Source organism: Monodelphis domestica, chromosome 2 (genome assembly GCF_027887165.1).
Source record: "Monodelphis domestica isolate mMonDom1 chromosome 2, mMonDom1.pri, whole genome shotgun sequence".
NCBI lineage: Eukaryota > Metazoa > Chordata > Mammalia > Didelphimorphia > Didelphidae > Monodelphis > Monodelphis domestica.
Window position 1 is genome coordinate 86,127,948 of NC_077228.1, and position 72,089 is coordinate 86,200,036.

At 35.7% G+C, this 72,089-nt stretch overlaps 1 long non-coding RNA gene and 1 pseudogene across 1 annotated transcript; both read left to right on the top strand.

Annotated features, from left to right (window-relative positions):
* The first annotated feature begins 11,572 nt into the window (after positions 1 to 11,572).
* LOC103095794 (uncharacterized) lies at positions 11,573 to 42,662 on the top strand. The gene is made up of 5 exons (XR_008916128.1): positions 11,573 to 11,751; positions 12,291 to 12,357; positions 13,177 to 13,268; positions 22,348 to 22,385; positions 42,233 to 42,662. It is a non-coding gene; the product is annotated as an uncharacterized LOC103095794 (long non-coding RNA).
* On the top strand, positions 18,493 to 18,873 carry LOC100019534 (intraflagellar transport protein 20 homolog; annotated as a pseudogene).
* Positions 42,663 to 72,089: the final 29,427 nt, after the last annotated feature.

Consider the following 72,089-nt stretch of genomic DNA (forward strand, 5'->3'; position numbering starts at 1 on the left):
TGATTTATGTTTTCAAATTTCCCCCATGAGTTAGGATTCTTGGTGAAGATTTTCATACTCTCTACCATGTCCTCTATAGCTTTTTTTAAATAAACTAAGTTTGAATGTTTTCAAAGTTCCAAGTCTCTGGGGCGGAGTCAAGATGGAGGCTTAGCAAGCAGCAAAAGTTCAGACCTCGTGGAAGACCCTTCCTTACCGATACAGACTGAATGCTCCTAGGGCACCGAAATACAATCTGAACAACAGGACAGAAGCGGGGAACCCTCCTTCTGGACTCAAATCAAAAGGTACGCCCCCCCAAAAGACGGAATCCAAGAATACTCAGGGCTAAGGGGAAGGCAGAGGGTAGATCCCAGGACCCCTCCCCCACAACCCAGAGTGCTGAGCCCGCAGCAACAGCAGCGGGAACCTTTGAGTGGCCAAAGGTGCTGGCTTGGAGGGTCTACCTTGTGAGCAGCAGGGAGCCGGGCTCAGAGAATCCAGATTGTACAGCAGGGAGGAAGCCAGGGAGAGAGGGGGCCGCGGCTGGGTCCCTCCATTGGGCTCCAGCCTCACTATTGCCTCGGGGCATAACCAGATCAATCCAGCCAATTCAATCAGAACTCCTCAGAGTATAGGGAGGAGGGCAAAGGCACTTGTGGACAGTGGAGAAACAGCTGGAGGGCAAAGGCACTTGTGGACAGTGGAGAAATAGCTAGAGAGAACTGAAGAGAGCCTGGGCGGCCCAGCCTTCCAGGTGTTTTCAGAGCCTCAGCTTCATACCGCATACAGCCCAACCCACTTGAATTCAATCCAAGCAAAAGCCTCCAGAGGACAGGGAAGCTAACATTCCTCCCCTAGAGACTGTACCAATAGATCTGACAAAGCTCCAAGAGGGGAGACTGACAGCCCCAAAACCAAAACAAAATGAGAGGAGCAAGAGCACAGCCAAATACGGGGAGCAAAGACGGGGTAAACTCGAGCAAGTAACAGAAAAAGAAGAAGGAAATTACAATAGACAGCTTCTGCACAGGTAATGAGCAAAGAGCGAATGAAACAGAGGGGGAGGGAACAGCAAAGGAAAAATCAGAAATCCCAGCGAATTGGATACAGGCTTTGGAAGAACTCAAAATGCAATTCAAAACACAATTAAGAGAGGCTGAAGACAATTGGGAAAAGAACTTAAAAACTAAGATAAGTCATCTAGAAACAGAAAATAGTGTCTTGAAAGCCAAAATCAACCAGCTGGAAAATGAGGCAAAGGAGATGAAAGATGACCTCCAAAGAAAATCCGACCAAAAGGAAAAGGACGACCAAAAAACTAAGAAAGAAATCCAGTCTTTAAGAAACAGAATACAACAATTAGAATCGAGCGACTTCACAAGGCAGCAGGACTCTGTAAAACAAAACCAAAAGAATGAAACAACTGAGGAAAATATGAAGCATCTCATTCACAAAACAGAGGATTTAGAAAATCGTTCAAGGAGAGACAATCTAAGAATTATTGGCCTACCAGAAGACTATGACAAAAGAAAAAGCCTGGACATTATATTACAGGAAATTATTAAAGAAAACTGCCCTGAAATCCTTGAACAAGAGGGAAAAGTGGAGACTGATAGAATCCACAGATCACCTCCTGTACTTAATCCCCAACTGACAATACCCAGGAATGTTATAGCCAAATTCAAGGACTATCAGACCAAAGAAAAGATATTAGAAGCTGCCAAGAAGAAGTCATTCAGATACCAAGGAACCACAGTGAGGATAACTCAGAATCTGGCTGCATCCACACTGAAAAAAAGAAAGGCATGGAATATGATATTCCGGAAAGCAAGGGAACTAGGTCTACAACCAAGAATCAACTACCCAGGAAAACTGACTATATTCTTACAGGGGAAAGTATGGTCATTCAACAAAATAGAATTCCAAGAATTCGTAAAGAAAATACCAGACCTAAATAGAAAATTTGATGTCCAAGCAAGAGAATCATCAAAAGGTAATTAAAAAAAAGAGGGGAAAAAAGAAAAATAACAAAAAAAAATTTTAAGAGACTCAGTAAGTTAAAATGATATGTATCCCTATAAGAAAAGAGGTCATTGGTAACTCTTAAAAACTGTTGTTATTACCTGGGCAGCAAAAGGAAGTATACTTAGAGGGAACAGCAATAAACTGTATAGGATGAAAGGACAAGACATAAATAGGTATATAGATATATGCATGCAAAAAATACATATGCATAAGTATGCATATATATACATATATATATATATATAACTAGAGCTTAAAATAGGTGAATATTAAAAGAAATGGGAAAAGAAACAAATGGGGGTAAATTTATATGTCATAAAGAAGCTCATGGTGGGAGGGGGGAGAACATCAATACACTGGAAGGGTAAAGAGGTCAGAGACAGGAAATACTCAACTTTTACGTGATTTGAAAGTGACTTAAAGAGGGAAAAACAATCCAATCCATTGGGGGCAGAGAACAGATTTGCACCCTATAGGGGAGTAGAAGGGTAACAAATGTTCTGGTGGGGAGGGAAGCAGTACAAGAGAGGGAGGGAGTGGGGGGTTAATTTTAGAAAGACTATAAGGAAAATAAGGGGGGGATAAATAGGGAGGGGGGAGAAAGGGAAGTAAAATAAGGGTGGGAGTAAGGGGGTCTGTTCAAAAGCAAACATTGGTGTAGAAGGAAATAGGGAAAGAAGAAAAGGCAGGAAAAGGATCAGAAATTAAAATGCTGGGAAACACACAGTTAGTAATCATAACTCTGAATGTGAATGGAATGAACTCACCCATAAAACGCAAGCGAATAACAGAGTGGATTAGAGTCCAAAACCCTACCATATGCTGTCTACAAGAAACACATATGAGAAAGGTAGAAACACATAGGGTGAAAGTAAGAGGGTGCAGCCAAATCTATTGGGCATCAACTGACAAAAAGAAGGCAGGAGTCGCAATCATGATATCCGACAAAGCCAAAGTAAATATAAATCTAGTTAAAAGAGATAGGGAAGGTAATTACATCCTGATAAAAGGCAGTATAGACAATGAGGAAATATCTGTACTCAATATGTATGCACCAAATGGCAGGGCATCCAAATTTTTAAAGGAGAAACTAGAGGAGCTCAAGGATGAAATAGATAGAAAAACTATACTAGTGGGAGATCTGAACCTTCCCCTATCCAAACTAGATAAATCAAACCAAAAAATAAATAAGAAAGAGGTAAGAGAAGTGAATGAAATCTTAGAAAAATCAGAATTAGTAGACATGTGGAGAAAAATAAATAGGGACAAAAAGGAATATACCTTCTTTTCTGCAGCACATGGTACATTCACAAAAACTGACCATGTATTAGGGCATAAAAACATTGCAAACAAGTGCAAAAGAGCAGAAATAATAAATTCAACTTTCTCAGATCACAATGCAATGAAAATAATAATTAGTAAGGGAACATGGAGAGGTAAATAAAAAATTAATTAGAAATTAAATAATATGATTCTCCAAAACCAGTTAGTTAAAGAACAAATCATAGAAACAATTAACAACTTCATTGAAGAAAATGACAATGGTGAGACATCCTTTCAAAACCTATGGGATGCAGCCAAAGCAGTACTCAGGGGGAAATTTATATCCTTGAGTTCATATATAAACAAATTAAGAAGGGCAGAGGTCAATGAATTGGGCATGCAAATTAAAACACTAGAAAGAGAACAAATTAAAAATCCTCAGATGAAGACTAAATTAGAGATCCTAAAACTCAAAAGAGAAATTAATAAAATCAAAAGTCAAAGAACTATTGATTTAATAAATAAGACTAGAAGCTGGTACTTTGAAAAAACAAATAAAATAGACAAAGTATTAGTCAGTCTAATTAAAAAAAGGAAAGAAATAAACCAAATTGACAGTATCCAAGATGAAAAAGGAGACCTCACCTCTAATGAAGAGGAAATCAAGGCAATCATTAAAAACTACTATGCCCAATTATATGGCAACAAATATGGCAATCTAGGTGATATGGATGAATACTTACAAAAATATAAATTGCCTAGACTAAAAGAGGAAGAAATACATTGCCTTAACAACCCCATTTCAGAAAAAGAAATTGAACAAGCCATCAAAGAACTCCCTAAGAAAAAATCCCCAGGTCCAGATGGATTCACAAATGAATTCTATCAAACATTCAAAGAACAACTAATCCCAATATTAAACAAACTATTTGACAGAATAGGCCAAGAAGGAGTTCTACCAAATTCATTCTACAACACAAACATGGTACTGATCCCAAAGCGAGGCAGGTCAAGAACAGAGAAAGAAAACTATAGACCAATCTCCCTAATGAATATAGACACAAAAATCTTAAATAGGATACTAGCAAAAAGACTCCAGCAAGTCATCACAAGGGTTATCCACTATGACCAGGCAGGATTCATACCAGGAATGCAAGGATGGTTCAATATTAGGAAAACCATCCGCATAATTGACCATATGAACAAGCAAACTGACAAAAATCACATGATTATCTCAATAGATGCAGAAAAAGCCTCTGATAAAATACAACACCCATTCCTATTGAAAACACTAGAAAGTATAGGAATAGAAGGGCCTTTCCTAAAAATAATAAACAGTATATATCTAAAACCATCAGCAAACATCATCTGCAATGGGGATAAACTAGAAGCCTTTCCAGTAAGATCAGGAGTAAAACAAGGATGCCCATTATCACCTCTATTATTTAATATTGTACTAGAAACACTAGCAGTAGCAATTAGAGAAGAAAAAGAAATTGAAGGTATTAAAATTGGCAATGAGGAGACCAAGCTATCACTCTTTGCAGATGATATGATGGTTTACTTAAGGAATCCTAGAGAATCAACCAAAAAGTTACTCGAAATAATCAACGACTTTAGCAAAGTTGCAGGATACAAAATAAACCCGCATAAGTCATCAGCATTTCTATATATTTCCAACACATCTCAGCAGCAAGAAATAGAGAGAGAAATTCCATTTAAAATCACCCTAGACAATATAAAATACTTAGGAATCTATCTGCCGAAACTAATACAGGAACTATATGAATACAACTATAAAACACTTTCCACACAGCTAAAACTAGTTCTAAATAATTGGAAAAACATTGATTAGTCATGGGTAGGACGAGCTAACATAATAAAAATGACAATCCTACCCAAATTAATTTACTTATTTAGTGCCATACCTATTGAACTACCAAAAATCTTCTTTACTGAATTAGAAAAAAACCATCAATAAGTTTATTTGGAAGAACAAAAGATCAAGGATATCCAGGGAAATCATGAAAAAAAAAGCAAAGCATGGAGGACTTGCAGTCCCAGATCTCAAACTATACTGTAAAGCAGTGGTTATCAAAACAATTTGGTACTGGCTAAGAGACAGAAAAGAGGATCAGTGGAATAGACTTGGCGTAAATGACCTCAGCAAGGCAGTTTATGACAAACCCAAAGATCCCAGCTTTTGGGACAAAAATCCATTATTTGATAAAAACTGCTGGGAAAATTGGAAGACAGTGTGGGAGAGACTAGGTTTGGATCAACACCTCACACCCTACACCAAGATAAATTCAGAATGGGTGAATGACTTGAACATAAAGAAGGAAACTATAAATAAATTAGGTGAACACAGAATAGTATACCTGTTAGACTTTTGGGAAGGGAAAGGTTTTAAAACCAAGCAAGACTTAGAAAGAGTCACAAAATGTAAAATAAATAATTGTGACTACATCAAATTAAAAAGTTTTTGTACAAACAAAACCAATGTAACTAAAATCAGATGGGTAGCAACAAGTTGGGAAACAATCTTCATAAAAACCTCTGACAAAGGTTTAATTACTCAAATTTACAAAGAGCTAAATCAATTGTACAAAAAAACCAAGCCATTCTCCAACTGATAAATGGTCAAGGGACATGAACAGGCAGTTCTCAGCCAAAGAAATCAAAACTATTAATAAGCACATGAAAAAGTGTTCTAAATCTCTTATAATCAGAGAGATGCAAATAAAAACAACTCTGAGGTATCACCTCACACCTAGCAGATTGGGTAACATAACAGCTACGGAAAGTAGTGAATGCTGGAGGGGATATAGCAAAGTAGGGACACTAATTCATTGCTGGTGTAGTTGTGAATTAATCCAACCATTCTGGAGGGCAATTTTGAACTATGCCCAAAGGGTGATAAAAGACTGTCTGCCCTTTGATCCAGCCATAGCACTACTGGGCTTGTACCCCAAAGAGGTAATAAGGAAAAAGACTTGTACAAGAATATTCATAGCTGCACTCTTTGTGGTGGCCAAATATTGGAAAACGAGGGGATGCCCTTCAATTGGGGAATGGCTGAACAAACTGTGGCATATGTTGGTGATGGGATACTATTGTGTTCAAAGGAATAATAAAGTGGAAGAATTCCATGGAGACTGGAACAACCTCCAGGAAGTGATGCAGAGCGAAAGGAGCAGAACCAGGAAAACATTGTACACAGAGACTGATACATTGTGGTACAATCGAAGGTAATGGACTTCTCCATTAGTCTCAATGCAATGTCCCTGAACAATCTGTAGGGATCTAAAAAACACTATCCACAAGCAGAGGACAAACTGTGGGAGTAAAAACACCGACGAAAAGTAACTGTTTGACTACAGGGGTGGAGGTGATAGGACTGAGGAGAGATTCTAAATGAACATTCTAATGCAAATACCAACAACATGGAAATGGGTTTGAATCAAGAACACATGTGATACCCCCCCCCCAAAAAAAAGTTCCAAGTCTCCAAAATATTCTGGCCATGAGGTTAAATTAAGGTTATTTCTAGTCTGCTGAATGAATTATACTTTTTCTGCCAGAGTAAACATCTCCAAAAGAAGAATTTCAATGTGATGATTTTGTCGGATCAAAAAGTCTGACCTTGAGTTTGAATTCTTTTATGGCCTGGAAAGGGCTTAGGAAAAAAACAGGTGTCCATTTTTTCCCCCCAGATTTTCTATATCTGAGACAGAGAAAGGTTTATGAGTCTTTACATGAACGATGCATGAATCTGGCAGTATCGAGTCATGATCATAAATGGGTAGGATAGGTACTGGATTCTCTACCTCCTCTTTAGCTATTTGCAATTCTGCCTTTATTGCTTCTACAATTTGTGTTGCCACATTTAGTGTTTGTTCTCCCTTTTTGTTTTCCATTATCTCTATTTTTTTTCTAATTAGGTTATTTGTTTCTTTTAATGTTAGGATCTGTATCTCATTATCTTCCTTTTGCCCAAGTATTTTCTTGATTAGCTTCTTTAGACAGTAATAGAACTGTAGGAAGGATAATATGACTGCAAAGATTGTAGGCAAGAATGCAAAGAGTTGCTTCAGTTCTATTTTTAGCCATTGGTATGAGTCATAAATGGTGATGATTCCTAAGATGTATTGTGGAATCACTTCCACCCATATGCTATACAGCATTGATAATTTGTATTGCAAGAAGATGCTGCTGAATATTCCAAATAGCATTGTTATTATAGACTTTTCCATTGTTTTGTATCTCTGTCTGATTTTGTACTAGCTGTGTTACTTCCCCTTTAAAATTTTCTTCTCTGAGGCGTTTTAACCTCTTAGGATACTGTAGTGAGTGGAAAAACAAAATGGTTACCTCCCAGTTCTACCCTGAGAAATGTTTTGCTTTTTAAAATAAATTCCTATTATCCTTTAGCAGGTTCCACCCCAAAACTGACTCAGCTAACTATAATTTTGGGGGACTCTCACTCCTTAGATGGAGAAATAAGAGTTGAAGGCAGTGAGGAAAAGGTTGAAATGGCTTCCCTCACTACCCTCTCCTGGAGAACCTGAATTATTTGAGGGAGATACAATGGAGATTTCCCCTCAGTGAAGGATTGCCCCTTGAAGGCTGTGCCAGCCCACAAAAGCAGCGGGGAAGTCTTCTCCACAGGAAAATTGTGGAACCCCAATCCGACTATGAACTACTTTGGGGTGCTCACAAGCCTCCGCCTCATGTCTTATTGAAAACTGGCAGCAAGAAGAGTCTGCCAATGAGGTTATTCCCTTGACATTAACAAGTTTAAAGTCACTTCTGATTACTTATTTTGATTTATTGAGATTGGGGTAAAAGAAGTAGGTAGAGGAGGGGTTGTAGGTCACCCTAATTCTTTTTTCTAAATAATCTAATTACTGAAGTAAAAGGTGTTTCTTACAGGTAGGGTAGAGGTAGTAAGGGGGAGAAAGCACTGCTCACCAATTTGATGCCAGTATCTCAATAGTTCATGGAATGGAAGTCTTCTGAGAAATTTGGTTTGTTAACAGGAACCAGCAATATTAAGATTTCTGTCAGTGACAGAAATCTCCAAAGGTATCTTGAAATGGCCCAGAGAAACAGCTCCTCCTTCCACTCCCTTCTGTGTCTCCCTGCTCAAGAACCCCTCCTCAGGAGGATTTCCCAGAAGTACTCATCCAGTTTCCAAATGTCATTCCTGCCTCAAGCAACTGTAGAGCTCTCAACATTCCATTTCCTCCAATGTTTCTTTTTTCCTACTCCCCATCAATACAAGTGTAAAACTGAATTTCATAATTCTTCTTACTAAGCCAAAAATCTTCTGTCCTTCTAGGCTTCATTTGCACTTTACTTAGAAATAGCACTTTTTTAGAAATAGATGAGCTATCCTGTTGGTAAATGCTGTGGAGTTCTTTTTCATTTTTTAGTAGCTTCTAAATTTTCCCATCATCTTTGGCAAACTAATCTTGATGTTTGTGAGTATTCTGGCCCAAATGTAGTGCTACCCAACTTATCTCTGGAAGTTGCCCACTTTTTTTCTGCTCCACTTTTGCCAAACATGTGTTCAATAAGCTTGCACACCAAGTCAGGAAAAAAAAAACTGTTCCAAGTACTAAGAAACACTTTAAGCTGTTGTCATTAAGTCTCTTGGTAGTTGTCTTGCCTTGTGGCTGCCACTTTTGTTGAAAAGGATGTATATATAGCTTGGAGAGATAAGTCTGCGTTCAGTTTGACACTTGGCACCACATGTCACCTTAGTCACTTTCAAATCCTGGCTGTCCTTTCTCCTTAAAATGACATAGTCTATTAAATGGCACTATTTTATTTGAGAGATTGCATCCACATCGTTTTATTTTATTTAGGTAAATTGAAGACAATATTGGAGATGAGAAGCTTACAAAATGCACAAATCCTCAATTGCAAGTGACCATTCAACTTCCCAAGGACGACCTGCAATGTCTGATATTTTGTGCCTACCCTTGCATTTAAGTCAGAGAATTACAAGCTTATCCTCTTTTTACACACTGTTTAAGAGGTTGTCCATATCTTATTAAGTTTTTTCTTTGACTTCATCATGGTTCTTCATGTTGGGAAAATTTGCAATGATGATGGTAGCATTGCACTTTCCTGCAAAAGACAATTCAATTATCATGAGCCTGTGAATTACTTCTTTTTAGAAGGCACACAAGCTTGTTGACCAGATTAAATATGATTGGAAAAACTTCTCTAGCTCCATGCCACTCCTCATGATGGCAATCTCTCTATCCAGCTCTGACTTCAGTAAACCCACCCTCATTTGCCAGCATTGTTTCATTTAGAACTGGTATTTGAATGTAGTATTGCTGAATTCTCTGTCAATAAGAGCTGGTCATTTTTTTGGTCCACTGGATTTAATATTATGCAAGTGTGCACAGATTCCACAAATCCATGGTGAGCATAATCATCTTTGCAAAAGTTTGTACATTTTTCTGTTTTGACCATTGTAAAAACTAAATTAAATTAATACTATGTTACCTTAATTTCCATAGAGATCTAGTGGGGGCAGGGAAGATAGTGAGGAGATCAGGGGTCTGGGTGAGGAGGAGTGGAAGAGACAGGGTAGAATGGGTGGGGTTAGTCAGGGAAAGGAGGGTAGGGAGAGGAGGAGTAGAGTAGGGAAGAGGAGAAGGATGATTGGGAGGTGGGAGAGAGCGGGCAGAGGGAAGATGGGTGGAGACTGGGTAGAGGAGAGGGAGAAGCTGTGCAAAGTAAGAGAAGAAATGAGCAGGGCAAGGCAAAGACTCCGAGCCTCAAAAATAAAGGTAGGTAGGTTGAAGGACAGATGGTAAGGTAGGGTAGAGATGAGGATTGGGAGAAAAGAAGATAGGAGGGGTGGGAGATGAGGGGGGTCTGAAAATGGGAGGGGCTGAAGGTGTCAAGTCCTTTTGGATCAGTAGGAGGAGGAAGAGCCTCCACACAGGCATGATGGGAAGCTTAAAAGGGTGTCTTTCTTGCTAGATTTAACTAGTGGTTTAGGAAGAGGAACTGAAGGATTTAAGTCAGAATGATCTAGATCTAAAGAAGGAATAGCCTTCTATTTGGAAGGCAATGAGGGCAATGTGTCAGGGTTTTCAGATGCAACCAAGTTATTTTCAGTGGGTTTTATTGAATTTTCATCCATATTTGCCCACAATAACCAGTAGGCAGAGTGTTTAGAATTCTTATGGCAAATGACCAGTTTTAGTGCTTTTAAAACTTTAAAATCAAAAGAACCATACCCTTGGCCAGCTAAAGGATTTTACTGCCCAGGCTTTACAAAATCTCTTTGCTTCCTTCCTTGACATACTATATTCTTTTGGAAAATTAGGATCATCCCAAGAATTCAACAATTTGTGCAGAGCTGAACCTGGAGGAATTTTCCTGATTTCCTCTGATTTGTTGCAATATTTCCCATTCTGTCTAATCTTTTGACCCTGAATTTAGAAGGAAAATTTCTAGCCTTTCTGTCCTAATTTGTCTATTACTGTCAGGAGTCAGTAAGGAGCTGTTCTGACTGTTGCTGACTGGACAATTCAAATAATGACATTAAAAACATTAAAAAAATTTTTTGAGACACAAATTTATTTCACTTTTAATTGTAGAAAGTTACTATACTAGTGTAGGGTTAAATAATAAACTAATAGAAGGCACTAGTAATTGCAAGGCAATGGTACCAATAATAAATACATATTATTATTGAAAAAATATTATGATATCTAAAATAATGAAGCACTGAATTAGTATATCAGATTAATTAATATTGTATTAAATTAGTTTGGCTTAACTGGGTTTTGTTCAATTTTATTAAATTGGTTTTAATTTAATTTAATGTTACTAATTTTTAAGTATTAATTCTTTCATTCAAATTTTATTCAGTTTGATTCAGTTCAGTCTGATATATTCAATTGCATTTAATTCTATTATTTAAACAATTTTTAAAATTAAATTGGCTGCATTTTACTTCTTGCCTGCACGTCACATGGCACCTGCATATACTGACTGTTGTGAGCCTTTCATCACAGCAGGGAGCCTCAACCTCCTGCTGGCAGGTCAGGGTCCAGCTGGTGGCAGGGGAGATCCTCAGTGTGGGCTGGGGCTTTAGTCCCCACCCCCACAGCCAGGATCATGGAAGCTCGCCTGGGTTAGGATAGGCTCAGAAGCCAGGCAGAGGTGGATAATTTGCATAGGGACCAGGGGCCCCTGCTCTGGGCCCACCCCTGGTTCTAGCTGTGCAGGAGACCTGCCACTCCCACCAAGCTGGCCTCAGCTCCAAGCTGAATTGTGTTCTAGCAGCACCTCCCCCAAATCCCCAAGATCCCCCCCCCCAAGCAGAGGAACTGTTTGAGACCCACGTGGGACCCTGGGAGGGCAGTTGGAGCAGCTGCAGCAAGGACGAGATACTAAGCACACCCAGAGCAACCCTCACAGCTTGGGGGCCACCGCTGCTATTAGGTGCCAGGGAGAGGGAGGTCTAGGCTGCTGCTCCTCTATCCAACATCCCACCCTCATCTAAGCTAAGGCTGGGGCCATGAGAGGTCAATCTTACCAAAATCCAGGCCGGGGGAGGGCAAGGTCGGGGGAAGCAGCAGCAAGGATGGGAGAAGTGGCAAGCCATGGTGGGCACCTCATCAGTAGAAGCAAGGCAGCAGTTTCAGCACGGGCAGGAGCAAAACTGACCTATTCTCTATTCTATACTAAAAGGCTTTAAAAAAATGGGGATTCTTTTTTCAAAACTTCAGGTCAACAAACAAAAATTGTAAAAACTAAAGTAAATTAACATTCTCTGGTAGCTTAATTTCTATAGAACTTACTTGAAACAGAGAGCATAGAGATACAGGGAGATTTAAGCCTTTTCTAATCATATTCTAATTTTGCCACATGGTGCTCCACCTCATGGCTCCTACCCCGAGTCCTGCAAGGCCTTCCACCAGAATAGAGAGAGCACTTCCTTGTCTTGAACCTTTTACCCTTCCCCTTTCCTTCCGGGTCAGAACTCAATCATCTCCAGATCCTGTATGGAGGCCACGTGATGTAAAGCTAGCAGTCAGGGGGACACTGGTAAGACCCCTGGGGATTTCTTTCACACAAAATATCAAGTAGATTCCCTGACTGTACGGGGAGCAGGTTATGTTTAGGTGAAACAGTCGGCATCAGTCTAGTAGAGTTAGGTAGGAATTTTATTTATTTATTTATTTTTTAAATTTGAGATTCTGTGATTATTCTAATTCAGAGCCCTGGTCAACAGCTAAATGACCTCACTAAAATTTTTTAAGTAGGGGATGGCTTGTTCAGACTTAAGCTTTAGGAAAATCTCTTAGATTGCCGAGTATAATACAAAGTACAACAGGAGACACAAAGTCAGAAAAACAAGTAGAAAGCTATTTCAAATAGTTGATAGAAGAAGTAATGAAAGACATACAGGGTTGTGGCTATATGAATGTAGGTAAAGGAAAATTTTAATGTTATTAAAATGCAATATTTGATAATAGGGTATATTTGTTAAAAATGACTAAGGAGTTGAAAATGATTTTAAGGCTGCAAGACAAGGAGATTGGGAGGATACTGCTAGGTGATATTGATAGGTAAGTTGTTAAGAGTGGAAGATTTATAGAGGAATAGATAAAGCGTTAGTTATTTAGGCGTCAAAATGGATAGAATGCTAGGTATTGTGTCATTTGTCTCCAGATCTGGGCAGTTGGAGAGGCTGAATATTTAAAAAATAAAACAATATAAGCCCAAGATTTTGTGGGAGATTATAGTTTATTTTACTACTATCAGAGTTAGCACAAAATCTCAAAGGATCAAAATCCTGGATTTGAATGTTATTGAAATATTTGCTGAAGGAATTGTACAAGTCACTTAACCTTTGTTCCTCAGTTTCCTCAAGTGAAGAATGGGAAAATAATTGGATGTACTGGGTTCCTTTTCATTGGGAGTTTTCAAGAAAAGCCTGAATTGCTTTTTATCAGGTATGTTTTAAATAGTGAATTATTTTTGAAGTAGAGTATTCAATAGATGGCTAGTTAAGTCGTTGCTAATTCTGAAATCTTGTGATTCTGTGACTAAACCATCAGGAAAATTTGTCTATTTAATAAGAGCAAGAAAATGTTATAATTCACGACACACTCACAATTATACATTCCTTTCTTAATTATTTTTTCTTTCCCAGAGTGAAAGAGCAAGTTTATTCCATAATTCTTTCCCATAAACCAACAGCCAGAATTTAATTTGTTGTCACATAGTATAACAAGGAATGGTTAAGCAGATACCCTCCCAACAAGTTAGCATCTCAGATTGCTACAATTCAGACAGAGCAAGGCAAAATTTCATACATATATATGTGTGTATATATATATGTATATATATATATACATATATATAGTTGAGAATACATTTGCAGATTACTGGGAAAAAATTTAAGGCTGGAGACAAGAGTTTTAGGATGGAGAATTTTCCTAGACAAGGTGTTGAATGAGAATGTGATGAATGCATCCAGTAACTAAAATTAAATTGGAAAATGTAGAAAAATATTTTAACTTGAACAAAGGAAACTAATTCTATAAACTGTATTTTGAACTGTAAAACAGACTCAATAATACTATTAATTCATAAACAAAATACCACTTAAACTTTTTTGCTGCCAGTCAAATATTAGTTTCAAATTTCTCTCAAGTAGTTTTCAGAAAGTGCACAGTGGTAGCTAGAATGAGAACGTGACCCATTATTCCACAGAGAATATAAACTATCTTAAGTAAGTGGAAATAACAAAAGAAGCTCCAGTTATCCTATGGGAACACTTGCACATGACCTTGAACCTTTCCTGGCACTATGCCTTCTTTGTTTTTTTTTCTATATAATATCTGGCTTGCCCTGAGATTGGGCACTTAACTTTTTTTTCCTGCTGCCATCCAGGAGGACAGGCCTTATGTGAGTAAGCTCCCAGAATGAACCTAACTAATCTAATTAACACTAATAAAATTATTAATAAGCAAGCTGGTATGGATCTCTTTCTTTAGTATCTCAGTATTTTCTTAAAAATGCCACCTTATAATTGGCATAATTAGGGAATAACAAATTTTCCCCCTTTCAGAAAGAAACTAACTTTTTCTTTACTTTCATTTGTGTTTGTTTTTTTGGTCAGGAATCTGAAACTATCTTCTTAACATCATTTTTGTACAAACTTTCCATCGGCTATCCTAACATTCGTAAGTTACTAGGTGAAATGAAATTTAGCCAAAAAGTTGTTTGAAGCTATACTACATAAATTTATATTGTTTTCTTGTATGTTTCAGTTTCTATCATTTCCTAAAGTTCACATAATGTCATTTTCCAGACTATATTAGAAATACTTAGAATTCTAATCTCCTTTCAGTGCAGAATTTTAATCATTATTCATTTTAAGCATATGATATACATTTTAGTCCCTAACCTAACCAACATTATAACAATTACAGTGACAGACATTTTTTTCTACAGCAGTTATGAACTTTACATTCTGCCAAGAGGATGAACTTCATGAAGCTCAGTTATATGCAAGTTTAACACTAATTAAACTTCAAAATATCCCATCTCTATTTAATTGCATGAGCCTTTATAGATCTCCAGAAGCCTATGCTAATCTAATTTGCATAATATGTAACTTACATTAACAAAATACTTTGTGTCAGCAAGAAATAAACTATACTGAAGACAATATCTAAAGAAAAAATTCTTTGTCATATAGTATTTTTAATTTTTATAATCAGTAGAACAAAACTTAATATTAGACTGCTATTAACACATAAAACTTACAGAAGAATCTATACATTTATTACCTGATATAATACAAAGAAGGGGAATTATGAGGAAAAGTAAAATTGATGATGCAGTTCAATGAAACTAACATTTATGAATTCTTTACTGTGTACAAGGCAATGTGCTGGGAAATAGGATTCAAAAACAAAAACAAAAGATATTTCCCCTGCTCTGAGTGAGTTGATATCTCATTAGGGGAATATAACACATACACAGATTAGTACAATGTAAGGTAGAGGATAATAGGAATGAGGAGGAATCCAGACAAAATAATAATAGAAAACAAGGAAGAAAACTTCAGTTTTGAGTGTGGGATGGAGTACTTGTTTGGCAGTCAAGTGATTTGATTCCAGATTTTCTTTACCATTTCCTTTGTAATCATAAGTTTCTTCTGGTTGGGCAAGTCACAAATCATACTTTTAAGACTGGTCTCAGTGTGTTATACTATCTGTCTAACAAGCAGGGTATAAATATCCCTCTCTCTTGTCCACATCTTTAATTCTTTTGTCATCTTTATATCTCCCCCTCTACCTACCATGGCACTTCTGAGCCATGTGTATAGTTTTAAAAATATTTTTCTTTTTTTTTTCAAAATTACATGCCCATACAATTGTCAACAATCATTTTCTGACATTTTGTTATCCATGTTCTCTCCCCCCTCACCTTTCTCCCCTTCCTGAGATAGCAAGTAATATAAAATGGGTTGTACATATGTTATCTTATATATGCATGTGTGTATTTGTGTGTTTATGTATATATATGTGTGTGTATATTTCCATGTTTGTAATAATGTGAAGCAAAACATATATCATTTACACTAGATAAAAATTAATGAAGGAAGTAATGTAGAGAATGGTATGCTTTCATCTGCATTCAGACTCTTGTCAATACCTCCTATGTCAATGGGTAGACTAAATTTGTCATGCGTACTTGCCACACATATAAATTAAGGATCTATAAGGAACCAAATTCACTTCATAGCATAACAAGATTTTTTGCTCCTAAGGATCTCTATTGGCACACAAAATATATACATATAGTCATTTATATGACTATTTGACCATTTGTTTGATGATCTTTAAATTCAACTTGAAATTTCCGATTTGTTCCATATCTGTGGAGAGTAATTTTTTTTACTCAACAAGAATTTATTATTTATTGTTTTGCACCTGAAAATTCTACCTAGTAGCCTACTACACTAGGGAGCATTTTTATCAGTTTTGTTAAGGTAGCCAATGCTACTGTTAAAAAGTTTATAAACTCAAGCTTATAAACAGCAGCCTGTTTCCCCTCAGAAAGTATTGTTATTATATATTCATGTGCTGAGAATGAAAATGAAACATTTATATATAATTCACTTCTCAATGATGCCATAATTGTCATGATTTTCCTGTTTCTAAATAACTTCTAATTGTCTCCACTAGATGTTTTTTAGAATATGTGAGATATATTAGAGTGTTTGTTTGTTTTTCAGAAAAAAAAAAAAAGATTATACTATTAGGTTTCTTTAAGAAAAGTAGAGGCTGTGTCTTGGCTAATACACTTGATTGCCTACTTCCTTGCTCTACTCTTGGGACTCTTTAATCTGCTTTAATATACCTGTACCACAAACTCCTCACTCTACCAATTAACCATTCATTACCTAATTATCTCCTCCAGCTGAGCATCCTACTGCCTCAGAATAATTCCCCTTCTTGTTATCATTTCCATAACAGGATTATTTGCACTGTGTAGTAAATGATTGCTCCTAATTTAAATAGTTTTCAAATAATTTAATTGATTGATAGCTTACATTTGTCTGTTTTTCTTCCTATTTTGTCACGGAAATGGGTACGCTGTTATTTTTACTACCATTTCTTAATTACTGAGCTGTCTTTATAAAATTCACAAATGGTAATTAGCAACAAAATGTTGTCATGAAACAAGAAGGACTACAAAGATACTGCTGAAAATAAAACTAAATATTTCATCACTGTGAAGGATATAGTGTTAATATCCCTGATAATGTTTTTTAATCAAAGTTTAACATTTTCATTTGTTTAGGTTTTTTTCATAGCAGAGTAGCTATTAAAGTAGAGAGCAGGCTTACTTGTTAAGAAGGGTTTTTAGGAAAACTAGAGTTCAAATTCTACTTCTGACACACACTAGCTGAGTGATCAGAGGCAAGTCATTCAATCACTGAGTGTTTTTCCCTACTATTCAGTTCTCTAAGGTAATTTTACTGATCTATATCAATAAATCAAGGAGATAATTATATTATGGGAGTCAACAGCAATGATGAATAACAAGGTAAAAGTTCCATATGAAAAAATAGTAACTTACAATAATATTAATATAATATTTTATTGCTCTGCTTGTGAAGCAGTACCAATTGCACTGGGAGCTGACTTTGAAGTCAGAAATACTTGGACTTATATTCTGCATCTAACAAAAAAAAAGACTGAATGGCTAAGGAAAATCACTCTCTTTGGAACCTAGCAGAATACACTTTTTTTTTTTTGTAGATAGCTAATAGTAGTTCACTAGAGGAGCTGGAAGATGAGTAACCCAAGATCAAACCTTTTTAGTATTGCTGTAGCTTCTATCTGAGATACTCATCCTCTATGCATATATCATATATCTGGGGGTCCACTTTGAAAAGATTTTCTGAATACAGAGCACAGGTAAATGATCTGGTGTCCTGGTTTTATAAGAATATCAACACATTCATTTGCTGATAAGAAGGACTATATTGAAAAATGGAAGGAAGGGAATGGAACCAAGATGATGGAGTAGAGGAAGCACTCATCTCTCTTCCTGCACACCCCTGCTAAGAATTTTAATGTAATGTCTTAAGTTGAATCCTGGAGAAGCATAGTCAATAAAAGTTTAGAGAAAGAAATTCTTCCAGGTCAAGACAACTTAGAAGACAAGAAAGAGGAATATATAATATAGGGGGGGGGGACTGGACTATGAATTGATGAAACACCAGTGGTGGAACTAGATGGTGGTGACAAAAGTATCAGGAAGAAAATTATAAAAAGACAATTAACATATTGGTAAACTAGCCACAAAAATGTTAAATAAAAGAACAACTTACAAAAAATGATAGAGTGGAAGAGAAGATTCAAAAATCAGTGGTAAAAATATTTCCTAAAAAAGAAAACAATTACATAAAAGAAAGAAAAAAAGAGACAAAGTGTCTCTGAAAAAAATTATTATTTTAAAATCAGTATTAGGAGGTTGATCCATTTCCAGAGGTGAGCTCTGGTTGTGGGGAAATGATGTATGAAGTAAAAGGGTGCTTTAGCCCTGGCAGCCCCAGCAGGCAGCTCAGGCCAGTGGAGTCAGCTACAGACCAGAGAGCAGAGCCATTGTTTCCCACACCCACCTAGCATCAGCGGCCCCCCAACAGCAGCCATGGCTAAGGACATCCTGGCTGCTGCAGGTCTTCATTTTGTTGAGCTGAACAAATTTGGAGTTTTCAACTCTAAGGTAACTTAGCTGACCATAGAACTCAAGGAGGAATGCAAGGACTTTGTGGACAAAATCAGCCAGTTTAACAAAATAGTAGGTGGCCTAATTGAGCTTGTGGACCAACTTGCAAAAGAAGCTGAAGATGAGAAGATGAAGGCAATTGGAGGACATAATTTGCTTAAATCCATAGCAAAGCAAAGGGAGGCCCAACAGCAGCAGCACTAGGCTCTAATAGCAGATAAGAAAAGGCAGCTAGAAAGGTATCAAGTTGAATATGAAGCTTTGTGTAAAGTAGAAGCAGAACAAAATAAATTTATTGACTAATTTTTTCAGAAATAATTGTATTTTTACAGAAAGAAAAAAACCTTACCAACCCCCCCAAAACAAAACCCCCAAATACCCCTACATAGAGAAACCCCTATCATTCCAGTAACTTGATGAATACGTGTGCACATATGCAATTCAGGATCATAACAAATACCATGCCTTCTTGAAAGGAAATAATGCAACTCTTTAGAATCCTGACCATTTGTAGCCAGATTGCAGTAACCAGTATTTTACCTGTCCAGAAGCCAGGGACAGGAGGGCTGACCATCTTTGCTGTGGACTCTCCTGTGTTGTCTGACCTATAGATACACCTGTAAACACCAGTCCTTTTTTTGAAGTGCCTACCATTTTGAAAGAAATAAGGCAATGAATTATTGTTTCTAAACAATAAAAATTAAATTTAATTTAATTTAAAAAATCAGTATTAGGCAAGAAGTAAAAAACTCCATGCAACATTAATAAATTGGATTGTCAGAGGTTATACAAGTGGAGCGTATAGCCTGGCAGTTATCAAGTTGGAAAATTTCAAAAATGGGTCTCAAGAAGACATCCTGTGTTCAGAATACTTGTCTCCTGAGGACCAGCCTAAATCTAGAGGACAAATTAAAAAATAATAATAATGTTGACAGAAGCAGAGATTAAAAATTATTTTTTAATTATAAAGAGTAAGTATGTCAAAGAACAAAGTAGAAATGCTTATTTCAGTCTGCACCAGATCATGAAGAACTTTTTCAGTTCTTTCTGAAATCATCTTGTTCATCATTCATTATAGCACATTAATATTCCATCATCATTATATACCACACTTTGTTCAGCCACCCCCTCAGTTTCCAATTCTTTGCTACCACAAAAAGCATAACTTTAAATACTGTTGTGCAAACAGGTCCCTTCCCATTTTAAAAAAAATCTCTGGGACACAGACCTAGCAGTGGTATTACTGGATAAAAAGTTTGCATTCTTTCATAGCCCTTTGGTATCATTCCAACTTGTCCTCCAGAAAGTTTGAATCAATTATCAACTCCACCAGCAATGTATTGGTATCCTAATTTCGCAACCTTCCCTCCAACATTTATTTTTTCCATTTATAGTGGCCAATCTGATAGGTGTGAGATGGTACCTCAGAGTTGTTTTGATTTGCATTTCTGTAATCAAGAGACATTTAGAACATTTTTTCATATGATTATTGATAACTTTGATTTCTTTGTCAGAAAACTGCTTATTCATATCCAATGACCATTTATCAATTGGGGAATGATTTGGTTTATTATAAATTTGACTTCGCTCTTTATGTATTTGAGAAATAATGACTTTACCAAATGAATTTTTATTTAAAAATTTTCCCAGTTTGTTGCTTCCCTCCTATATAAACCTTTTTAAATTTAATATAATCAGAGTTATTCATTTGGCATCTTGTAATGTTCTCTTGTCTTTGTTGGTCATAATTTCCTCCCTTCTCCATAGATCTGACAGGTAAACTATTCTATTTTCACCTAATTTACTCATAATAGCACTCTTTATGTTTAAATCAGATAATCATTTTGACCTTTACCTTGGTATAGGGTCTAAGATATTGATCAAAATCTAATTTTTGCAATACTGTTTTCTAATTTTCCTAGCAATTTTGGTCAAGTGGTGGGTTGTTATCCCCAAATGTGGGATCTTTGGTTTATCAAACACGAGATTGCTGAGGTCATTTAACCCTAGACTATTCATTTGATCCACCCTTATATTTTTTAGCCAGTACTACTTCAGTTTGATGATTACTGCTTTATAATATAAGATTGGATGCTGCTAGGCCACCACCCTTCACATTTGTTTCATTAGTTCTCTTGATATTCTTGACATTTTATTCTTCCCAGATGAATTTTTAAATGATTATTCTTAGTTATATAAAATAGTTTTTGTGATATGTATGCCACTGAATAAATAAATTAATTTATATACAATTGTCATATTTGTTATATTAGCTTGTCCTACTCATGAACAATTAATGTTTTTTCCAGTTCTTTAAATCTAAATATATTTGTGTCAAAAGTGTTCTGTAATTGTGTTCATATAATTCCAGCATTTGTCTTGGCAAATAGATTCCCAAGTATTTTATTTTGTGTTTCTTCTTCTAACTCTTGCTAAGTTTTATTGGAAATATATAGAAATACTGTTGACTTACGTGTGTTTATTTTTTAATCTTGCAACTTAGCAAATTTTTAATCATTTCAACTAATTTTATTTGAATTTCTAGTATTCTCTATGTATATTGTCATATCATCCACAAAGAATGGCATTGCCTACTTCCCTCAATTTCTTTTTCCTCTCTGATTGCTAATACTAGCATTTCTAATACAATATTAAATAATAGCAATTATGATGGGTATCTGTGCTATACTCCTGATCTTTTTGGAATGGCTTCTAACTTATCCCTGCTGCAGATGAAACTTATTGATGGTTTTAAATAAATATTACTTATTATTTTAAGCTAAGGCCATTTTTGCCTATGCTTTCTAGTATTTTCAATAGTTATGAGTATTGTATTTTGTCAGATATTTTCTGCATGTTTCGAGATAATCATGTGATTTCTGTTAGTTTGATTATTGGTATGGTCAATTATACTGATGGTTTTCCTAATATTAAACTAGCCTTGCATTCCTAGTATAAATCCCACCTGGTCATACTGTGATATATTGCTGTAGTCTCCTCACTGGTATTTAATGAAGTGTTTTGCATCAATCATTAAGGGAATTGGTTTGAATTATTTTTCTCTGTTTTTTCTCTTTCTGACTTTTGTTCAGCACCATATTTGTGTCATAAAAAATAATTTGTTAAGACTTCTTTGCTTATTTTGCCAAATAGTTTACATAATATTGGGGATAATTAATTGTTCTTAAAATTTTTAAAGATTTAACTTGTGAGTCCATCTGACCTTGGGGATTGTTTTCTTGGGCAATTCATTGATAACTTGTTCAGTTACTTTTTCTGAGGTGGAAAGTATTTAAGTATCCTATTTCCTCTTTTGCTCATGTTGACAATTTATATTTTTATAACTATTGATTCATTTCACCTAGACTATCAAATTTATTGTCCTAAAACTGGATGAAATGGCTCCTAATAATTGCTTTAATTTCCTCTTCATTAGAGAGGAAATGACCCTTTCCATTTTTGATATTGGCATTTTTATGCTTTTTTCCTTTTTTGTTTAAATCAAATGAACCAATGCTCTATTTATTTGTTTTTTACCTAGAACCAGTTCCTAATCTTACTTAGTAGTTTAATTGGTATTTTACTTTTGTATGTTGTTGCTGAGATCTCACCATTCCCTGTTGGTTATATGCTTTGTTTTTTATCCCCATAGAAATTTTTGAGAGCTAAGTGTTTCTTTTGCCATTTGCTCATTTTCCCAGGCTTTTTTTGCCTATGGACTTGGAATTCTGAAAGTTGCTTGCTTGATACTCTCTCTTCTTTGCTGCTTGCTTTTAGGTTTCAGGACTGGGGGCCCACATGGAAGCTACAGAATAGTAAGTCAAATGGAATATCAAGGAAAGTAATCTCTATCTTCTTTTTTATTCCCCATCCTTCCCCCCTATTCCTTTCTGACTAATAAAATTATTAAATTATGACAATTTTTGTATTTTATTTTCCTTTTATGGGGGAAAAACATCTGACTTGTATTAGGATTCCTGAGTTCCAATCTGACCTCAGATACTTACTATATCACCCTGGGCAAGTGACAACTACTGTTTGCCTCAGTTTTCTCAACTGTAAAATGAAGGTAGTAAATATATTTACCTCATAGGTTATTGTGAGGATCAAGTGGGAACCTTTCTAAGAAGCACTTAATACCTCTAAATAGTAGGTATTTAATATATGCTTATTCCCTTTCCAATGTATAACTTACAAAACTGGAAACTAATTAGGGCCAGAAGATATAATTTTGTTTTCTTTCCTGTTTCCTAAAATCAAATGCATGCTTTGTCCATGTTTAGCACTTGACAGATATCTGCTGTTTAATTGAAAATTGAATTGAATTTAAGGCATTTAAACTATATCCTTTATTAAATTGGCTTTGGATTGGTAAGTTGATTATTCTCTTTAACCAATTCCTTATTTCCATTAATTAGTTGAATTAAATATTCTAATAAGCTACTTTAATGAAAATGTTATTAATTGTGTTATCATTTTTACATGTGCAGCTTTAATGAAATTCTCAAGTAATTCTTATATCATGAAGTGAGAACTCAAAAATTATACCTGTGCTCTTTTTGAATAGTTTAAAAATTCTTTGCATTAGCTATAGTCTTAATTGATATTTTTCTTCCATTAGCTTGATTCAGCTAATCATGAATAGACTATGAAATGGCTTAAGATTGCTTTTTCCCTTTGGGTCTTAATGCTTTCTGGCAAACAGAATGAAGAAAATCAGTATGTTATTTTCAGAATGTTCCTCTTGAGACTTCTGAATATTTCCATGAGACAATAGGAACATTTGCAAATTTTATGTTTAATATTTCCTTTTAATATTATACCAATCATCTTTCTTTTATAAAGTTTTAGCACACTTCAGGATTTTGCAACTGGCAGATGGGGGGGGGTTGTGAGTTGTTCAGATGTTTCTTTTAAAGAATTTTACAGTGTCTATTGACAAGAATAGCAGACAGATGGCAAAGCAAATTGCTTAAATTTTAATAAAAAAAGCTTTCATTTACACAGATTCTAGAAGTGACATATAGCTCCCAGACACATAATGTGAAAGTGATTACAACACATTTTTTTCTGAGAACTTGAATGACTGAGGGCATGCATATTGAAACATGAAATTCTGCACAATTAGCTCATTTATTTAAATTCAGATTGACTAGTTAGGAGCATGTTTAATTACCTGGTAGCTGGTTTTTGGGCCTTAGTCATGAACCAGGTCAGTCATTTGTCTTTATATTAGTGAATATTCCAAATTTTAGAATATTTACCTTAGGGATATTGAGATGGAATTGTCCTATAAACATGGAGTTTGAGGGACAGAAGTTCGGGAAAGTATATAAGACATAGTTAAGGGTTTATTCAATTCCTTTTGACTATTTTCTATCCAGACAATATAAACTCTATAGAAATGCTTCTTAATCAATTTTTGAGTTATGGCTAATTTACCAGGCTGATGAAGTTCATCAACCTCTACTCAGAGCTTATAAATACAAAATATAGAATAAGTGAGATTATACAGGAAATCAATTATTTTGAAAGACATAGATAGATACATACATAGATACATAGATAGACATTAATATTAGATATATCTAGATAGATACATAGATAAAGAAACAAGGTCCATGAATCTCATGTTAAGAACACCATGCTCTAATAAATTTCTTTAGGAAATGGTTTAATTCATTGAACTGATTAATCAGAAAGAAAATTCCTTTATAAAAATCAGAAAGGATTTCATTGAGAAAACAGAACTGCAAGACTTCTGAAAAAGTACTTGACTTTGTTATAATTTACAAAGCAATGCCTAGAGTTAATTACAAACTGGATTGTACTAACATAAGCAGGTGAATTGATTTATTATTTGAGGCAGAGAACAGGGAATTTTGGAATTACAGCATCTAGGACATCCACAGATAGAGGTACAAAAATTCTGACAAAATCAACTCCCCCATTCCCCCCTCCTTCCCCAATTACTCTGGCTAGGTCAGATCTGACTTTATTTTTGTTTGTTTGCCATGTTCATACATTCATCATTCTCTTATCAAATTCTCCTGCGGAAGAGTGGACCAAACCCAGAATTCTTTTAAAATAATTAGTCATTAATTAATTCAAGTGTCATTTAAGACAATAGTAGGACTTTCATACTAGATCATACAATTCTATATCTGACAAGTATATTTAAAATTATAATTGCATAACAAAGTTCTGCTTCAGAAATTGGAATACCCATTAATAGAGAGCTGGTAAGTACCTTAGAGATAACTTTTAGACCAATACTCTTAATTTGTGTATCAGAAAATAGTAGGTCCAAAGATGGGAAGTGATTTGTCCAATGTTATAGAGGTAATAAATATATTCATTAGTATTTCAATGCAAAATTATTTAACTGAAAATATAGATTTTTTGTTTGTTTTCTGCTTCATCCAATAGCTCCTACAGTAGATAAAATGAAATAATATTTACAGAGTGGTTTAAATATGTTTGCCTTGTGATGAAGTTATGGATCAAGTTATATACTGAATACATTGAAATAAAAAATAATACATAGATGAATATATATAATAAGATATGTAGAAACTCATCTATAACGACTTGGCTAAACCACCAAGAAAACTATAAATGTATAGCTCAAATAATAAAATTAACCAGGTATAGTATTTACCTTCATTTGATATTCACAGAAAAATCTGTCCATCTAGATACCTTGGCCACATACATGCCTGATAGGTAGTACTTGAAGTTAAACTTCAAGAATGAGCCTCTTAATTCAGCATTTGTAAACATATATCTGGTTAATGTTTTAGAGAGTAACATGTTTGTTGTTTTTTTTTACTCTGATTCCTTAAAGAAAGCAAAGGACCAGATAGCTACAAAATTTGATATATTATTATTTTCATCTATAATATTTCAACGAAATTCCCATGAGTGCTTATGGCACTTGCAATTACATTTTAAAGGGAAAAATATAAATCCAATGTAGTGCTTATAGTGTGAAATGAACAGCAATAGGTAAAAGATGTGGTCAGAATAGATCATTCAAACCCAATAAATATGAAATAATTATCTTTTTTTAATTTTTAAATTTTTACTAATTAATTTATAGTATTTTTCCATGGTTATATGACTCATGTTGTTTCCTTCCCTTCCTCTCTCTCCCCTCCTGGAGCCCATGAGCAATTCCATTGGGTTTTACATGTATCATTGTTCAAAACCTATATCTATACTAGTAATATTTGTTATAGAGTGATTATTCAAAGTCAACATCTCCAATCATATCACTATTGAACCATGTGATCAGTCATATGTTTTTCTCCTGCATTTCTACTCCCACAGCTTTTTTTCTCTGGAGGTGGATAGTGTTCTTTCTCATAAGTCCCCCAGGATTGTTCTGGATCATTGCATTGCTACTTAGTAAAGAACTCTATTACATTTGATTGTGACACAGTGTATCAGTCTCTGTATCCAATGTTCTTCTGGTTCTGTTTTTTCACTCTGTTCCTGGAGGTCTTTCCTCTATCACATCCTTCTTTTGCATCAATTCCTGGAGGTCTTTCCACTTCATATGGAGTTCCTCCAGTTCATTATTTCTTTCAGCACTATAATATTCCATCGCCATCAGATACAACAATTTGTTCAGCCATTTCCCAATTGATGGAAACACCCCCAATATTTTCCAGTTTATTGCCACAATAAAGAGATTGGCTATGAATATTTTGTATATGTATTTTTCCCTATTCCCTCTTTGGGGTGTAAACCTAGCAGTGGTATGACTGGACCAAAGGGCAGGCAGTCTTTTAAAACCTTTTGGCCATAGTTCCAAATTGTCTTCCAAAATGGTTGGCTCAATTAAAAAAAAAAACTACCAGCAATGCATTAGAACTACAGATTTGCCACAGCCCATTGAACATTTATTATTTTCCTTTGCTATCTTATTGGCCAATACACTAGTTGTGAGGTGTGTAATGTTGTGGAACAAAGATTTAGAAGGAAAAGTTTGCAACAGAGCTGGAGTAGCTGCGACTACTGAGCTGTCACTCAAGAGAACATTCTAATTGGAATGATGACCAGAAAAGACTGTTGAGAAAGGAGGAGACAATCTGAAATCTGGGTCTCTTTGCCTTGGATACAGAAATAAAGAAGGGGGGTGGAAAGAAAGGACAAAAGTCCAGCTCTCTCTGATTTTTCTGCTGTGCTACAGTGACTGAATTTCTAGACCTGTTAGCCAATTTTCCCAATCTGAACTATATTCCACCATCCTCCAACCTAGGAATTATTCTAGTATTAAGGAAACCCCGAACCCTCTTTCCTTCCATTTCCTTATCTTTCCCTTCTTCCCCAATAAATCCCTTACTTAATCTTAAAGAAGAGAAAGAGTATTTTTTGAGACATCATAAAACTCACCCTGAGTTGATTTAGAGAGATCAACAGAAGATTCAACTGGAAGGGCAGGGAAGAAGGGAGGAAGGACAAGAAGGGAGGAAAACCAGGGAGGGTAAAGGGAGGAAGGGAGGAGATTGTCAGATCTTATCTTTAGTTATCATTTATCACTCACATAATCCTTAGTACAGTACCTCTGAATTGTTTTGATTTTCATTTCTATAATTTTGAGAGATTTAGAACACTTTAATAATGAAGATCTTGATGAAATATTTTGCATTATAAAAGTAAAATTGGTGTAGGAAAAAAGAGACCAATGAAAGTGTCTATCAATTTCCAAAATAACGAGAACATTATGGCATTTCTTATGAAAATAAAAATAAGCCTAAAGGATGATTTAATGCATAATGCACAAGGGTAAGTAGCCTGATATATGATGACTAATGTTGACAATGTAGCATTTAAACTTTGACTTGAAAATCTTATTAGCATCCATCTTAACTTTCAAACCACTAGAACCCCAGTACTGTTAGCACTCACACAGTGAGTATGGCTCTATAGCTAATAAATCTGTCATAATCATAGGCATTGAAATGAAAATCTTCCTGCATCTGTCTAAACCCATTAAAGATCAAATTAATAAATTCTCTAAAAAAAAAAGAATGCAATGATTAAGCAGCTATGCCAAGCAGTAGCAGCAACAATTCTCAAATTATTCAGGTAATAGATGCTAATTCAAAAAGTAGTCTTTTTTTTTTCTTTTTCCATGTATCTTTTACACTATTCCCCCACAACTAATCAAGTGTGAAGTGAATGCACTGCGCTATTCTTATGTCAAGTCAACATAGTTGCTAAATATGACTTTGTCTTTTGATGGTTTATGTTCCAAGATCCTTGAAAACATCATAGGCAGGCATTGAGGGCAAAACATTTCCTGTAAGTCAAACTGTATTTCAATATATCATTCATTTAACTAACACAATAATTTTCCTAAAGCTTATCACCTCTGTAGTCAATGAACTCCACTAGCTCTCTATTATCTCAAAGATCAAATATAAAATCCTGTTTATAGTATTAAAAGCCCTTCTTAACCTCTTCCTCTATTCACACACACTCTTCTTACCTTATACTTTACACCCCCTTCCATATGTCATTTGATCCAATGGCATTGGCCTTCTTTCTTTTCCTCCAACAAGAAATCTCATCTCCAAATTTCCAACTTTATCACTGACTCTCCTTCTTGACTAGAATGTACTCTCTCCTCATTTCCATCTCCTGGATTACTTAGGACCCTTTAAAGTCACAGATAAATCCCTACCTTCTATAGAAAGTATTTCTATTCTTCATTTAATACGGATTTCCTCTCTTAGCTGTTTTTATTTTAACTTTCCAGTACATTGTTTATACATAATTATTTGCATTTTATCTCCCATATTATGCTTTGAATTATTCAAGAGCAGTGTAGTTTAGTTTTTTTTTTTCCTTCTCTTTATCCACAACTTTTAGAAGACATTCTGGAAAATGGTAGATATTTAATAAATGATTATTGTCTGATTGATTCAAATCTAATGTCCATTGAGTTTCTTTTATTTAAAATGTACCTCTTTCATTTAATTTCAAAGAATTTTCTCTTTAGAGATATAGAATAGACTGTTTTTGAGGATTGGCTTATATCTTGACATGGCTATGCAATGATAACAAGGTGGCATTATTCATTTTCCTGTAAATATCATAGTTATATTAGCTAACAATTTATAACACTTTAAATTTTGCGAAATGTTGAGTTAGGGTTCCAGCATTGAGAGAAAAAAGGAGAGAGAAATAGAGAGAGAGAGAGAGAGAGAGAGAGAGAGAGAGAGAGAGAGAGAGAGAGAGAGAGAGAGAGAGAGGGAAAAAGGGGGGAGGGAGGGAGGAAGGAAGGAAAGAAGGACTGGAATGATGCATGATCTCCATGATTTCCATTCATTATGACAAAGAGGCCAATTTTGTAATGAGAGAGTTTTGTTAGGCAATTGATCCATACATCATAATATATATGTACATTGGTGAAACATTTGCCTGTGAGACAACATAAGGATTTTTTTGTTTATGGATGGTTGATACAAGAGGTCTGAAGCTTTTCCAGGAACTGAAGATAAACATCCCTTAAAGCCTTAAGAAAACACTTCATGAACCTTGAAAATTTCTCCAGATAAGATACTTGCAGCTCACATTAACAGCTCAGCTTTGTATATGAACTTTGGCAGAGAGTAGTAGTGCCTTTCTATGAAATTTGGACCTTGCCAGAAATCTCAGGCAAACTTATAAGCATGCCTTATATGACTTTCTTCAGTGGGTCTAATTTGTCCTAGGTTCCTCCATAGCAAACTATTTTATTTGATCTACCTCATTATATATTAATAGCATGCTATCTCTTTTCTATGGAAAATTGTAGGATGCAGGGTGTACTGCTATACTAACCTTTTTTTCCCCCCATTCAGTACTAGATAGAGGAATAGCAGATCCTAGCAAATTCCTAGACTGGTTAGGTGCCTTTCTCTTCATATTAGCACAAAATGACTTTGTCTACAAACTAATTTATCACTTATAAGTTGGGAAAAACCAAATGTCACTTAGGGCTTAAAATGAAGACAGAATCAAATTGCCTCAGTTTCAGAAATATGATTCAACAAGCTTAAGCTTTAGTACGTAGAAGCCTGACTAGAAATGAGCTCTAACTAGATACAAAATTTTCAACAGGACTTAAGGATAATCTTCTGATATCTTTGTCTCTTATCTAGCTTTTCTGGCTCATGGGCAAAAAAAGCAAGCGTACATGTCCAGTTGACCCATCTTTGTAGGATGGAGATAGGGATAGAGAGGGTCTAATTTGTTCTCCTTTTCCTGAGGACGTGAGTAGATAAAAGAACTATTCTTCCTATATGGTAAGTATACCAATAGAGCAGTCTCTCTCCCTCTTCATTCAAAGGCATCATTGATACTAATAATGGGGAGGTTCTAGGTCCAATTGGAATTAGGGGAAGTATTCATTTGTCATCTTAATTTCAGAAATGTACATGGTTTAAGGTAGCTCATTCTAATCTAATCTAATATGTTTGTTTTTTGATAATATGAAGTCTCAATGGGAATCTCTATGTCTTCCAACAGTGCTTCTGGTTTCTGCTTTTTTGGTCTAAGGAAAACAAGTATAATCCCATTTCTGTATGATACCACAGCCTTTTAAATGCTTTCAGTTTGTGTGTGCATGTAAATATATATGCATGAATTTGTATATCCTTGTGTATGTGTTTTTCCTCTTTCTTTCTCTCTGTCTCTCACACAGACACAGACACACAGACACACACACACACACATACACACACAGATGCAGGGGAACATGTGCCTGAGGCAATTAACAAAGCTACTCTGTGGACCTTATCGGGCTTTGTTTTCCTGGGGGAGGGGGGGTCTGTATCATTATTAATTAATTTATGGGTCTACTACTTCTCTGGCTCTCCCATTTAGACTGCTCTTTATTTATTTATTTATTTATTTATTTATTTATTTATTTATTTATTTATTTATTTATTTATTTATTTATTTTGGTCCTCTTCGCTCTCCTGTTATATGGATCATCTTCTCTGGTGATTGCTTTTCTCTGGTCTTCTGTTAATGAATTATTGAAATACTTGATATTTTAATAAATCACATAAACCTTAGGTTCTACAGAAATTTTTGAAGTATGTTGCCCTGGCTAGACTCTGAAGTAGTATCAAACAACTTCAAAGTTATATTTTACTTTCGACAGGGAGGAGTTTTGTTTTGTTTTGTTATCTTCCAGCTCAGTTCCATGACAAGGTCCCTGAGTGACATTTATTCTCATTCAAAAGGTGGATTTTCTATCAAAACTGACTTCTTCCTATTATTGTCCTCTTCTGCGATGTGACTATGCTTATGTAATTCTCCATAGCTTCATTTTTTCCAGATTCATACAATCTTCATATTTTTTATTAAGCATCACATTCTCTATGAAATTTTTTTTTCCTGATCTCATCATCTCATTAATAAGTAAACCAGAGTTACAGATGGAAAGCTTTGGATTACCTTAGCCAAAAGTAATTCTAGCAGCTGGACCACTGGCAGATAATCTTTGGACTCAGAGACAATTAGTTATCTCCAAATAAATCTTCTACCTAGATGCCAAAGATTTCTCCACAAAATCTTGACAATCCAAGGAGAATCTCTTAGAGTAAAACCCACCTCCCTTCATCTTAATGGAAATGTAGGCAAAGATACAAAACCTACTTCCAGATCAGATGAAATCCAAGAAGGAAGTAAAGTTCACTTGATTTTCAGTTCAAACTCATACAATTCCTTTTCCTACCCAGAATCTTCTCCCAGGACTTATCTCAAAATTCCTTTCTTGCAACTAACTCTAGAAACCCGACTATCCTTAACTATATCCCTACAAGAGTTATTTCTCTATATTTTTCATCATGCTTTTCCTGGATTTCTCCTGTGCATTTACTCCTGTTCTTCCTTGGGCTACTTTTATTTTTTTTTCTTAAATGTTTGTCTATTTGATTGTATCTTCTTTGATGGAAGGGTCTGTATTAGATCTTATTTTGTTCACTTAGGGTATTGGATTTTTTAATAGTTTAATTCATGTTTCCTTACCTGATTGAATGAAAGTATGACAAGAAAAGTAGATTATTTTATGAACATGAAGATATGACAGTTCATTAGAAAATAGTCTAGATCAGCAAGGTATCTTCTTTTTAATATTCTTATCCCAACTGCATGCAGATATATACATGTTGCATATGTTTATAAAATATCTCATGAAATCTGAGTTTGCCTATCCCATCTAAAACTTTCTTTCCAAATTTTGACTTATTCATATAGTGAATATGGCAGCATATATGTCCTTTTAAACTTGACTAGATAAAAACATGGCTAGTCAGCATTATTACTTCCACCAGAGTGATATTTATGAAACTTGAAATTTAATATATCAGCATTCAGAGCAGTCTAATAAGAATTGGCCTGTATTCTGGACTGCCATATGACATATATGTATAAATGTATGCTATGTATGTTCATATATATAAAATGTTTTTTAAATTGTTTTCAGTTTGTTTTTATTTTTTGTTTTGGTCTAAATCTGATTTCACAAGTTCATGGAATTTCCCAGTGAGGAAAATCCCTCTACAAATATGGTTAAATATTATTCCATAACTTTGAGTCCCAGAGAGAAATATAGACATTAAGAAATTAAGTGATTTGTACAGAATGGTAAAAAGATGTATCAGAGACTGAACTTGAAATTGGCTACCAACACAACTACCCCACAGATCACTTGTTTGAACATTTTTGCTGTTGTTTTAGTGACTGTAAAGTTCAGTCAGTCTGGGTGCTAAATTGTAATAGATAACAATAATAAGGGACTATATTTGATACTTGATAACTAAAAGTTCAGGCAGTTATCTTCTTTTTGCATACCCTCGCTTCCTTCCGTTTCCAACCTCTTTCTCAGCCTCCCTCTTCTTCAGTGTCTTCAGCTACCCCTCCCCCATTCTTCTTCCTTCTAAATCACTCAGGATGAGCTATGATGTTTCAAATGAAATAGTCTTTCTCTTCTTTATCCTAAGTAAGGGGTTTATTTGGGGAAGACAGGAAAGGATAGAGAATGGAGGTAAGAGGGTTGAGGATTTCCCTAATACTATTGTGAGTTTTAGGTTGGGGGATGTTGAGAGAAATGTCTGATAGGTCTGGATTTCAGTCACTATCATGAACAGATCAAGTCAGAGAGATATGTGAACTATTGTCCTTCTTTCTTCTGCCTTCAAATTCACCAGGCCACCTCCAGCTTGATTCTCTAAAGTACAAGAGAGAAATCAGCTTCTTTCTTCCTTAATACAAGGCAACCAGGAAAAGTCTGCAGTTGGCTTTGCCTTCAACAGTTTATCCCGGTAATATTCCAAATGGAACCTCTTGTTTGACTGCCAGGTCACCACTCAGTCACTGCTTCTGCCTCTTGCATGCTTCCCAATTCCTCTCTTCCACACTGGCACTATTTTAGTACTTAGGTTTCCATGAATTAAAACAAATATAGTCATTGCCCTCAATGAGCTTATAATAGAAAGGGAATGACAACACACAAAAGTGGAGGGAGATGAGGGAATCCAGCAGTTAAATAGCTTGGAGGCATATTGTTTCATGGAATTTAAAACATAAAGTAAGTAGATGTAAATTGGAGTGATTATTCTCCCAAGGAATTAATATTAATTATACTTTTTTGATACAGTTGAAAGAATTGAGGATTCTAGATAAGAAGTATGATATAGTAGAATGTTTATTGGACTACGAAGATCTGGAAGTTATTTGATATTAAGGAAATCAATTGATCCTTCTGATTCTTAGATAATATACATATATATGTATATTTATATTTATGTATAGACATTTATACATATGAGAGAAGAAGGCGAGAATAGATAAAAGATAGCTTTTGGAGGAGGAAGAGGAAGAGGAGGATTTGTAATTAATTTCTGGACCCTAGAACTCTAATTCCCAGAATCCCATGTTCTTTCTCATGTTACATGCTGGCGTAGGGAGTATATAAATTTGGTGTAGCCTTGCCTCTCGTTCTTTCTTTGGGTGATAGCACACTGTGTAGGTGAAGTGAGGGAGAGGCAGGAGAACTTGCTCACATAGTTTTAATTTTGTTAGATAATTAGTTTTTTACTTCTTTTTTCTTTTTATTCCTTCTACTCCAAATGATTATTAATAAACTCTATAAAATATAATTCTTGGAGTATTGGCTATTAATTTAAATCTTACAATTTTGGTGACATGAAGTCTAGAATTTAGAAGCTTTAGTCTTCTTTAAGTGAAGAGATAAAACCATTTCTCTCCTGCCAACACTTTCCCCTCAGGGAACTCTCTTTGGAACTCTCCTGGTGGTGGGGAACTGCCCCCAACAGGAGGCAGGTAGTGCTGTCTGCCCATCTTCTTTGCTTTTCCTTGGGGAACTAAGCCATGGGCTCTTGGCTACAAGGGATAAACCGCTTCTTGCTGCATCCCACCCAGGCCCATCTGCCTGTACCTATTTGCTTGTGCCACTGTTTCTTGCTGCTGCCCCAGAGCACTACTGATTCCCTCTGCATGGAAGGTGAAAGGCTAAGTAGCTGACCCCCTGCCAGCCCAGCTACAACCCTCCCCTCAACATGTGGGTCTCAAGCATTTGTTAACCACTTGAATTTTCAGATTGGATCTTAAAAGGCTTTTTAGACTAGCAGCTCAGTGTGGACATGCACCAAACAGGAATTTCTGAGGCCCTTCCAAGCTGCCTACCCCTACTTACTCTCACCCCCATTAAGCACCCAGGTTGATATTAAACCAAGCCAGGGAGACTTCTGTGCTCCTGGCTGTGAGAGTGGGGCGAAAGCTTTTTCTTTTAGTTAAATAAAGCCTCTCAGATGCCTTCCATTTTTTAAACTAGCTAAGATGAGCATGTCCAAGAATGGTATTTCAAATCATGCTGGCAATGAGGGACCAGCTTTCCCTAAATTTGAAAAATAATTGTCTTCCCAGAGAATTTTACTGAGTTTGAATTGTTCAACACTTTAGAATTGTTGTATTTAGCACTGTTCCTGGGAAGGCTCTTATTCATAGCATATTTTCTCCTCAAGAAAAATAAATACAAGATTACTTTGATTAAAGTACAGACTCAAATAGACAGCATTGAGAAACATTTCAGTAATTTTACAATTAAGAAGGAAGATTCCCCTCCATTTAAACCTGCCCAGACCTCAAGCTGATTTCCTCTTATTTCATCTTGTTCAGGTTTTGGAACCCCATGGCCTGCCACCCCCCACCCCTCCACTTGACTTTTCCAGCTGTCTCACCTGCCTCCTTCCAACACCAAGACCCTGCCCCTTCCTCTCACCACTTCCATCCCTGTCAAATCTCCCTTTGCCTTGCCTCTTCCTCTTCTTCCCCTGTCCCAGCTACTCCCTCCTCTACCAGACCCACCCTCTCCACTGCCCATCCTCCCAATCCCCACACTTGTTCCTCCTGCCCTGCATCCCCATCCACATACCAACAACTCACTCTTAGTTTACCTACTCCCCCTTCCCTCATTTGCTCCCTAGTAACCCAAGCATCCAGCCAAGAGGTAGAAATCACAAATAATTCAGTTAAATCCTGATTCCCCGGAAAAGAAGTACCCATCTTCAATAAAACTGGAGATGTGGTACCTTTAAGACTCTATACACTCTTCACGCCCTCATAGATATAATCAAAATAGCTCTTCTTTTGAAGATGAGCCTAATGTAGTTATTTAAGAGATCAAAAATATCTGTAAAACATATGATCCTGCATGGCAAGACTTGGAAAATTTACTTCAAGCTTTCTTGAAAGAAAGAGGGAAAAATAAAATCCTCTCTCTTGGTAATGAGGTCCAAGGTAGGAGAGTAGCTCATTGGCCCCAGGAAGATCCTAAATGGAATTTGAATAGAGAAGAAGCTTACTTTAAACTATGCCAGTCCAGAGACGCATTACTTACAACAATGAAGCTTGCTCTGATACGCCTGGTACATGGGCAAAATTCAAAAATATTAGGCAAAAATAATAGGAAAATCCCTCCCAGTTTATATATAGACTTATTGAGCTGGGAGGTACATATATAGACTTGGATCTGTCCAGAAAAAAAGGATGTTAGACAAATACATAGGCTATTCCTTAAAAATTGCTGTGAAGTAGTTAGAGACTACTTTAAGACTAGTTAATCAAATTAGGATTCTATGGATCTTGAGGAATTGAGAAAGGTAACAGTCTATGTTTTTAAGGGCTATGATCAGAAAGATGAGAAGAACAATAACTTAGTGGAGGATTTAAGGAACAAAATAAAACTTTTAAGGGAGGAAATTAAAATAGAAAAAGAAAAGCATGGAGTTGGTATAGCCCCTTTGCAGGAATCCACAAATCAATCATTAACATGTTACTTCTGTGGGAAAAGGTGTCACATAATGATGATCTCTAAGAACTGGAATTAGACCATTAGAAATAATAACTTTAGAAATAATAATAATAATAATTAGAGAAATAATACTCCAAATAAGATAAATGATAATACACAACAAAATACCCAACAACACCATATCCGAAGTGGAGGTTGTCCATGCTATATTGAGGAAAATGCCCCTCAGTATGGGGGATCCTAGAGGAATACAAAAGGCTCTTTATGAAGGTATGCAGGGCAGGTAATGGCCCTGCAATCAAAGAATGAAACCTTTGATTTCCTAGACCATGATGTTTTAATGCCAAATCCCTATCTATTCCCCCTACCTCCATTGTGATGAACCTCATGTAACCTTAAAAGTTGGAAACATGTATTATGATTCCCTCTTAGAAACTGGAGCATCTAGATCAGTATTAATGAGTAAAACTGATTCTGAATGTGATTTTTCTGGCTTGCTAAATGTAGTTGGGATATCAGAGCCACCCCTAAAGGTACCAAAGCTTTTCCCTAGAATGGTGTCTATGGGACCAATGTGGACATTTTTTTCCTCCTAATACCTAACATTTGCTAGGTAGAGGTCTTTTATGCAAGCTTAGAGCCACAATAACTTGCTCTCTAGATAGCTCTATGTCACTGGAATTGCCTAAGAAATCCTTAACTTTACTCCTCATACTTCTTTCAGACAGTCAGGAGATGGAGGAGCCACCCACCTTTGAAATTCCAGCTGATATACCTGAGTCTCTCTGAGCCGCATCATCTTCTGATGTTGGCCTACTTAAATCAGCTGTTCCTGTTCAAATTAGGACAAAAGGTGGTCCATCTCCTTCCACTCCTCAATATCCTCTATCAAAAAAAAAAAACAATTGAAGGAATTACCCAAGTGAGAGTTTCATTAATTTATCAAGGAATAATAATTCCATACAAATCTGGATATAATACACCCAGCTTACCTTAAAAAAGCCAAAATTAGGCCCCAATGGGAAAAATTGTCTATCAGTTTGTCCAAGATTTAAGGACTGTAAATAATCATGTCATGGGCTGGTTCCCAGCCCAGTCACAATTATCTCCTGTATTCCAAGCACCACAAAATATTTTACTGTGGTAGACCTCTGTTCACCTTTATTTTCAATCCCTGTTCATGACAATTCAAGACATATATTTGTCTTCACCTGAAAGGTTCCTTAAGGACATGGACCCAATTACCACAGGTATTCATGGAAAGTTCCACCTTGTTTTTTACAGATTTTTAAGCCAAGATTTGAAAACTAATAAGTTTAAGGAGCACTTTATTTGATACAGTTTATGGATGATTTTTTTCTTGACCTCACCAAATACCAAAGCTTGCCAAGAAGATAGAAAACATCTACTTTTAGAGCTACATAAAAGAGGCCACAGGTTTTCTAAGCCAAAGGTTCAGTGGTGTCTCCCTAAAGTGAAATATTTAGGGTTCATTTTAACTGCTAGTGCCTGTTCCATTTCCCCTAAGCACATTGAAAATATTCAGAAATTAAAAAGCACACCCTCCACTAAGAAACAGTTGAAGGCAATTCTTGAAGCAATCAGGTTTTGTAGGTAGTGGATCCCTTGCTTTGGGGAAATCACCAACCTTCTTATTGTTCTGACAAAAAAAAATCTGTCCCTGAAACTCTTAAATTAGAGACAGAAAGCATGCCAACTCTTTCAAAATTAAAACAAGCTATCCTGTCTGCCCCTGCTCTAGGCATCCCAGATTACAATAAACCATTTATTTTGTATATACATAAACATAGAGGGGTAGCTTTAGGTGTTTGAACTCAACCTTTGGTACCTTTCAACTTCCAGTTCCTTATTATTTGCCCCAGCTGGACCCAGTAGCTTCTGGAATACCACCATGTCTTAGAGGCATATCTTGATTGGTAACTAAATCTCCTGATTTAGTCGTGGGATGCCCATTAACCATAATGTGCCCACTTGAAGTCAAAACATTGTTGCTCAGACATAGAACACAGATATTTTCTCATCAGAGACTTGCATAGGTACAAAGTAACTTTATTATGTAATTAGAATATTACCTTAAAATGCTGTACAGGTCTAAAGCCTGCAACCTTGCTTCCTGATTTACCAGTCTCAGGAGAACAATTACACAGTTGTGAATCTCTAGTGTCCTTGCCTAAAAAACCTCAAGACAATCTCCTGGATACTCCTTTAAATAATTCAGACTTAGTCTTATTCACTGATGGTTCTTCTTTCATGAGGGATGGCATATACTACACATGAGCTGCTGTAGTCACAAAATTTGCCACTCTGTGTTCAGCTTCACTGCCCTCAAATATAAGTGCTATGAATTTTAAAACTATTCAACCCTAATCAGACCATTCTTTAGGAGATGTGATTTAGCTATTTCCTGATTAGCAATAATGGAGATACATGGAATACCAGAATCAGGTCTTGGAAACTCTACATTTTCCACCCTACTCAGTTTAACAAGATTTTGAAGGTCTCCTTAAACTCAAAATTTAATTATCTGAGGAGATGGCCTTCAACAGACATGTGCAAAAAAAAAAAAAGGACAGATCTCTGGGCTGTTCTAAGTCATGCTAAGTCCTCATTGGTACAGATGAGACACAGAAAAGTGATGTAAAAATATCCATATGAGGCACGTCACTTCCTCTCTCTTCCTCTTTCCCTGGAGAGGAGACTCTGGCTGGCAGTGTGCTAGGCTTTCCAACATCTTGGGAGTGATGGCAGTTATTGTCTGGGTTTTGGCGGTGAATTTTGTCCTTGACCTGAGTCAGGTTCAGACATCTCATCTCAGCTGAGCCCCTTTTGGAGTTCAGGTTGATTCCTTACTCCTTCATACTCCAAACTCTTACTTTCTGTATCTTTTAATTTTCCTGCCAGGTACCAGCCAGGTGGAGGGAGAATCCTTCACCCTTTCCTTCTCCCTTCTTCTTAATCTTCTCTACTATATCAATTAAATAACCATAAAATTTGGCAGCTGACTTGTGTATTTTATTATTTGGGTTTTTCATTAGGATTTTTATAAATAAAATCCTTGGCGACTTAAATTAATTATGCATTCAGTCTCAACCATAATTTCACCCTTTACAGGGCTCAAGGTATAGAACTGATAGCTCTGAAATATGCCTTTATAATTGCCAAAGATAAGAAGGAAACAATTTACACAGACTCTAGATATGCCTTTGGAATATGTCATGCAGTGTATGCTGTGGCTTCAAAGAGGATTTTTAACATCTGCTTAAAAATATATAGCAAATGCAGAAATTATTAATGAAGTGCTTTCTGCTCTTCAGTTCCCTGAAGCCCTAGCTGTAGTTCATTGCCCTGCTCATATATGTGGCACTGACTCTATCTCTAGGGGGAATCACTGGGTAGATACTGCTAAAAAGCTAGTGGCTTTATAAGGGCTTGAATTAATTTTAACATTGGCAGCTATTGATGACTTAAATTTATCTCTTTCTTATAATGAAAGGAAAGTGGAAAATGGAAGCAAAAAAATTTAGGCTAGATAGATAAATAGAGTATGGGTGTCATCTGAAGGAAAACTTCTCCCCAGATGATTTTATCAGCAAATTTGCCAATTCATGCACAAAAATGGTCACTTTGGTACCCAGGTCATTGTGGACTTGGTTAAAAGAGTATCAATAGCCCCTGGCATAATTACCATAACCTCTAAAGTGTGCATTGCCTGCCCTACTTGCCAAGCATTTATTAAGCATTCCTTTAATGGCAAAGCTTTTAGTAGGTGTCTTCTGGCTTACATACCTTTTGAACACTTGCAAATTGATTTTATCACTTTGCCAAAGGGTGGGCAGTATAAATTTTGTCTAGACATAGTGGATCAACTGACCAGATGGCCAGAAGCATGTCCTGCAGCCCAAGCCACAAAAGCTTTTGTTGCCAAGTTGCTCTTAAAAGAGATCATTCCTCTCTTTAGCCTGCCTGCACATATTGATTCAGACAGGGGAACTCATTTCACTGATTCAGTTTTATCCCAGATATATTCTTGTTTGGGGATAATACCCAAATTCCATGTACCATATCATGCCCAGAGTTCAGGTCAAGTTGAGAGAATGAATAAAAATCTCAAAACTATAATTGACAAATTATGCATGGAGACTCATTTAAAATGACTTGAAATTCTCCCTCTGGCCCTATTTTATTTTAGAAGCAGGTGCAAAGAAGATCTACACATCTCATCATATGAGATGCTTTTTGGACATTCCCCTATGCCGGCTAAGCCTTTCTCTCACACATATCCCTCATGTATATAGGATTTACAAATCAAATTATAAGAACTCCATGAGTTTGGAACTGCTATACAAGCAGGTCCTATAGACTTCTTGCTCTGTGTATTTTAATAAAAATCCAAGATTTTGAATTTTGTTTGAGAAAAGATCTTCAAGGAAAAAGCTTGATAACTCCTAAATCCATAGGATGAACTGTTGCAGAAAGATGCCAGAAGAACCCACACTCCATCAAGAAGATCCAGAGCGAACTTTGGGTGTTGTTGATTGAATTGAAGTTTGATTGAACATTTATTATAAACATACACTTTTATGCCAAAGGGGACTGCCCCTAATTTGGCTTTTTGTCAATGCGCCTAGCAAAACACTGGTTTTGCTTTCTCTCTTTTTATTCCTCCCTAATTATTGTAATTTCCTATTGTATACATCTGTAGTTAGAAGTGCTTTAGGACTACAAGATGATTATGTTAAATGATCAATGGGGAGACTAGTCTCCCAATGATCATCAGGGGGGAATTATGAATTTTAAAACTCCACCCTACTCAGACCTTACTTTAGAAGATTTGATTTAGCTCTTTCCTGATTGCAACAATGGAGATACTTGATCAGGAATGTCTTGGGAACTTTACATTGCTCCACCCTACTTAGTCTAACAAGGTCAGGAATGTCTGCACCCATACTTAAGGATTAAGTATCTAGGAGGATGGCCTTTGATAGACATGTGCAGAAACAGTTTACAGACCCCTGAGCTGTCCTAAGTCAAGCTGAGCTACCATTGGTACAGATAAGACACAGAAAGTGACATAAAACCATCTATATAGGGTGTGTCACTTCCTCTCCACTCTCTTTCCCTGGAAAGGTGGATCTGGCTGGTGATTTTCCTATGAGCAGGCTTGGGCACCAGTTTGATCCTGGAACTCAACCTGGAGGAGCTCCTTCAGAAAGCTTTCTTGAGATGGTCATGTGGTGAATGATAAGACTGACTTCCCTTTCCTTTGACTCTTAGGGGAGGCCTCCTTGGCCAAGGCCTTTACCTCCTGCCTGGCTCAGCCTGAGCCAGAGAAGTTTAAATTAAATCCCTTCTCCCTCTCTCTTCTCCTTAATTCCTTCTCTCTATATTAATTAAAATCACCATAATTTCCAGCTGTCTTGGGTATTTTATTATTTGAGATATCCCATGGCAACCAATTAATTTAGATTATAAGTCACAACACTAAAATTATCCTTACATCCATGACCTACACCCAGGGGACAAGGTATATATAAAGAACTTCCAGCACACTAGGGCAACCTAGACTGCCTGGGAAAATCCTCTTCAAGTCCTAGTAACCACTCCAACAGCTTTCAAAATTGGAGAAAAGGACTCTTGGAGTCAATGCTCTCCTATAAAGAGAGTACCTTCTACTGACACTGAGTGACTTTATCCTGTCACATATCTCGTATTTGCTGATTGTTTTAAGATTAAATTTTGTTTGTTAAGTTCACATATTAAGTTGTTAATATATTCTATTATGCTATGTCACTTTAAGTTACTGTGTTTTGGCTATTAGTCATATGTTCTGTTACATTATTTTTATTTGCACAGTCCTACTATCTTTATTTGTACTGTCCTATACCTGGACTGGAGATAAACTGTTTTCTTAGTGAAAATATTTTGCACTCATACTCTGCATCATGGTCAAGTTAAGAAGGAAATGCTTCTCATTTTGGGGTGAGAAACCTTTGTATTGCACCTCTCCTTGGCAAACACAATGTTTCACTGATTGTGAACTATATATTTTTGATTTTAAAAAATATCATTGTTTTTCCTTGTATGTGCAACAAAGTGTTTGAGTTTTCTTTTTTTCTCTCATTTTTTATACTTGAAGGACATGTTAACAGTATTAATGTTTTTTTTTAATTTTACACTAATATAAGTGTACATTATCCATTAGTCATAATATTAATGCATACCCAAAAGCTTTAGACTATTGAAACCTGCCATTGATTATTAAAATATTATGGAACTTTGATTATTGATTATGTCTGATTCCAGGAGAAAGGATCACAAAAGAGCCACTATACAGTTCAAAGAAGCCCAAGGTCAAAGAGATCAACCAATTCCAGTGGGATTGATGAGAATCTGCACCAAGACAGAAGTCTTGTTTTGGAGTTTGAGGAAACAGTTGTTTGACAATGTCAGATGCAGGATTTGCCCGTGCCAGATTCAGACAAAGTATCTCAGTTTGGCTAAAATATTGGCTCCCCTATCACTGAGAAAAAAGGTAAAATCAGACCAGAGAATGCTATTTCCCATTTGCTGCTAAAATCTAGTACTTTTTCTGTCTTTAAAAAGTGTGGCAATTTTCTGTAATCCTGGCTGCTTATTGGGTAAGTGCATATTGTTTAAATGGTCCTACACTCTTATTATAAATTACTTCATTAAGTCCTGATTCTAGGACCTGTTATGGGCTTATCTTTGCTTACTCAGAATTGTTATATACTATTTAATTTTGATTTTTTAAAACAATTTTCTTCTATTTTTTATGTTTTTGACTTCCTTTTTATAATTGATTCAAATACTTCATAATTCATCCTTGGTAATCCATGTGTTTGTCAACACCCTCCTCGGAGGAGGGGGGGGAGTTGTATAATTGGAATATAATTCCATATTTGTAAAGATTTTCTTGTTTGAGATTAATTTTAGGATAAGAAATATGCCACCTCCCTGAATCCAGAAAGTGAACTGTTTGGAGAAGGAACCACAGAGATGCTTGCAGAAACCTCACACTGCACAAAAGATGCAGAATGAACTTGGAGATGTAGTGAAATTGAACTGTGAGGGGTTGAACACATTTATTTTGAATGTACATTCTTATGCCAAAGGGTAATGCCCCCTATTTGAGTTTTTGTCTATGTGCCTAGCAATCTTTGGTTTTGTTCTCTTTCTCTTTTGTTTCCCTCTTATCCCCAAGTTATTGTAATTACCCCCTTAGAAAGTCCAATGTTATATGTACCTCTAGTTATAGATCTTTAGAGATATAAATTGATTATTCCTTGGGAAAACTAGAATGTAAATCTGGGAGATTTCTACATGCTTGTTTCCCATGGGAATCATAGGAGTGATTGTGTAATTAATTTCTGTACCCTAGAACTCCAATTCCCAGCATCCTAGGTTCCTTCTCACATTACATACTGATATAGGGAGGATATAAATTTGGGATAGTCCCCCCCTCCTTCTCTCTTTGGGTGATATTGTGCTGTGGAGGTGAGGTGAGGGAGAGGCAGATGATGGTGTTACAATGATAGTACCTACTAATGAATTCATAGGTTCTGTGAGAGTTTTCCCTGAAGGATTAAAACCAACTGACAGATGAGAACTGAAACAGGTTACCTATATTTCTCCTCCTCCACCTAAAAAAACAATCTCTACAAGGGGAGGAAGAGAGGGAGGGTATTCCATGAAGATATTGACTAATAGTTTCAGGCATCTCACACATAAAACAGCATTATGCCCACAAATATTGATAGCAATATAGATCTAGAGAAAAATTCTGAAAAAAATGCAAAAGAAATATCAGAATCTGAAGTGATGCAAAATGTCCTGGCAACAACTGAAATTTTCCCTATAAATGAGAATAATGAGAGTGATGAAGAAAAACAGGATAGATGCATTGCACAAATATATAGGATAAATTCTAGGTATTAAGAAAATAGCTCCAGTTAACAAATGAATCATTGCTAATATAAGAATGAACCTCTGATGAAAATAGAGAGGAACAAATCTCTGCTAACATAGAACAAATCCCTGCTTATATGGAACAAGAATCTCTGCTAACACATAGATATCAAAAAGAATCTCTGTTTAGATCAACAATCAAGGTTAAATGAAGAGTAGAAGAAAGTTTCCATCTCCAGATCTCCAGATATCCAAATTACAAAATTCCAAATCATATCCAAATCTGAAAAGTCAAATCTCAATATCCATATCAAATCTTAAAACCATAGGATACACTTATAACAAATTAGAAACCTGCATTGCATACACCCATACATGAAGATTCACACCGTAGAAGACTGACATGCACACATAAAGATTTTATCATTGCTTACATGCACATGCACACATAAAGAAAATCAATCTTACAAAAATGCATATGATAATCTTACACACATGCATGATCCTGTATTTTAAAATCATCAAAGAAGAAAGGACTTCAATCAAGGTGAGAAGGCAGGCAAATATGAATGTTGTACAGAGGAAGCCATAGGACCTCTATATTTTGCATTCAATCTACACCAAGGACGCCAAAAGGACTTTAAAATAAAAGACTAATGGTAATGGGTCATGTAAGATTATTTGTCATACATGTTAATTTCACATATAGAGAAATGCATTCACATATACATTAAAATCATATCATGAAGAGGATTCATTGATGGAGTAAGTATACAATTCATAATTAGCACACATACATTTATTTCACACTGATATTTTTTGGGTTGCATCATACATATGATCAACCTATTTGAGCTTCTACAGGAACCTTGCAGGCAAGAAGTTACAAAGATTCTGTCTGAATGACTTCTGATCAAGACTCATGTAAAAATATATCATAGTTGTATATATGTAAAGTTTGTACAGAAAAAGCAATGTACATTTGTATGATACTAATGGATTAATTTATTAACATACTTTAAGAATATTAATAGACTAACAGTTAACACACAAGGGAAAGATTAGCTTAGGGAAGTTTGAAGCTATAGATAGATTAGAGACAAAATGATACTAAATCTTATCATATAAGTTTAAAAGAAATATAGTTACCTTAGGAGTTAAGAGAGTTTATAAGAGTTCATAGTACAATTGTTATGGTTCTTTGTGATAGGAAGATGTTTGTTACAGAAATGTGTTTCATTGTAAATCCTTTGTGTTCAAAATAGTTTTGTATTTGAATTTTCCCTTCCCTTCCACTTTCCTTTAGCCCTAATCTTAGCACAGACCTTAGAAAGATTTTGGATATTGAGAATAGATTAGGATTTGTTATTTTGGGGGCGGGGTAGAATATTTAGGATAGTATATTTCATAAAATAGATAGACTACATTAGTAAATTTTTAAGGTAAGTACTGAACTTTAATGCGTAAGTCTGGTTGACTTTGTATGAACACAGAAATGGGTGATTGTGTACAAGGGGATGATCAGAAACAATAAAAAACTGAATTTTGAAGAAATGCATCAGAAGAAGAGCAGATGGAACTCCAGAGGACCTGGGGGGAATGAGATGGAATTCTAGCCAGGTTCAAAAGGCAGTTGGGATAAAAATCAAGAGTTCTTCTTGTCTTGGGCTCCTTGGAGCTGGGAAGGGAGAATTACCTTTGGCTGTGAAGATACCTCAAATCTCTCAATCTTTTTACCTGAGCAACAGATCTTATCTTTCAACTGGTGGGAAATCTTTAGGATAAGGACTCTCTTTTTCCCTTAGGGGAACCCAGAGCTTACTTCTATTTTTTTTATTTTTTTATTTTTTTTTAATTTTATAGTATTTTATTTGTTCATTTCCATGCATTTTTCATTAAAGACAAAGATCATTTTCTTTTCCTCCCTCCCACCCCCCGTGGCCGACGCGTGATTCCACTGGTATCATATGTGTTCTTGACTTGAACCCATTGCCATGTTGTTAGTATTTGCATCAGAGTGTTCGCTCCGAGTCTTTCCTCTGTCATGTCCCCTCAGCCATTGTAGTCAGGCAGTTGCTTTTCCTCGGTGTTTCTATTCCCTCAGTTTGTCCTCTGCTTTTGGATAGTGTTTTTTTCTCCTTGATCCCTGCAGATTGTAACCCAGAGCTTACTTCTAAAGAAGACTCCCTGATTCAAACCCTCAAGGTCAGTATAGGGAAAATACCTAGGGATTTCCTTTTCCCTCTGTCCTGTTTATCCTTCAACCCTTTATATCTAAATAAAATAGACATCTTGATTTCAATAGAAGCTTGAATCTGATTCAAATGTATTAGGAGGGGAACTTCAAACATCATTTCAAAAAAAAGGAGACTGAGAGAAAATCTTACTTACCCTTTTAGTCTATAGTTAGACTGACTCCATTGGTCAACAGCTCAACTTGGGGGAAGGGGAGGAAGTAAGGAAGTTTCACCTTATATTGATCCCCCAGTTAGCTGAATTTTGGTTCCTTCCTTCAAAGTCCCCTGCTAATACAATTTTTGCACCCCAGGAAAAAGCCAGAACCCATCCCAGGCAACTGAAAGGAGGGTTGACAGTTGGAACCCCTAAACAAGGGTAGCCATTTTGAGGGGTTCAAGGACAGAGGAATTTATAAACGAAAAAAAATGTTGCAGGTACTTTGCTGGGCTTCTGTACTTATGGCAATAGGAATATAGTGCACATATTGTATCATTTACAACACCGTAACTATTACAGGGTAACATCTGTAATGATGGACATAGTTGAATTGATTTGCAAACACCATGTCTTTTATTACAATGATACTGTTCTCTAACTCAGTATTTTGTCAGGTTGTGACCCAAATCTACGTGATCTTTATGGCTACCATTCAAACTCTATCTTATCTGAAATATTTTTTGAGGATGCTGTCACCAAGAAAGTCTACACAAATGCTAGTTTTAGATAGCAAACTGGAAGACCTTGTAAAGAAGATGTGTAATGATTATTTGGTAAACAAAGAGAAGGACAATGTTAAAGAGATGAGGACTACTGAAACAAATAAGGATAAGGTTGAGGTCAAAGTTAATCTAGGAAATAACAAAGACAAAACCAATGAAACAATGGCTATGGAAAATGTTTTTGGCAATACTAAGGATGGTAGAAAACTGGAAAACACAACAACAGAGGTCACAGGGGCTTACAAAATCATGCCTCTCCATGATGTGGCTTGACTCACTGACAGATCTGGCATTTTGCACATGAAGGTGCACAAGTCTTTTGCCACCCAAGACTTGGAGTTGCTAAAGAAACGGTTCTGAAATTCCTCTCTGAGCCTTACAATGTGTAAATGAGCTGAAAAGGGCATTCAAAGTTAATGAGCTCAATTTTCAAGATATTGAACTTATAATGAGAGAAGTTTTTAGCCCCCAGAAACAGAGACAATTTGTGGAAAAGACCAGGCAGGATGAGAGCTTGACTGACTGGCCTAGGGCACAGGAATGTGAGGATTTCGATTTTGCAAGACCAGCTAATTTCACAAATCTCAAAAGATACAGGGAACACCTGAAATCAATTAGATCGTTTTGCTCTAGATCAAATACTTGGAGCAAGTTTGACAGGATGGTCCAAGAAAAAAAAAATGAACACCCTGGTAGTTATATTGATAGATTAACTGAAAATATTGAATCAATAATGGGAATTAGCCAGGACTCACAGGAATCAGTGGCCCATATCCATAGACAGTTTCTAAAGAGATATTATCTGCAGTTGAGGAATTTCTTTAGGAATTTCTTCACCAAGTAAGACTCCTCAGTCTCTGAACTTAGGGAAATAGTCACATACCTCCATGAAAATCAGAAAGAAAAGGAAAGAAAGATGAGCTAAAACAGAAATTCCAAGAGACCAGAATCATTAAAAAAAAAAAAAGAAATTGAAGAAGTGGAAAACTTAAATACCATTAGAACATACTCTAGTCCTACTTACCAAAATCAAAGGGGTCAGAGAAAAACTAGGAAATGTTTCCTGTGCAATAAGATTGGGCACATAGTTAGAAATTGTTATATGAACCAGAAATATGAACAGGGTCACAACAGAAACACAAGATATCAGGCAATTACCCAGAGCAAGACATTATAAGAATACCAAAAGCTGTTTTGAACATTTTTCACTAAAGGAATCACACACAAGATTTGAAATCAATGTAATTGGTTATACAAAAAGGTGAAAACCCATGTTGCTCAGATGTCATGACAAAAGGGAGATAAACAACATGAAGTCAGGATCCAGAGTTGTAAAAGCAAGAGATTGTGTATGGAAGAAAAGTTCTTGTCTTGGGCTCTTTGGAGCTGGTAGGGAGAACTACGTTTGACTGTGAAGATATTCAAAATCTCTCAATCTTTTTACCTGAGCAGCAGAAGATTTTATTGCTCAACTGGTGGCAAATGTTTGGGATAAAGACTCCTTTTTCCTTTAGGGGAACCCAAAGATTATTTCTAAAGAAGACTCCCTGGTTCAAACCCTCAAGATCAGTATAGGGAAAATATGTAGGTATTTCCTTTACCTCCCTGTTCTGTTTACCCTTCAACCCTTTATATCTAAATAAAATAGACATCTTGATTTCAATAGAAACTTGAATCAGATTCAAATGTATTAGGAGGGGAACTTCAAATATCATTTCAAAAAAGGAGACTGAGGGAAAATCTTACTTACCCTTTTAGTCTAGTCAGTCTGACTCCATTGGTCAACAGCAGAAAAGGGAGGAAGTAAGGAAGTTTCACCTTATATTGATCCCCCAGTTAGCTGAATTTTGGTTCCTTCCTTCAAAGTCCCCCGCAAATACTGTCCTCAGGCACATGGAGAGGGGGAGGGTAACCACTCCACCCCAAATCTCTTTGGCTTTTTAGTAACAAGTCTGGGAAGGATGTTGCACATGCCTACAGAGAGAGAGCTCTGTGTGCCAACTTTGGCACCAGTACCTTTGGTTTACCATCACTATTATATATGATGAATTACTTAAATTTCTTCTCATTTATACATATTATATGTATGGAGAGAGAGATTTATAATTAAAAAATCACATGATAAAGGTGTGAAAGGAATGATGATACATGAAGCCTAAGGAAGGGGGAGGGGCAAAACATTAATAACCAGATAGACCATGACATTATTTTATAAAAGTTGATATTTTGAAGGAGACTTTAAAAACATGGCCAACTGTAAACTGATGGAAATGAAATTCTTACCCAAATATTATCTCTGGTGTCTGGAATAATAGGAATATGGAAAAATAAGATTCTTTGTGGTAAGTATGATTTCACCCTATTAAAGGTGATTTCTTAATCTCTCCCTCTGTCACTTTAAGAGTTAGGAGAAGAGGATTTCTAAGTAGAGCGGAACTGATAGGAGTTAGTGACCCAGAGCTGAAGATTCTGTTACCAAAGTGATGAGGCAAGAGATAAGGAAGGAATGATTTGGCAGTTATGTCTTTTGCTTTTGAATCTCAAGAAAGCAGGAGGTCTGTCTCTTAGTCAAAGGCCACTAGCAGTTTACTACTGACAGCTGATTGGTAGAAAACTAATTTGAGGAGGTCATGGGCAATTAATGTCTGTTTATTTAGGAAGATAGGTAGTCAGTGAATCAGTTTTAGAGAGTGTAGGTTAGATAGGACTGGTCTTACCAGGCAAGAAGAATCTGTCCTCAGAAGACTGTTAGAAGTAGGGTTTTAGAAATTTTAGTTAGTATTAGGAATTTAGGTATAGTCCAAAGATATTAGAATAATCATCTCTCTTTCCTCCTTTCTGTTTTTTATCTGTACTTCTCAAATTAAACTTAGGTGTTTTATTCAACTGTTCTCATTTTTGTCAAACTCCTACCTTTTAACACTTACAAGCCTTAAGTTTGATAGTATCCTACAGTATAAGCAAATGTCAGAAAATGATAATGAGAAGGAATTTGTATTTGATATAACAGGAATGTTACAGTAATAAAAAACAATTTGACCTGATGTATAGTAATGGAAAATAAGGTTTGAATCATAGAATTATACTAATATTTTAAGTATGATAATGTCAGAATTTGAGATATAATCTCATTCAACAGTAGCAATTTTTTCCTAAATAGGATAGCAGGTGAGATAATAGATTCAATATTTAAAGACATATATCAGGAAAATAGATAGATAGATAGAGAGAGAGAGAGAGAGAGAGAGAGAGAGAGAGAGAGAGAGAGAGAAAGAAAGAAAGAAAGAAAGAAAGAAAGAAAGAAAGAAAGAAAGAAAGAAAGAAAAGAAAGAAAGAAAGAAAGAAAGAAAGAAAGAAAGAAAGAAAGAAATTTTCATGAGTATCAATTAGGAATCTATTTGAACAAGTTAGGTATGAAGTTATCAAGGCCTGAATGAGGAATTTACTAGATCTGTGTAGAAATAGTAACAATCATGAGATTTGCTGGTTGATAACTTCTATTCAGAACAAATCTAGAGTACTGAGTTCAGGTTTAATTGCTATTTTTAAGCAAGCCATTGGTGAACTGCAGGATATTTGGAGGAGGTCTTCTAGCATGGAGAAAGAATTTGTTAACACACAAGAAAATCAATTTATGGAATTATTCACCATGAAAAATGTTTGGGTTTTTGTGAGGGTTCTATTTGAGTATCATAGTTTTCAACTGTGCCAAGGGGTCTCACATAGAAGTATAAGATCATTTTAGAGGGTAGAACTAGAAAATTTTTAGTGATTATATATAGAGAACTCCCAAATGTAATGGGGTATTTTTAGGAGATGGGATCAGATGAGATTAAATGGGATTAAGTATGTACTTTGGGCCAGTAACAGGTTCTGCACTGTGGATGAAAGGACCAAACAGTTAGCCTGAACCAGGCAGAGCCTGGTCTGGGACCAGTACACAGATAACATCTCAGTAAATGGGAGTGTATTTTATTTCAAAAGAAAGAGGGTAAGGGGAAAAGCCCTTACAATAAATTTACTAGCTGAGTAACCCAATAGCTAATGCCTTATCTCAAAGGATTTTCAGAGAGTTATCTCCCTGTCCTGCTATGCTGTGAACACAGTCCCTATCTATCTGTCCTGCTCTAAAGTCTCCTGGTGGTTATTAAAGATACTGGTCAATAACAGATCAGGCAGGGATCCAGGGAAAGGTCCCAAGTCCATCTGGATTTGAACCTCTTCTTGCTAAGAACTAGATGTTGACACAGGACAGAGACAGCTTCTTAAGATCTTCTTCAGGATACATAGCACAAGAATAGCAAAAAAGGCAGCAATAAAGGATAGGGTCAAACCCTCAGGACTCAGCATCCATTCTCTCCAGGTTCAAATCTAGAGAGAGACAACTGCTAACAGCCTTTTAATTTTCTTGCTCAACCCCCAACCCTCTGAAGCATTCCAGAATCTTTTCCTGCTGGTCTCATGCCTCCGTGCTCTGCAAACCTAAACCTATCTCTTCCTTATAATATTATATAAAGTATTGGGGGGAAAATGAATACGTCTTCACTAGAGATCTGAAAGTAAAGTACAAATATTCACTTATTTGGCATGTTGTAGAGAGGGCTATTACTCAGGTTTAGGTTGTGCTATCCAGGATGTCTTCTGACTATGGACTTTGAAGTTATGTGACTGAATTATGACTTTTATTTGAAGATATTATGAACTCAGACCTTCTGAGAAGGAATAGAAAATAAAACAACTTACTACCATTATGGTATTTATTGACTGTTTACTTTTTTTTTATCTCATTAGCAAAATTGCTAACAAATAATTTAATAAATCCTGGTGGTTTCAAAAATATAATAGCATTTCCTTAGATTAACTGCATGCATTAATAATTATAGTTTCTCATTTTTAATCATATGAAATATGCCCTTTTCCAAAAAATGCTCTCAATGAATGTTTTTAAAAATATGTAAAGGAGGAAAGACCATTCTTTTTTTTTTAACATTATTTTATTTGGTCATTTCCAAACATTATTCATTGAGAAGAAAGATCATTTTCTTTTCCTCCCTCCCCTCCATAGCCGACACATGATTCCACTGCGTATCACGTGCATTCTTGATTCGAATCCATTTCCATGTTGTTGGTATTTGTTTTAGAGTGTTCATTTAGAGTCTCTCCACAGACATGTCCTCTCCACCCCTGTAGTCAAGCAGTTACTTTTCCTTGGTGTTTTTACTCCCACAGTTTATCCTCTGCTTGTGGATAGTGTTTTTTAGATCCCTGTAGATTGTTCAGGGACATTGAATTGTTGCTAATGGAGAAAGTCTATTACCTTCGATTGTACCACAGTGTATCATCTCTGTGTATAATGATTTCCTGGTTCTGCTCCTTTCACTCTGCATCTCTTCCTGGAGGTTGTTCCAGACTCCATGAAATTCCTCCACTTTTTTATTCCTTTTAGCACAATATTATTCCATCACCAACATATACCACAATTTGTTCAGGCATTCCCTAATTGAAGGGCATCCCCTCATATTCCAATTTTTGGCCACCACAAAGAGCGCAGCTACTTACAAGTCTTTTACCCTATTATCTCTTTGGGGTACAAACCCAGCAGTGCTATGGCTGGATCAAAGGGCAGACAGTCTTTTATCACCCTTTGGGCATAGTTCAAAATTGCCCTCCAGAATGGTTGGATCAATTCACAACTACACCAGCAATGAATTAATGGCCCTACTTTGCCTCATCCCCTCCTGCATTCACTACTTTCCTCTGCTGTCATGTTAGCCAATCTGCTAGGTGTGAGGTGATACCTCAGAGTTGTTTTTATTTGCATCTCTCTGATTATAAGAGATTTAGAACACTTTTTCATGTGCTTATTAATAGTTTTGATTTCTTTGGCTGAGAACTGCCTGTTCATGTCCCTTGCCCATTTATCAAGTGGAGAATGGCTTGATTTTTTGTACAATTGATTTAGCTCTGTAAATTTGAGTAATTAAACCTTTGTCAGAGGTTTTTATGAAGATTGCTTCCCAATTTGTTGCTTTCCTTCTGATTTTAGTTACATTGATTTTGATTGTACAAAATCTTTTTAATTTGATGTATTCCAAATTATTTATTTTGCATTTTGTGCCTCTTTCTAAGTCTTGCTTGGTTTTAAAATCTTTCCCTTCCCAAAGGACTGACATGTATACTATTCTGTGTTCGCCTAATTTTCTTATAGTTTCATTTTTTATGTTCAAGTCATTCACCCATTTTGAATTTATCTTGTTGTAGGGTGTGAGGTATTGATCTACACCTAATCTTTCCCACACTGTCCTCCAATTTTCCCAGCAGTTTTTATAAAATAGTGGATTTTTGTCCCAAAAGCTGGTTTCTCTGGGTTTGTTGTATACTGTCCTGCTAAGGTCACTTACCCCAAGTCTATTCCACTGATCTTCCTTTCTGTCTCTTAGCCAGTACCAAATTGTTTTGATGACAGCTGCTTTATAATATAGTCTGAGATCTGGGACTGCAAGGCCCCCTTCCTTTGTATTTTTTTTCATTATTTCCCTGGATATCCTTGATCCTTTGTTATTCCAAATGAAATTTGTTACTTTTTTTTTTCTAAATCAGTAAAAAAAATTTTTTGGAAGTTCAATGGGTATGGCACTAAATAGATAAATGAGTTTGGGTAGGATGGTCATTTTTATTATATTGGCTTGTCCTACCCATGAGCAGTTAATGTTCTTCCAATTATTCAAGTCTAGTTTTAGTTGTGTGGAGAGTGTTTTGTAGTTGTGTTCATATAGTTCCTGTGTTTGTCTCAGGAGATAGATTCCTAAGTATTTTATTTTGTCTAAGGTAATTTTGAATGGGATTTCTCTTTCTAGTTCTTGCTGCTGAGCTGTGTTGGAAATATATAGAAATGCTGATGACTTATGTGGGTTTATTTTGTATCCTGCAACTTTGCTGAAAGTGTTGATTATTTCGATTAGCTTTTTGGTTGAATCTCTAGGATTCATTAAGTAGACCATCATGTGATCTGCAAAGAGTGATAACTTGGTCTCCTCCTTTCCTATTTTAATGCCTTCAATTTATTTTTCTTCTCTAATTGCTACTGCTAGTGTTTCTAGTACAATGTCAAATTATAGAGGTGATAATGGGCGTCCTTGTTTCACTCCTGATCTTATTGGGAATGCATCTAGTTTATCCCCATTGCAGATGATATTAGTTGATGGTTCTAGATATATACTGTTTATTATTTTTAGAAATGACCCTTCTATTCCTATGCCTTCTAATGTTTTTTAATAGGAATGGGTTTGTATTTTATCAAAGGCTTTTTCTGCATCTATTGAAATAATCATTTGATTTTTGTTAGTTTGCTTGTTGATGTGGTCAATTATGTGGATGATTTTACTAATATTGAACCAGCCCTACATCCCTGGTATAAATCCTACTTGATCATGGTGAATGACTCTTCTGATCACTTGCTGGAGTCTTTTTGCTAGTATCCTATTTAAGATTTTTGCATCTATATTCATTAGGGAGATTGGTCTATAATTTTCTTTCTCTGTTTTTGGCTTGCCTGGCTTTGGAGTCAGTACCATGTTTGTGTCATAAAAGGAGTTTGGTAGAACTCCCTCTTTGCTTATTATGTCAAATAGTTTGTATAGTATTGGGGTTAGCTGTTCTTTGAATGTTTGATAGAATTCACTTGTGAATCCATTGGGCCCTGGGGATTTTTTCTTAGGAAGTTCTTTGATGGTGGGTTGGATTTCTTTTTCTGATATGGGATTATTTAAGAAATCTATTTCTTCTTCTGTTAGTCTAGGCAATTTATATTTTTGTAAATATTCATCCATATCACCTAGGTTGGTATATTTATTGCCATATAGTTGGGCAAAGTAGTTTTTTAATGATTGCCTTAATTGGTGAGGTCCCCTTTTTCATCCTTGATGCTGTTAATTTGCCTTTCTTCTTTCCTTTTATAAATTAGATTGACCATTACTTTGTCTATTTTGTCTGTTTTTTCAAAGTCCCAGCTTCTAGTCTTGTTTATGAGTTCAATTGTTCTATCATTTTCGATTTTATTAATTTCTCTCTTAATTTTATGATCTCTAGTTTGGTTTTCTTCTGGGGTTTTTTAATTTCTTCACTTTCAAGTTTTTTGATTTGCATTTCCAATCCATTGATCTCTCCCCTCCCTAATTTGCTAATATTTGCACTCATGGATATGAATTTTCCTCTAAATACTGCTTTGCCTGCATCCCATAAGGTTTTAAAGGATATCTCACCATTGTCATTTTCCTCAATGAAATTATTAATTGTTTCTATGATTTCTTCTCTAACTAACCGATTTTGGAGTATCATATTATTTAATTTCCAATTTACTTTTGATTTGCCTCTCCATGTACCCTTACTGATCAATATTTTTATTGGTTTATGATCTGAAAAGGTTCCATTTATTATTTCTGCTTTTCTGTATTTGAGTGCCATGTTTTTGTGACCTAGTGTATGATCTATTTTTGTGAATGTGCCATGTGGTGCAGAGTAGAAGGTGTATTCATTTTTGTCCCTATTTATTTTTCTCCATATGTCTATTAACTCTAATTTTTCTAAGATTTCATTCACCTCTCTTACCTCTTTCTTATTTATTTTTTGGTTTCATTTATCTAAATTTGATAGTGGTTGGTTCAAGTCTCCCACTAATATGGTTTTACTGTCTATTTCCTCCTTCAATTCTTCTAGTTTCTCCGTTATAAATTTGGATGCTATAGCATTTGGTGCATACTTGTTGATTAATGATATTTCTTCATTGTCTATACTCCCTTTTAACAGAATATATTTACCTTCCCTATCCCTTTTGATCAGGTCTATTTTTGCTTTGGCTTTGTCAGATATCATGATTGCAACTCCTGCCTTCTTTCTATCAGTTGAGGCCCAAAAGGTCTTACTCCATCCTTTAATTCTAACCTTGTGAGTATCAACCCACCTCATATGTGTCTCTTGAAGACAACAAATGGTAGGGTTTTGGGTTCTAATCCAATCTGCTATTTGTCTACGTTTTATGGGTGAGTTCATCTCATTCACATTCAAAGTTATGATTGTCACTTGTGGATTCCCTGGCATTTTGATTTCTTCCCCTAGTTCTGACCTTTCTTCTTTAGCTATATCCTTTTGAACCAGTGATTTACTTTAGGTCAGTCCCCCTAGTCCCTTCCCTTGATATGTTTCCCTTTCTAGCCCCTCCCTTTTTATGCTCCCTTCCCCTCCCGCATCTCCTTCCCTCCCTTTTTATACTCCCTTCCCCCACCCCCTCCTTAATTTTCTTTTCTTTCTTACCCTGTTGGATAAGATAGAATTCAGGATCCCACTGGATCTAGATATTCTTCCCTCTCAGATTTGATTTCACTGAGAGTAAGGTTTAAGTAATACCACTTCACGCTCTCTTCCTCTCCTTCTCATATGAGAATTCTTCCCCTCCCCTCCCATGTGTATCTTTGTATTGGAAAGATTATTCCATTTAGTCTCCCCCCCTATTTCTTGAAGTAGGTCTTAGTATTATCGATGATCCCCCCCATCCCTTTTTCTTACTTCCCCCCCCTTTGACCAAATCTTCTTAATGCCGCAGTCTTTCCCTATGCATGATTCTTCTAACTACTCTTATGATGCATGCAATTTTTGAGAGTTATACAATACATTTTCCCCACATATTAATATATATAATTTGATGTGAATGTAGTCCTTATTGAAGAGAGTTTGACTTAAAGAAAAAGATAAGATTTATCTCCTTTTCCCTTTCTTTCATATTTACCTTTTCATGTTTGTCTTGCTTTCTGTGATTGGATATCAAATTTTCCATTAAGTTCTGGTCTTTTCTTAGCAAATGCTTGGAAATCTTCTATTTTGTTGAATGCCCATACTTTCCCCTGGAAGTATATAGTCAGTTTTGCTGGGTAGTTGATTCTTGGTTGGAGACCCAGCTCTCTCGCCTTTCTAAATATCGTGCTCCGTGCTTTGCGGTCTCTTAGTGTGTTAGTTGCTAAGTCCTGAGTGATCCTCATGGGAGCCCCCCTATATCTGAAGCTCCTCTTCTTGGCTTCTTATAGGATTTTATCCTTTTCTTGGAAGCTCTTCAATTTGGCGGTTACATTCCTGGGGGTTTTCTTTTGGGGATTTAGTATAGAGTGTTTTCTCCTTTCTATTTCTATTTTGCCCCCTTGCTCCAGAACATGTGGGCACTTTTTTTCTATAATCTCCTGTAGTATAGCATCTAGGTTTTTATTTATCTCTGGTTTTTTGGGTTGACCAATTATTCTCATGTTGTCTTTTCTTCCTCTGTTTTCCTGGTCTGTGACCTTTTCAGTGAGATATTTCATGTTTTCTTCTAATTCATTAATTTTTTGGCTTTGCTTTATTGATTCTTGCTGTTTTGTAATCTCGCTTTCTTCGAGTTGGTTAATTCTGGTCTTTAGGGACTGGTTTTGCTTTTCAGCTTTGTCTGACCTTCTATTAGATGCTTCGAGCTCTTTCTCCAATTGAGAAGTGTTGTCTATCAGACTGCTGATCTCTTTCTCCCATTTTTCTTTCCAGAAGGTTTTCATGTTTTGGATAAGCTTCAATTTGAGTTCTTCCAGAGCTTGCGGATAGTTTCCATTTTGGGAGGTATGTTTTGATTTTGTTTGGGTTTCATCCTCTTTCTCTTCTTTTCCTTGGGTACTCCCACCATAAAAGTTTTCAATAGTCACTTTTTTTCCCTTTCTTCTTGGAAGCTTGATTTTGGGCTGTGTGAGCCATTCCTTTGGTGGTTTTATTCCCCTTTCCTTTTTGGTCTGGGGTCTGGGTGATATGGGCAGATTTTCTGTGAATTTCGGTTGCCTCAGACTAGTTCTTCCCAGCCTCTGAGTTTTCTTAGAGCACAGGCCCCTGTGCTCAGCGCAACCGCCCCTGTGTTCAGCGCAACCTCTCCTGTCTTCAGCACGGCCACCCCTGTGCTCCACACAGTTGCCCCTGTTCTCAGCGCAACCGCCCCTTTGCTCAGGGCAGGATTCTCCCGTGAAACTGCCCTTTGAGGTCATTGCCTAGCCGTCTTTAGATCCCAAGGACCCTGGTGTGCCCCCCCCCCCCCCCGACAGAGACATTCCTCACTCACTCACTGTCCCAGTGAGAGCTCTGATACCTTACTCTTGTTTGGTGGGGGAGGTGGGAGGGGAGGGTGGCTCAGTTAATGTTTTTGTGCAATTTTTTCCTCCTTCTTATGTTGTGGAAATGTTCAAATCCCATGTACCTTCGTTTCTCTGGGGTACTGGAGAGTCCCTCTGTTCTTCCAAAGGTGACTTTTATGCTCTTTTAAGGAAGTCTATTTCATTTGGTGCCAGGGAGAGGAAGCAATCCACATCTAGATTGCAGCCATGTTTACCCAGAAGTTCGGAAAGACCATTCTTTAAAAAAAAATGTATCTACACTTATCTTACTCACTTTGAGAAGATTCTTCTTGTTAAAGGGAGTAAGGAGGTTTAAAAAAGAAAGTACAATTGTGCAGTTTCTTTTTCATATATAAAATATTTAAGGCATAGGAGATTTAAGGTAAAGAGGTAAATTTTAACTGAATCCTATAGCAATATATTCTTCAGTGTCTCTTATCTAACACTCTTAGGTTGCTATTGGCTAGGGAAGGGAAATGGAATTTTTCTACTGAATGTTACCAGCTAAGGTTTTCTCTTGCAAGGTAGCAGTTTCAGAGATCATTGGAATATACCATCAAGATACTGAAGTAATCTGGGGGCAGCTGGGTTGCTCAGTGGATTGAGAGCCAGCCCTAGAGATGGGAAGTCCTAGGTTGAAATCTTGCCTCAGACATGCCCCAGCTGTGTGACCCTGAGCAAATCACTTAACCTCCATTGCCTAGCCCTTACCGCTCTTCTGCATTGGAACCAATACACAGTATTGATTCCAAGACAGAAGGTAAGAGTTTAAAAAAAAAGATACTGAAGTAATACTTCAAAGTTTTGCAGCTGATCTGCAACTTGTCCATTTTAGAGAGTAGCATATTACAAGGTAAAGAATTTGTCTTTGAGAATTGTTCCAGGTTTAAAAAGCAAGATGGAAGAGTCAACAGACCACTTAGATTTATGTCAAAAGGACATCATTTGAAAATTAATTCTGTTATTATTTCCATACTGTGGCCAAGTCATTTATTCTTTCTACTCCTCAATTTTCCCATTTAAAAAAAAGGGGGTTAAATAATATGGCTTTTGAAGTTCATTCTGACTCTACCTCTTAAATCCAATTGTATAAATGATTTATATTAGGGAAAATAGATATATTTGTAAAAAATAATAACTGACATATAAATGTAAATACATAGGTAAGAATAAAAGTAATGAATAAATATATTTCAAAGGAATCTGCTAAAGTGATCTCATATATACAATTTGTGCTATTTGAATCTATTGTTATGTAAGTATGGTAATTCTTTCCAGCACAATGGAAATATGCAGTATTAATTTGAATAATGTCACTCCTTTAAGTAATTAATTACAATAATTGGGATTGGCTATTTTGTGGTTGAAAAGAATGGTTTCTATAAATTCTTTATGGATACTGAAAAAGGTAGTGGATTTGACTGCTAAACTATGATATTTTAGGAATTGTGGAAAACGAGAAAGACCATAAGACTAGAAAAAAGCGAATGTCTTTTGTTTTTGGTGTTCTTTATTTTTAAGTATTTTTTCCATGATTATATTATTCATGTTCTCTCCCTTCCTTTTTTCCTCTCCTTCCCAGAGGCAACAAGCAATTCCTCTGGATTATAAATATATTATCACCCAATACCTGTTTCCATATTATGCATTTTTATAATAGATTAATCTTTTAAAAAACAAAACTCCACATCCTAAGTGCTTAAACATGATAAATCATGTTTTCCTTCTGGGTTTCTACTCCCACAATTCTTTCTCTTGATTTCTTTCCTTCTCATAAATCCTTTGGGATTTTCCTGTATCATTGCATTGCTATTAGCAGCAAAGTTGATTATATTTGATTGGGCCATGATGTTTTAGTTTCTGAGTACAATGTTCTCTTGGTTCTGCTCATTTTGTTCCACATCAGTTCATGGAGGTCTTTCCAATGTGTGTAGAAATCAAGCTGTTCATCATTCCTTTCAACACAATAGTATCTATTCACCATCATATACCACAATTTCTTCAGCCATTCCCCAATTGAGGGACACCTTCTAATTTTCCAAATTTTTGCCACCACAAAGAACACAACTTTGAATATATTTGTACAAAATTTTTTGCATTCTTTTAAAGCCCTTTGGGTATAAATTCCAAATTAATTAATTTACAACTCCAACAACAACACATTAACATCCTAATTTTGCCACATCCCCTAAAACATTTGTTAATTTACTTTATGGTTGTATTCATAAATATGCTAAGTATGAGGTGGTACCTCAGATTTGTTTTGAATTGTATTTCTCTAATCAATATGGATTTAGAACACTTGTTCATGTAATTATTGATAGTTTTAATTTCTGCATCTGAAAACTGCCTATTCATATCTCTTGGCCATTTGTCAAACAGGGAATGGCTTGATTTCTGGCACATGTGACTTAGTTCCCTATAAATTTGAGAAATTAGACATTTGAGAGATTTTTATTATGAATTTTTCCCAATTTATTGCTTTCCATATTATTTTGGTTACATTGGTTTCATTTGTACAAAATCGTTTTCATTTAATATAATCAACATTATTCATTTTACATCTTTTAATGTTCTGTATCTCTTGCTTGGTCTTAAATTCTTTTATTACCCATAGATCTGACAGGTATACTATTCTATGTTCATCTAATTTATTTACAGTTTCCCTCTTTATATTTAACTCATTTACCCATTTGAATTTATCTTGGTATAGGGTGTGAGATGTTGATCTAAACCTATTTTTTACAATACTGTTTTCCAATTGTCCCAGTAGTTTTTGTCAAATAATGCTTTTTTTTGTCCCCAAAACTGGAATCTTTGGGATTATCAGACACTAGCTTGCTAAGATCATTTACCCCAACTCTTTTCCATTGATCCACTCTTCTGTCTCTTAGCCAGCACCAGATTATTTTCATGATTACTACTTTATAATACAGTTTAAGATCTTGTACTACTAGGCCACTATCCTTCATTTTTTTTTCATTAGTTCTCTTGATATTCCTGATCTTTTGTTCTTCTAAACTTTGTTATATTTTTTCTAATTCTATGAAAAAGTTTTTTGACAGTTTGATAGGTATGGCACTGAATAAATTAATTAATTTAGGCAAAGTAATTTTTACCATATTAGCTCATCTTACCCATGAGCAACCAATTCTTTTCCAATTGCTTAGATCTACTTTTATTTGTGTAAAAAGTATTTTGTAGCTGTGTTCATACAGTTCATGAATTTGTCATGGCAAATAGATTATCAGATATGTAATATTATCTAGAGTGATTATAAATGGAGTTTCTCTATCTCTTGCTGCTGAGTTTTGGAAATATACAGACATGCTAATGATTTATGTGGATTTATGTTTATCCTGCAACTCTGATAAAGTTATTAAATATTTCCACTAGCTTTTTAGTTGATTTTCTCTGATTCTCTAAGGAGACCATTATATCATATGCAAAGAATGATAGTTTAGTTTCCTCACTGCATACTTTAATCCCTTTGATTTATTTCTCATCTCTAATTGCTACTCCTAGCATTTCTAGTACAATACTAAATAGTAGTGTTGATAATGATTATCCCTGCTTCACTCCTGATCTCATAGGGAAGTTTCTCCCTATTGCAGATAATATTTGCTGATGGTTTTAAATAAATACTGCTTATTATTTTCAGGAAAGACCCTTTTATTCCTATACTTTTTTAGCATTTTCAATAGGAATGCATGTTGTATTTTTTTCAGAGGCTTTTTCTGCATCTGTTGAGATAATCTTGCTATTTTTGTTAGTTTGGTTATTGATATGGTCAATTATGAGGATATTTTTCTAACCCTGCATTCCTGTTATGCATCCCACATGGTCATTATGTATAATCCCTGTGATAAATTGCTAGAGTCTTTTTGCTAGTATTCTATTTGAGAGTTTTGCATCTATGTTCATTAGGGAGATTGGTCTATAGTGTGCTTTCTCGTGTTTTTGACCTGCCTGGCTTTGGAATCAGTACCATATTTGTGTCTTAAAAGGAACTCCTTTGCTTATTCTGTCATATAGTTTGTATAGTATTAGGATTAGTTGTTCTTTAAATGTTTGATAGAATTCACTTGTGAATCCATCTGGCCCTGGACATTTTTTCTTAGGGAGTTCCTTGATGGCTTCTTCAATTTCTTTTTCTGAGATGGGATTATTCAAGTATTCTATTTCCTCTTTGGCTAATGTAGGCAATTTATATTTTTTTATAAATATTCAGAGCCCTTAACTTTGCATGATGCTCTGTCACTGTTGTAGCCTTCACCCTGGAATCTCACAGTCAGCCTTGAGTCCTACTGAAGGTCTCAGTACAGGAGGTAGGTGAGGGGTGCTGACTTTCCCTTATACCCTAGAATTCAACTTTCTCTGTGTATCTTTCATGTTATATCGAGCAGGAGAGTGCGTCCTGTGACTCTTTCTTGTTGTTGGGTTTGGATTTCTGTCTTTTTTGAATAAATTTTTTCTATTGGTATGGAAGGATAGTTCATGGAGGATCTGGCTTCTTTCTTGACTTTGTTCCACATCTTTTTTTTTTAAGAGAAACCAAAATAATGGGCAAATTATAGACTTCTGAATTTACTTGGTTGACTGGAATGGATAGTAAATCTTTGATAAAAGAAGCAGTATTCAAAAAAGTTTTAATATGGCTTCATCAAGAAAAATCATCCCAAATCAAATTTTAGCATTTTATAAGTCAAATACATTTTATTATTTTTCAGAGTTATTAAACAGATTTAAATGATTAGTAGAAAATAAATTTTTACTATTCTGGTTGGTCTCAGAGTGTAGAATTAATAACAATGGATGGAAATTTCAAAAATATAAATTGAAAACTGAAATAAGGAAAAATATTTAATAAGTATGTCAGTCAAAATAATTTTTAAGAATTTATTATGTATAAGGCACCATAAAAATTTGATGTTCTTCCTCAGGAATTGATGAGTGTCTTTTACTGGAAGTCTTCAATCAGAAATCAGATGGTTGTTGATCAGATAAGGTGTTGGACAGCCTTCCTACAACTAATAATGATAATAAATTTGCCCACCTGGTGTTAAAAATCTCTCCTTGAGTCACAATTTACCAGTTCTATAGCTTAATTATAGACCCTCTAATTTTAGGAGATACAATATGTTCTGAAAGACTCATAAACTGACAAGTTTGATTACATAGATTTTGACACATTTATTTCCCTGTAACATGAGGAAACATGTTTTAGTAGACCTCAGATCTACAAAGACCTGTGCTCCACACTTGTCTCTGGTTCATATTGGGTGTGTGACACAGGCAAGAAATTTAAAGTCAGCTTTCCTAAAATATCTCTGAGACTACTACTTGTAGAGGATTTGTCTAATAAGTGGTATTTTCTCAATAAGAGTTCATTTTACAAATTAAACCATAGGACTGGCTTCTCTTTCTCTTCTACACAGTATTTAGTTTATTCCTCAGAGGAATGTTTCAGTTTTATCTTTCACTTACATGATAAATTGTCTTATTTTTTTTGTCATTGATGTCTCTAGACATTGCAAACAAAGAGATGATGGAGGACTTGTTTTAGTAGTAAAACACTTATTTTGTTTTGTTTACCTTTACATTATTTTATTAATATATTTTGCTTCTGATTCATCTATATTCTCAAATACATCATGCTCCCCAGTGATTCATACCTTGTAACCACCCCCACCAATAAAGAGGAAAGGGAAAGAAACTAGAGGGAAGGAAACAAAAAGGAAATCAAAGAAGAAAGAAATTAAAAGAAAGCATTAGCAGTTCAGCAAAACTAATGAATATATCTTTGGAGTATGACATTTATATAACATCCCTCTCCCATAATATCCCCACCCACAATGCATTTTTTTTTAAGAAAAGCAAAGGCCTCATGCAAAGTTCTATGGAACTCCAACAGTGATGTTTGGGGGATATTTCTTTCCTAATATCTATTTTAGGAATCAAGAAGCCTTACTCTTTTTTTAGAACTATAGGAAGATTCTCTAAATGTCACTTAGTCTGTGGCTACCTGAATTGACTATATAACAGATTAAAATCTGAATCTTTTCCAGTGTCAACTCTGTTGGAAACTGCTCTGGTGACATTCAATGCACTCCAATGCTTTAGCAGCACAATTCTCCTTCCAAAGTTAACAGAAAAATATTCATAGGTTTTTGTAACTTTGTGCTGTCCTTCAGTTTCTGCCAAACCCTCTTTTCTTGGTTTGAAAATATGACTATTTTCTAAAAGCTAGATTTTAGAAGGGAGAGCTTATACACATTTTGCTTCTTCAATACAATTTATATTTTTATTGCTCCCAGATGGGTGCCAAAGATGAGAAAACACTTAAACTGGAATACTATATCCATAAAATATAATTACTATGACTGCAACAGTATAGAATAAAGGACAGAACTGAATTGTTTTGACTTGTGTATGTGTTTTCTTGGTTTTCCTATTTATCTAAGAATGCTGTATATAAGAAGGCACCTAGTTACTTTAAGTGCCTAATATTCATTACTCTATTCATCCATTTTCAAAGGATTTCTATTTTTGAATACATTATGTTTACATATTCTTCTTTTCAAATACTTCTATTTTTAACCACCAATTATATACATGCCTTTAAATGAAGTTGCTCTATAATTAACTGAATTTTGTAATGATTACATTTAGATTGATAAACCAATTTAAGCATTATTTAAAAAGTATATAATAGTTCTAAGTGAAAAAAAATAATATTTTTAGACCTAAAAGTATCTAAAATGAATATAATCTCATTTAATTACTAGTTCCATATGGGTTTTCCTCATAATATTCTTTAGATCTCCCTATAAAACCTCTTATTTTCTATAATTCATATAACTGCTCTGCATATATTCTATATGACATCATGAAATTATCTCTTCCTCAAGTCAGTGTTGAATCCTAAAGTTCAAATCTCCGTTTTCAATATAAATTTCCTTAAATCCTAGCAGTGAGAAAGATAATTTTCTTTAGGCATACATTTTTCCCTTTTCTCCCATGGAGGTAGAGAAAAAATATCTCAATAAATCATATCTACTTTCCCCTCTATAAGATTTTGTTAATCATCAAGTCTCTAAACTGAAAATATGATAGATTGTTAATAGTTTTTAATTACTTGTTGATCATACTAATTGATCACTTATCCATTGAAGGATGACTTTTCCCTCATAATCCATCTGATTAATTGTTCTATAGCTGCTTGTGAAATGGAAAATTATATCATAGGAAATTTGTGGTCAGTTTGGTTGCAGCATGAATCCAAGAACTTTATCAAACATTCAGTCCACAGGTAAAACTGACAAGCTTTACTGAGCAATTGTGGTTTACAGTGTAATTGTTTTCATCCTTTAACAAATATAGTTTTGAAGTTGTTTTACTATTCATTGTTTATTAATCAATTTAACTTTATGACTACAGAGCAGAATGAAAAGGACCTCAAAAGTGATAAGAAGTTGTATTCTTTCCCCAAAACAGAAAGGGAATGACCAGGTCATTACATTAGGACATTACACAGTCTCCTGAGCTAGTTTTTTACTTGGAAATTTGAAAAAAGGAAGTGCATGGTAACAGAAAAAATATAATAATTAATTGCAATCTCACCAATGCACAGTGATATTCAAATAAGCCTTAGTACCTTGAACCATTATAGTGGCTGGGTGACATTCTTAAATATTTTTAGTGATAACTGAAAGTCATTTCAAAGTATTTGAATATATAAATTGTGTTGAGAGGTAAGGAGTAAGGAAATCTCAGAGGGTCATGTTTCTTTCCCAACACTGTGAATATTAATAGTCCTATAAACAGCATATGGGGGAACATAACTATATTTATCTTCTATACGAAGATATATATTTCTAGAAAAATCCTTTGATAAAAATTGTTTCTTAGTAGAAAAGAAGTCAGGAGGAGAAAAATCAGAAGTCATTATTCCTGAGACGGGTTTTTTTTTTTTAATTTTTTATGATCCATTAATTTTGCATGAACATTTTGCTTAAATTGGAGATTAGATAAAATTTTATGAAGTGATTGCTAGATACCAAAAACTAGTCTAAAATTTGAGAATATTAAAAAAAGTAAAAACAGTGCAGACCTTCCCAGAGTTTAATTTTTAATAGGGGAAGATAACACAAAAAGGGAAATAGAAAAAATTCTAGTTAGTGGTTACCAATGAAGGGAAAAGATAGAAACTAAGTCAGAGAGTCACAGTCTGAAAGACAAGTATGGGTCCTTCTTCAGATTAATGATCTGGGAAGCAAATTGCCAGCTGAAACATACTCCACTAGAATCATACCAGTCAACTTTTAAGATAAGCAAATTTGAAAAATTTAGTATGGAAGAGGACTATAGTTGTGTCTTTTCAAAAGAGAAATGTGATTTCTTAAACACTTCCACTAGTAAAAACCTTCAAAGGTGTTATGAACTTTTAGTTTTAAGTTTAATTTTAATGGTTTATGTCTCTACTATGCTAACTTTCCTTCAAAACCAAATAGATATCTTATTTAAAAGAAAAATGTGTCAACTAAACATTTGACAATTTATTGTAATTTTAGCACACAATGCATAGTTAACACATTTTCACATGTGATTTTAGAATGCATGAACTTCTGTTTAAGGTTTTTCATCATAACGAAGACAGAAGGAGGAAGAATCAAGATGGTGGTATAGAGGCAGTGACAGTTCAGACCTCTGAAAACCCTTCCTTACCAATTAAAAATCAAATGCTCCTAAGGGACTGAAAACCAAACCTAAAAACAGGACATAGGCAAGGAACCCTCCTGCTAGATCCAACTTAAAAGGTATGCCCCCCCAAAAGCCTGAATTCAAGAACACTCAGGTTTAAGGGGGAAGGAAGCAGCAAGGTCCCAGGATCCCTCACCCACCTAGAGCACGGAACCTCCAGCAGTGGCTGGAATCTCTGGGCAGGCAAGGGTGCTAGCCTGGAGGGAGTGCCTTCTGGGCAAAGCTGTGCCAGGCTCAGGGCTCTGAACACAGGTGGTGGAGAACCAGTTGGAGAAGAAGTGGAGAGTAGCCTAGGCACTCCATATTGCAATCCCCCCTTTCCCAAGGTTTTGGTCTCAGGGCACATCCAACTCTGCAAATTCAACTCTGTTGGGCTTATACCCCTCCCACACAGACTGCTCTGAGAGCCTTTCTAAGCTCCAAGGGTGAAGGTTGACAGAAAAGTCCAAACCCACAGATTGAACATATAATGAGAGGATCAAGAGTGCAGGAAACTACAGGAGGAAAAGAAGCGGCAAATATGAGAAAACAAAAGAAAAATAAGAAAGAAATTATAATTGACAGCTTCTATCCAGGCAACGAACAAAGAGCAAATGTAATAGAGGAGAATCAATGAATACCAAGCAAAAACATGGAAACTCCAGTGAATTGGACACCGGCTTTGGAAGAATTCAAAATACAATTCAAAACACAATTAAGAGAGGCTGTGTGGGGTTTTCCTTAATGGACTTCCCTGACCAGCAGGGTCCCACAACAGAAGGGGCTCACCTTTGTGATGGGACCCGAGGAGAGGTAGGAACCGAGAACCAGGGTGGAAATGAAAGACATGGACAAGTCAGTGGTTGGATAGGGCAGGCAATCCCTATGATACTTCCTTTGATAGGAGAGTATGAGTACAAAGGAACACGAGGCGGAGGAGGAGATTAAGGTAGGAAATGCAGGCCAAGATGGTTACAGCCTCGGGGAAGGAGAAGGTCAAGAGGAGAGAGAGACATAGTCATTGAGGAGCCCAGTGGAGCTCCATGAAAGGGAGAAAGGCCAAGAGGCAAGAGGAAGTTCATGGGATTGCCTCTGGATTTTATTCCTGTCCTGTTTGGGCGGTACTCCCAAGGACGTAGTAACCACATCACAAAGTATAGACAATTAAGATTGGGTGGCAAGGTAGAGGGAACACCTTTGGGCTTGTACATTGCAAACCGTGGTGCTTTCCTGGGGAATTGAGTCCGAGCATGTTAATGAGTTTGTCTTGGCCAAGGGCTGCATGGCCAGTTCAAGGTTACCTTCACAAGCCTCATTGGTATAACCTTATGCTTGGAGACACAGTCGCCATACAGTCATTTATATTTCATAGATGTGAATATGCTTGGGATGCTACAGGCTGGCAACTCGGAAAAGAACTTAAAAATCAAGATAAGTCTCTGGAAACAGAAAATAGTGTCCTGAAAGCCAAAATTAATCAGCTTGAAAATGAAGCAAAGGAGATGAAAGATCAGAAGGAGGATGACCAAAAAGCCAGGAATGAAATTCAGTCTTTAAAAGCCAGAATACAACAATTAGAAGCAAGTGACTTCACAAGGCAGCAGGAAACTATAAAACAAAATCAAAAGAATGAAAAAATTGAGGAAAATATGAAATATCTCATTCACAAACAGAAGATTTAGAAAATCATTCCAGGAGAGACAACTTAAGAATCCTTGGTCTACCAGAAGACCATGACAAAAGAAAAAGCCTGGATATCATCCTACAGGAAATTAGCCAAGAAAACTGCCCCAACATTCTAGAACAAGAGGGAAAAGTAGAGATTGAAAGAATCCACAGATCACCCCCGTACTTAATCCCCAACTGACAACACTCAGGAATGTTATAGCCAAATTCAAGAACTATCAGACCAAGGAAAAAATATTACAAGCTGCTAAGAAGAAGTCATTAAGATACCATGGAAACACAGTGAGGATAACACAGGATGTAGCTGTATCTACACTGAAGGACTGAAATGCATGGAATATGATATTCCAGAAAGCAAGGGAACTAGGTCTACAACCAAGAATCAACTACTCAGCAAAACTGACTATATTCATACAGGGGAATGTATGATCATTTAATAAAATAGAAGAATTCTAAGCATTTGTAAAGAAAATAGCAGACCTGAACAGAAAATTTGGTGCCCAAACACAGAACCCAAGAGAAACATCAAATGGTAATTAGAAGGGTAAAAAAACAAAACAAAACAAAAAAACCACCTTTTTTATGGGATGCTATAAGTTAAAATGATATGTATCACTATAATAAAAGAGGATATTGGTAAATCTTAAAAATTGTTAAGACCACCTGGGTAGCTAGAAAAATTATACTTAGAAGGAACAGTGACATATTTATGTATATAGATATATCTATGCATAAATATATATATGTATATATATATACATATATATAACTAGATTTAAAAAATAGAGGTTAAAACTAAGAGAAATGGGAAAAGAAACAAAATGGGATGAATTTATATGTCACAGAGAAGCCCATGGCAGTAGGAAGGGAGAACATCAATACACTGGAAGGGTAAAGATGTTGGAGATAGGAATACTCAATTCTTATGTGTATTAAAATTGACTCAAAGAGGGAAGAACAATCAAATACATTGGGCAGAGAATTGATTTGTACCCTATAGGGAAGTAGAAGGGTAACAAACAGACTGGTGGGAAAGAAAGCAATACAAGGGAGTGAGAGGGTTTGGAGGGTAGTTTAAAAAGACTGTAAAGAAAATAAGAGGAGAATAAGAAGGGAGTATAGTTAGAAAGGGAAGTAAAATAAGGGTATGAATTAGAGGGACCAATTAAAAACAAAACACTGGTGTAGAAGAAAATAGTGAAAGAAGAAAGGGCAGGACTATGAGTGGAAATAAACCTCCTGGGAAATACACAGCTGGTAATCATAACTGAATATGAATGGAATGAACTCACCCATAAAATGCAAGCGAATAGCAGAATGTATTAAGAACCAAAACCCTACCATATGCTGTCTACAGAAACACGTAGGATGAAGATAGACACACATAGGGTAAAAGTAAGAAGATGGAGCCAAATCTATTGGGCATCAACTGACAAAAAAAGAAGGAAGGTGTCACAATCATGATATCTGACAGAGCCAAAGTAAAAATAGATCTAGTCAAAAGAGATAGGGAAGGTAATTATATCCTGATAAAAGGCACTATAGACAATGAGGAAATATCAGGACTCAACATGTGTGAATTTTAGATTTACTCCACCCTGCTTAGTCTAACAAAACAGGAAAGTTTACACCCCTTCTTAAAGATTAGGTGTTGAGAAGGATGGCCTATGACAGACATGTGCTAGCAAATGACAAATCAGAAACAGCTGACAGACCCCCTGAGCTGTCTTAAGTCAAGCTTAAGCTACCATTCGTACATGTAAGACACAGGAAGTGATGTAAAAAATGGTCTATATATTTCTCATCACTTCCTCTCTCCAGGTTCTTTCTATGGAGAGGTGGCTCAGCAGTGGTGAGGCAGTGTGCTGGGCATCTTGGCATCTTGGCATGGCTGCAGCTATTGTCCATGTTTGGTAGTGAGTGTCCCTGATACAGTAACTGGGAGAATCTTAATATCATGGGTCAGTTGAGACATCTTCCCTGAGCTCTCTCAGGGTTTAAGCTGATTCCTTTTTTACCCTTTACCTTTCCTAAAAACACCATCCTCCTAGGCTGCCCCTCATCTCAGAGGAGGCCTTGGGGCTGGAAGGTCTCTGAACTTCCCTTGGCTCAGGCTAGGCTGGAGAAATCTTATACCCTTTCCTTCTCTCTTCTTAGTTCCTTCCCTCTATATTAATTAAACTACATAAAATTCCAAAACTGACTTGAGAATTTTTATTGGGATTTGAATCAATCACTGGTGACCATAAGGATAATATATTGGTCAAAACCCCTAAATTTACCTCTTACACAAGGATCCCCAAATTGCCTACCATCCACATTTCTAAAGGAGAAACTAGTGGAACTAAAGGATGAAATAGAAAAACTATACTAGTGGAAGACCTGAACCTTCCTCTATCAGAACTAGGTAAATCAAACAAAAAAAAAATAAATAAGAAAGAGGAAAGAGAAGTGAATGAAATCTTAGAAAAATTAGAGTTAGTAGATATGTGGAGAAAAATAAATAGTGACAAAAAAGGAAAACACCTTCTTTTCAGCAGCACATGGTACATTCACAAAGATTGACCATGTACTAGGGCATGAAAACATTGCAAACAAGTGCAAAAGAGTAGAAATAATAAATGCAAACTTCTCAAACTACAATGCAATGGAAATAATAATTAGTAAGGGTACATGGAGAGGCAAATCAAAAATTAATTGGAAATTAAACATTATGATTCTCCAAAATCAGATAGTTAAAGAACAAATCATAGAAACAATAATGTCATTGAAGAAAATGACAATAATGAGACATTCTTTCAAAATCCATGGAATGCAGCCAAAGCAGTACTCAGGGAGAAATTTATATCCCTGTGTTCATACATTAACAAATTAGGAAGGACAGAGGGCAATGAATTGGACATGCAAATTAAAAAATTAGAAAATGAACAAATTAAAAGCCCTCAGATGAAGAGTAGATTAGCGATCCTAAAAATCAAAGCAAAAATTAATAAAATTGAAAGGGAAAGAACTATTGATTTAATAAATAAGACTAGAAGCTGGTAATTAAAAAAACAAATAAAATAGACAAAGTACTGGTCAATATAATTTAAAAAAAGAAAAAAGAAAACCAAATTTACAGTATCCAAGATGAAAAGGGAGATCTCAACTTTAATGAAGAGGAAATTAAGGTAATCATCAAAAATTATTATGCCTGGTGATATGGCAATACATATGGCAATCTAGGTGATATGAATGCATATTTCCAAAAATATTAATTGCCTAAACTGACAGAGGCAGAAATAGAATACCTGAACAACCCTATATCAGAAAAAGAAATTGAACAAGCCATAAAAGAACTCGCTGAGAAAAAATCCCCAGGACCAGATGGATTCACAAATGAATTCTATCAAACATTCAAAGAACAACTAGTCCCAACATTATACAAACTATTTGACAGAATAAGCAAATGATAATAAGGGAAAAGACTTGTATAGCTGAGCTCTTTGTGATGGCAAAAAATTGGAAAATGAGAGGATGCCCTTCAGTTGGAGAATGGCTGAACAAATTGAGGTATATTTTGATGATGGAATACTATTGTGCTCAAAAGGAATAATAAACAGGAGAAATTCCATGTGAACTGGAATGACCTCCAGGAATTTATGCAAAGTGAAAGGAGCAGAACCAGGAAAACATTAT